The sequence below is a fragment of the Mesoplodon densirostris genome, chromosome X (genome assembly GCF_025265405.1).
Source record: "Mesoplodon densirostris isolate mMesDen1 chromosome X, mMesDen1 primary haplotype, whole genome shotgun sequence".
Lineage (NCBI taxonomy): Eukaryota > Metazoa > Chordata > Mammalia > Artiodactyla > Ziphiidae > Mesoplodon > Mesoplodon densirostris.
The window spans coordinates 75,661,094-75,733,182 of NC_082681.1; the positions used below are offsets into that span (position 1 = coordinate 75,661,094).

The 72,089-nt window shown below is 38.4% G+C and overlaps 1 long non-coding RNA gene across 2 annotated transcripts; it reads left to right on the plus strand.

Moving 5' to 3' along the window:
• The first annotated feature begins 18,406 nt into the window (after positions 1-18,406).
• On the plus strand, positions 18,407-43,874 carry LOC132482007 (uncharacterized). 2 transcript variants are annotated; one of them, XR_009530854.1, is made up of 5 exons: positions 18,407-18,574; positions 28,459-28,599; positions 29,034-29,188; positions 29,626-29,728; positions 43,272-43,874. It is a non-coding gene; the product is annotated as an uncharacterized LOC132482007 (long non-coding RNA). The 2 variants fall into 2 exon arrangements; XR_009530855.1 differs by lacking the exon at positions 18,407-18,574 and adding an exon at positions 19,605-19,663.
• Positions 43,875-72,089: the final 28,215 nt, after the last annotated feature.

Here is a 72,089-nt window from a genome sequence, read left to right on the forward strand (position 1 = left end):
ACCATACAAAGAGATAAAGAACACTGGTAAAGGTATGATATAAGTAAAAATAAGAGTCAGCATTGTATTTTTGTCTTGAACCTTGTCTTTGTTTCCCTATATCCTTTATTTTTTTTTTCAGTAAGTGGGCCTCTCACTATTGTGGCCTCTCTGGTTGCGGAGCACAGGTTCCGGACGCGCAGGCTCAGTGGCCATGGCTCACAGGCCCAGCTGCTCCGCGGCAATGTGAGATCTTCCCAGACCGTGGCATGAACCCATGTCCCCTGCATCGGCAGACAGACTCTCAGCCACTGCACCACCAGGGAAGTCCACCCTATATCCTTTAAAAGACAAATGCATAGGGCAAATTACTTGATTAGACATTCCTCTAAAGAAGATATACTAATGGCCAATAAACAAATGAAAACATATTCAACATCACTAATCATTAGAGAAGAGCAAATCAAAACCACAATAAGATACCACTTCATAACAATTAAGATGGATATTGTTTTATAATAATAAATAAAAGCAGAAATTAACAAGCATCAGTGAGGAGGTGGAGAAATTGGAATCCTTGTGTATTGCTGGTGGGAATGTAAAGTGGTGCAGGAAAATATAATAATATGGCAGTTCCTAAGAAAATTGAATATAGAATGACCATATGATCCAGCAGTTCCACTTCTAGGTACAAATCCAAAAATATTGAAGGCAGAGATTCAGACATTTATATACCAATGTTCATAGCAGCATTATTCACAATAGCCAAAAGGTGGAAACAGCTCAAATTTCCATTGACCAATCAATAGATAACAAAAATGTGGTATGTACATATGATGAAATAATAGTCAGCCTTAAAAAGGAATGAAATTCTTACAGATGGCCAGTAAGCACATGAAAAGATGCTCAACATCACTAATTATTAGAGAAATGTAAATCAAAACTACAATGACATACCACCTCACACCTGTCAGAATGGCCATCATTAAAAAGTCTACAAATAACAAATGCTGGAGAGGGTGTGGAGAAAAGGGAACCCTCCTGCACTGTTGGTGGGAATGTAAATTGATACAGCCACTACAGAAAACAGTATGGAGGTTCCTCAGAAAGCTAAAAATAGAATTACCATATGATCCAGCAATCCCATTCCTGACAATATACCCAGAAAAAACTATAATTCAAAAAGATACATGCACCCCTATATTCATAGCAGCACTGTTCAAAATAGCCAAAACATGGAAACAACCTAAGTGTCCATCAACAGATGAATGAATAAAGAAGATGTGGTACATATATACAAGGGAATACTACTCAGTCATAAAAAAGAACAAAATAATGCCATTTGCAGCAACTTGGATGCAACTAGAGATTATCATACTAAGTAAGTCAGAAAGAGACAGATACTGTATGATATCACTTATATATGGAATCTAAAATATGGCACAAATGAACATATCTACAAAACAGAAACAGACTCATAGACATAGAAAACTGACTTGTGGTTGCCAAGGGGCAGGGGGAGGGAGAGGGATGGACTGGGAGTTTGGGGTTGGTAGATGCGGACTATTACATTTAGAATGGATAAAGAGCAAGGTCTTAATGTATAACACAGGGAACTATATTCACTATCCTGTGATAAACCATAATGGAAAAGAATATTTTAAAAAAGAATGTATGGGGGCTTCCCTGGTGGAGCAGTAGTTAAGAATCCACATGCCAATGCAGGGGACACAGGTTCAAGCCCTGGTCTGGGAAGATCCCACATGCTGCGGAGCAACTAAGCCTGTGAGCCACAACTACTTAGTCTCTGTGCCTCAATTACTGAAGCCCATGTGCCTAGAGCCTATTATCTGCAACAAGAGAGGCCACTGAAATGAGAAGCCTGCGCACCATGATGAAGAGTAACTTCTGCTCGCTGCAACTAGAGAAAGCCCACATACAGCAACGAAGACCCAATGCAGCCAAAAATAACTAAAATAAATAAATTTTAAAAAAGAATGTATGTATGTGTTTAACTGAGTCACTTTTCTGTACAGTAGAGATTTGCACAACTTTGTAAATCAACTATACTTCAATAAAAACTTTTCTAAAAGGGAATGAAATTCTGATACATACTGCATCATGGATAAACCTTGACTATATTATGCTAAGTGAAATAATCCAGACACAAAAGGACAAATAATGTCTGATTTCACTTATGTGATGTACTTAGAAAAATTAAATTCATAGAGACAGAAAGTAAAATAATTGTTACCAGGAGCTGAGGAAAGGGGGAATGGGGAGTTATTGTTTAATGGGCAGAGTTTCAGTTTGGGAATATGAAACAAAGTAGGCTTTAAGAAAAAAAATTACGAGACAAAAAGAGTCATTATATATTGATAAAATAGTCAATTTATTGAGAAGATATAACAATGATAAAAATATATACACCAAATAACAAAGCCACCCCCAAAAAACACAAAGCAAAAATTGACAGACTTGAAAGGAGAAATAGACTCTTTACAAAAATAGTTGAAGTCAATAATTCACTCTTAATAATGGCTAGACCAACTGATAAATTATAAAGGTATAGAGGACTTTAGCAACACTTTAAACCAACTAGACCTAAAAAAACATACAGAACATTGTTCCCAAGAACACCAGAATACACATTCTTCCCAAGTGTACATAGAACATTCTCCAGGATAGACATGTTAGGTCACAAAACAAGTCTTATAAATTTAAAAAGATTGAGATCATTCAAAATATCTTCTCTATCCACAGTAGTATGAAACTAGAAATCAATAACAGAAATAAAACTGGAAATTCACAACTATGTGGAAATTAACATCACACTCTTAAACAATCAAGGATTCAAAGAAGAAATTAGAAAATACTTTGCAGAATAAAAAAACACAGCAAAACTTATGAGATTTAGTGAAAGTAGTGCTCAGGGGAAATTTTATAGCTGTGAATGCCTATGTTAAAAAAGAAGAAAGGTCTCAAATTCATTACTTGATTTTAAGGAACTAGAATAAGAATAGAAAACTAAATCCAAAGATAGCAGAAGGAAGGTAATAATAAAGATTAGAGTAGAGATAAATGAAAGAGAGAATGGAGAAAATCAACAGACATTGAAGTTGTTTTTTTGAAAAAAAATCAATAAAATTGACAAAATATTAGCTTGACTGACTATGAAAAATGAAAGCATACTCAAATTACTAAAAAATCAGAAATGAAAGTGGAGGCATTAGTATTGACATTACAGAAATGAAAATAATTATAAGGGAATACTATGAACAATTGTATGCCAACAAAATAGATAACTTAGATGAAATAGATAAATTCCTAGAAACACACAAACTATAGATACTGACTCAAGAAGCATGGAATATCTGAACAGTCCTATAACAATAAAGAGATAGAATTGGTAATAAAAACCTCCCAACAGAGAAAAGACCAGGACCAGATGGCTGCACTAGTGAATCCTACCAAACATTTAAAGCAGAATTAACTCCAATCCTTTTCAAATCTTTCCAAAAATAGAAGAGGAAGGAACATTTTGGAACTCATTCTATGAGGCTAGCATTATCCCAATACTAAAGCCAGACAAAAATATCACAAGAAAAAAAACAACAAATCAACATCCCATACAAATATAGATACAAAAATCCTCAGCAAAATAACAGCAAACTAATCCAGTAGTGTATTAAAATGATTATACCTATGACCAAGTAGGAAATATCTCAGAAATGTAAGAGTGGTTCAACACAAAAAGACAAATTAATATAATTTATATTAAGATAATTAAAGGGGAATAAACCACATGATTATCTCAATTGATGCGTAAAACCATTTGACAAAGTCCAAAACCATTTAACATTAAAAACACTGAGCAAAAATTTCCTCCTAGTTGCTTTTCTTTTTCAGAGATTTTCTTTGACTTTTTACATGTATATTTTCCCATATGAACTAAGGAATCAAGTTGTCTACTTCAAAAAACAATCAAATAAAGAAACCATGTAGTTATATTTGTTGGGATCCTGTTAAATTTATAAATTAGGGAAAATTGGCATCTTTATAAATTATTAGTTTTCTGAAAATTGTTATGAAGTATATCATACATACAACATATTTTTAATATGTATAGTTTAAGTAATAATAACAAATCAGTATTTACTCACTACTAGAGATACAACTAGAAGTATTACTTTTATTATTATTATTTATTTTTAAGTGTGGTAGTATGCATATAAAATAATATTTACTATCTTAACCATTTTTCCTGGCTTTATTGAGGTATAATGGACAAATAAAATTATATATATTTAAAGTATACAACTTGGTGATTAAATATATACACACATTGTGAAATGATTACCACAATCAAGTTATTAACACATCGCCTCACAGTTACCTTTTTTGTGTGTAAGAAGGCTTAAGATCTACTCTCTTAGCAAATTCAAGTATACAATGCAGTAGTATTAACTATAGTTACCATGCTGTATGTTAGATCCTCAGAACTTACCCATCTTATGATCAAATGTTTGTACACTTTGTCCAACATCTTCCCCTATCCCCCACCTCCTAGCCCCTGGTAACAGATATTCTACTCTCTATTTCTATTAGCTCAGCTTTTCTTTTCTTTTTTTTAGATTTCACATATGGGTGATACCATCTAGTATTTGTCTTTCTCTATCTGGCTTTTCTCACTTAGCATAATGCCTTCCAGGTTCATCCTTGTTGACCCAAACAGCAGGATTTCCTTCTTTTTCATGGCTGAATAATATTCCATTTTATATATAGATATCATAACACTTAGGTTGTTTCCATAAATTGGCTATTGTGAATAATGCTGCAATGGTCATGGGGGTGCAGATATCTCTTTGAGATCTTGTTTTTTTTTTCCCTTGGATATATATCCAGAAGTGGGATTTCTGGATCATATAGTAGTTCTATTTTTAATTTTTTAAGAAAACTCCACAGTGTATCTATAACGGCTATACCAATTTACATTTCCAACAATGTACAAGGGTTCCATTCTCTCACCAACACTTGTTTTCTTTTGTCTTTTTTATATTGGACATTCTAACAGATGTGAGGTGATATCTCACTGTGTTTTTTTTGTTGTTGTTGCAGTACGCGGGCCTCTCACCACCGTGGCCTCTCCCATCGTGGAGCACAGGCTCTGGATGCGCAGGCTCAGCGGCCATGGCTCACGGGCCCAGCCGCTTCGCAGCATGTGGGATCGTCCTGGACCGGGGCATGAACCCATGTCCCCTGCACCGGCAGGCGGACTCCCAACCACTGAGCCACCAGGGAAGCCCCTCACTGTGGTTTTGATTTGCATTTCCCTGATTATTAGTGATGTTGAGCACCTTTTCATATACTTGTTAGCCATTTTTATATCTTCTTTGGAAAAATGTCTATTCAAGTCTTTTGCCCATTTTTTAATCAGGTTATTCTTTTTGCTATTGAATTAATTGTATAAGTACCCCTTATCAGATATACAGTTTACAAATATTTTCTCCCATTCTGTAGGTTGCCTTTTCATACTGTGGAATCATACAATATTTGTCCTTCCGTGTCTGGAGTATTTACTGAGCATAATATCTTTAAGGTTCATTCATGTTATAGTATCAGAATTTCCTTCCTTTTTATGGCTGAATAATATTTCATAGCATGTATATGCCACATTTTGTTTATCCATTCATCTGCCAATGGACACTTTGGTTGCTTCTACCTCTTGGCTAATGTGAATAACCCAGCTATGAATTATATATGCTATGTGCAAATATGTCTTCAGGACCGTACTTTCAATTCTTTTAGATATATACCCAAAAGTGGAATTGCTGGATCATATGGTAATATTTTTAATTTTTTGAGGAGCTGCCATATGATACTTTTACTTTTATTTTGGCATTGAAAAGTTTTCATCTTCATCCTAAAAGCCTGGGCAATCACAACCTTTAGGGCACAAAGATTTTTCATCACCAGCTTATGTAGAGAACTTTCTTCATCTTAGGCATTCGTTGAATTAAAAACTGGGTCATTTCTACCCTCAAATAATACATTATGCTCACCTCTAGTAACAGTGACATTATTATTTCCACAACACCATACATCATTTACACTGCTCTTCATTACTTCCTGTATAGTTGACCTATTATCTGGTATCATTTTCCCTCTTCCAGAACAATCTTTCAGTTTTTGTTTGCCTGAAAATGTCTATTTTTATTTACTATTTCTGTTTTGCCTAATCATTTAATAACTTTTTATTTATTGTTTTATTATGAAAAATTTCACAGAAGAAAGTTGAAAAAAATAGTACAATGTACTCTGTATTTACACCATGTGGATTCAACAAATGTTAACATCTTATCATATTTGATTTAATGTCTGCATTTATGTGTGTGCACACATGTGCACACATAAAATCTCTGGAGAATTCACAGAAACAAAGTAAAATGGTAGTCACTAGGGACTGAGGGGAGGGGGAAATTGAAAGTTCTTGTTTAAGGGGTATGGAGTTTCAATTTTGTAAGATGAAAAAGTTCTGAAGATCTGTTGTACAACAAAGTGAATATACTTAACATTACTGAACTATACAGTTAAAATATACCGTTAAAATGGTTAAGATGGTAAATTTTATGTTGTGTGGTTTTTTTTAATTTTATTTATTTTTGGCTGCGTTGGGTCTGTGTTCCTGTGCGCGGGCTTTCTCTAGTTGTGGCGAGTGGGGGCTACACTTCGTTGCAGTGCGTGGGCTTCTCATTGCAGTGGCTTCTCTTGTGTGGTGCTCGGGCTCTAGGCACACAGGCTTCAGTAGTTGCAACACACGGGCTCAGTAGTTGCAGCATGCCGGCTCAGTAGCTGTGGCTCGTGGGCTCTAAAGTGCAGGCTCAGTAGTTGTGGCGTACAGACTTCGTTGCTCCGCAGCATGTGGGATCTTCCCGAACCAGGGATCGAACCCATATCCCCTGCATTGACAGGCGGATTCTTAATCACTGCACCATCAGGGAAGTCCCTATGTTGTGTGTTTTTTATTGCAACTTTAAAAAACCCTGAGAATTTTTTTCTATGGATATCTAAGATGCAACATGGTAAATACACGGCTCTATGAATATGCAGTCAGGAGCAAAGGTGGGGAAAATGTGTGATACTGGGCCAGTCATCTTATCAATCACAAAGCTACGTCTTCTAACATAGTTCCATATGTTCTAACTTGTATTCTGCTATGAACATAGTGACATGATGCCTTGAGTCATCTGCATTTAAAATGGAACAGTAGTTTAATAAGCTATAATGGAAGGGGATGCTTTAGTTGTGGTTCATTCTCATCCCTGGGGTGCAGCTTTTGGGGTCTGTGCTCTCCTGGCCATGTTTGCCTTCAAAACTTTTCTTCTACCTTCCCTGGCTCCCAGCCTCTTGGAGAAAAGCCTCCATGGTTGGGAGGAAGAAAGAGGCCAGGGCATTTCTCTCTGCTTTTGGCAGCTGCTCCGGCAGTGGCTCCATTTTCTCTGTGGCTCCAACTGGACAGGCCTGCTACAGTTCTAGCTTCCACTAGGTGACCCCTGAACCCCAGTGACATTGCCTCTTACTTCTGTATCTCCAACCCAGAAAAGACTGTGGCATCTTGCTCTTATTAATCTATGGTATCCCATTTGGATTTCAGATCTTCCGTCACCAGTGTGCCAGTTCCCTGCAATATGTTCCTCCTGCTGTAAATATGTGAAGTGGTTTCTGCCTTCCTGGCAAAACAAATGGGCTATAGTTTACCAGAGTTCTCATTCTCAGTGTGCCCTGAACTCCAACATTCGTCCTGTTTGTCCCCCAACCTCAAAAGGCACAGTCCAGCATCTTAGGTACCTCTTTGCTTTGGCAAATGTAAGCATAACAGAGGTAAACCTAATTGATAGGTCCACCTCCACTTTTCAGGATTCCTGTCTTTTCCCAGAATTTCATTCCAGCAGTTCCTCACTATCTTGCTAGCTCTGTGATACTTTTACAGTGATGGTGCTTTATATTTTGACCAGCTTTTAAAGTTGTTTATAGTAAGCAGCTTGGTTTGAATTACCTATGCAGCTTTTACTCAATGCAGAAGTATAACTGAGAGATGGAGAAACAGAGAAACTGATCCTGACAGTTTGAATTTCTGTTTTTAGTCATGCCTGAAGCCTCACCTACCCCTACTTCATTACTTGCAACCCTGAATCCCCCTTCTGCTTAAAGCCAGGTTTTGGTATTATAGAATTGTATGCCATTTATAACTAAGAAATTTCTAACTTGTACTCTAGTAATTTTATTTAGGATTTTTGTACTAGTATTCATAAATAAGATTAGTCTGCAGAGTTTAAAAAATTTTTCTACTAGCATTTGCTAAAATTTTCTATGCTAGCTTTATAGATATACTAGCTTTATAGAAAATTAGTGTACTGTCTCTCTTATGTTCTGGAATAGTCAATAATTTGATGGTAATTATTTTTTCTTATGAAATAACCCTAAAACCATCTGAGCTATATCATTTTAATAGAGGCAATAATCAACTTAGTAGTAATACTCACACTATTTGCATAATTTGCCATTTTTAGTAATGTATATTCATTGATATTAAAGTGCATTAAGAGTAAAATTATAATCACTGCTCTCTTATAATTTTAAAAGCAGTCTGCTACATATAATAGTAGCTTTTGTGTGTTGAATTTTTACCATGTACCAGACATTGTGCCAAGCATTTGACATATAAAATCTCAAGTAACTCTTTTTATTTTTTTTTTTGCATTACACGGGCCTCTCACTGTTGTGGCCTCTCCCGTTGCGGGGCACAGGCTCCGGACGCGCAGGCTCAGCGGCCATGGCTCACGGGCCCAGCCGCTCTGCGGCATGTGGGATCCTCCCAGACTGGGGCACGAACCCATGTCCCCTGCATCGGTAGGCGGACTCTCAACAACTGCACCACCAGGGAAGCCCTCAAGTAACTCTTAACATGACCCTTTGAGGTGTTATTTATTTTACAGATAAGAATATAGTCTCACAGGGATTGAGACTTGCCTAAGGTCACAGAGTAGAGCAAGGACTTAATTCAGGTCTGTATAATTCCAAAGTCTACGCTCTTTTACAATTATGATAAACTACCTCTCTGGCTCTGGCTTTTTCCCCCTAAATACCTTTTCACATTCTTAATTTGTATAGTTATGCATTCCTTCCCTTTAAAAAAGTACACGTGCCTCAGGCTTTTCTATTTTAAATATATTTATTTTGTTCAAAGACGCTGATTTTTTTTTGTTTATCAATTGTTTTGTCTAATTCACTTGTTTTTTGAACTTTTTGGTTTTAATCTTTTTTTTCATTCCTCTAATTTCTGCAGCTTTGTCTAAGTTTTAAAAAAAATCTTCCTGAATTATAATGTAATAAAATATTTGGCTTCTGAATACTATTTTTGACTGGAGTCCATAAATTTTGTTTCCATCTTCTAAATTGCTGGCAATTGTAATTGTAATTACCTTTTGGAACCTACAGTTATTTAGTAAATGATTTATAAATTTTAAAATATCTAGAGAGTTTAAATTTTTAAATTTATTTTTGGTGTTTACTCTTGTTTTAGAAAGTACAATGTGCTCAGAGCTTTTATAATAGGAAGAACTACCTATGTTACACTGGATGTATTATTTGGTAGCCTGATCATTTCTCTGTGTTGATAAACATTCTGCTATAATATGATTTTTAGTGGCAGCAAGGTATTTTATCTTATACATGTGTCATATTTTAAATTCCCTACCCTTTGAAGATAAATGTTTCTTATGTATCACTGCAATAAATAATGTTGAGGTGAACACTATTTTTAATATATATTTGAGTATATATCCATGATCAGTCTCTTAAATTTCTAGAAGTTTAATTTCTATTTCAAAGGATAGGGACTTTTTAAAGGTTTTTTTATCTATAATGCCAAATTGCCTTCCAGAAATGTTATACAAATTTTCTGCTTCCAATAGCAGTGTATGGGGTTCTCATCTCTCCATATCCTGGCCAACAGGTATAACTATTGAACCTTTTATTAATACATAATGCCCTTCTTTGACTCTCGTAAACTTTTTTGATTTAAAGTCTGTTTTGGCTGATATTAGTATAGCCACCTCTGCTCTCTTTTGGTTACAATTTGCGTGGAATTTTTTTCCCCATCGTTTCACTTTCAATGTATTTGTGTTTTTGGACCTAAAATGAGTCTCTTATAGACAGTATACAGTTGGATCACGTGTTTTTATCTATTCTTTCAATATCTGTCTTTTCATTGGAGAGTCTAATCCATTTACAGTTGAAGTAATTACTGATAAGGAAGGACTTCTGTCATTTTGCAATTTGTTTTCTGTATGCCTTCTAGCTTTCTCCCTCATTTCCCTGCATTACTGTCTTCTTTTGTGTTTAGTTGATTTTTAAAAAATATATTTATTTAATTTATTTATTTTTGGCTGCATTAGGTCTTCATTGCTGCATGTGGGCTTTTTCTAGTTGCAGTGAGCAGGGGCTACTCTTCATGGTGGCATGTGGGCTTCCCATTGCAGTGGCTTCTCCTGTTGCGGAGCACGGGCTCTAGGTGCATGGGCCTCAGCAGCTGTGGCACGCAGGCTCAGCGGCTGTGGCTCACGGGCTCTAGAGTGCAGGCTCAGCAGTTGTGGCGCGCGGGCTTAGCCGCTCCGCGGCATGTGGGATCCTCCCGGACCAGGGCTCGAACTCGTGTCCCCTGCATTGGCAGGCGGATTCTCAACCACTGTGCCACCAGGGAAGCCCTAGTTGATTTTTTTGTGGTGAAATGTTTAAATTCCCTCCTCATTTTCTTTTTTGTTGCGTTATGCGGGCCTCTCACTGTTGTGGCCTCTCCCGTTGCGGAGCACAGGCTCCGGACATACAGGCTCATTGGCCATGGCTCACTGGCCCAGCCGCTCCGCGGCATGTGGGATCCTCCCGAACCGGGGCACGAACCCGTGTCCCCTACATCGGCAGGCGGACTCTCAACCACTGCGCCACCAGGGAAGCCCCTCTCATTTTCTTTTAAGTTAAAGAGGGAACTTGTGACTTGTCTGTAGGGAGAAAGTGCTACTCACCTCCAGCTGAAATTTTCCACACAGAAATTGGTGCCTATTGCTTCCTGATCTTTCGTTTTATTCCAGAAAGAAGAAAAAGAATTTCCATTGGAAATGTTCCAATTTTTAAATGTTGGCATCTAATTAATGAATGTTGTTAAACAATGTTCAGGTCAAACTAAACATACTGTGGACCTGATCCAGTAAGAGAGCTACCATTTTGTAACTTCTGGCACAGGGTACAGGTGCGTCAAAATAAGACTTCCTTTCCTCTAGACTAGAAAAAATGCCGAAAGGGACTGTAAAGAGAACTTCAATGCTGTGTGTGTCCTTAATAAAGGGACATAGCCTCTTTTCCCCCTCCGACTCTGGGCCAAACTCCTGAGGGCATGGGAAGTGAAATGCCAGATGGTTTGGGGGGATTCAAAAGCAGATTCCTGTGGTCCTCCTTTCCTAAACAGAGTTCAGCACTATGATGAGACTCAAGAATTTGTTTGGCTCAGTGTGATATAGCAGTTTCCAGCTGTGTCTTGGCAGACTGGACTGAGATTGCCCCGTTTAGGGTCTGGGATTGTGACTGAGTTTATCTTGTTGAGATAGCACAGAGTGACAGAATCAATTTCTAGGAGCCCAAGAGGGTCACAGAAGTTGAAACTTAGCTGAATTGAAGGGGTCTCTCAGATGGGGATGAAGGGTCACACATCAAGTCTTATGGAGGTTCATAAAAGAATGCGTCTTCAGTTATAAAACAAGTTACATTTCTTTTACCGGGTTTGAGTTTATGGATCAAAAACTATACCCTCTACACTATCTTTTCTGCTATAAATTCTATCACATCCTAGGTTTGATATGTAGTATTGTCATTACTGTTATTTTGTAAATCACTTTTCATTACAACTTCAATTTTTTCTTGACACAACAGTTACCTCTCCCCATCCCAGGTTTTATTTAGAATTTAGAATTTAAATTGCCTTTTCTATTTTAGAAAACTTCAGTTGTTTTTCAGATCTGATTTTTTAAAATGGGTCGCAGCATATGAAATTGAATGTATTCATATCTGGGAAAACACATTTTTTGGAAATTCCTAAACATAAATATAATTTTCATACCTGTGAAAATGTGTGTTTTTTAAATTACAAAAGCCCCTATCTATGTTTAATCTTAATGTTTATACATGTTTTCTTAGATTTTTAAAAATATCTAAGTCCAAACTTTATCACCAATATCTTTATGTCCACAATTTGCTGCTAAGGTTTTTTTGTTTGGTTGTTTTCTCATTACTCTCTCTCAAAGCTACTTATACACGTTATACATATTTTTCTGTTTTATTTTCATAAACTATACACTCTCTGTAAGACCAGATAGAGATGTCTTTCAATGTTATTTAAGAGGTAATGAGGTCAAATAAATCAAAGCAATCGATATATAATAAAGTTACTTTGGCAAAATCACAGACAGTTTTAGAATCATCTTTATTTGTGCAATGAACCTCTGAGGAGATGTCGCCTCCTCAGGGTGCCTTGTGTATCTAAGACAGAAACATAGGTCCCCCGCACACACATTGTCTATCCTTTTACCTGGTGTTCTTAATTTTCCCTATAACAATTTATCTTTATCTGACACACTATTTTACTTGTTAATAGATTCTAGGCTTGTGCTGGCAAACTTGGTCTGATTTGTTCATAGATATTTCTCCAGCTTTTCTGGCAGTGGCTGGCACACAGTAGCTCTTAATTAAATGTTAAATCAAAATGCCTCCAAAGAATCTAGAAACTGCCTAATGCTCAGGATGTTCAATGACCAGAGTTATCAGTGGTGCAGAAACACATTAATTGTAAGACATCTACAAGTGAATAACTTTTTCTGAGATTTTTTCCCCAGCCCTTTCCTCTTTTACCTTTGTAATTAAAGCTCACTGGCCTGAGAGTAGGCTCAGTCTATCAGCCTTTGGTCAGAGAAGAGGTTTCAGAGAAAATAACACAATTATCACGCAGCAAAAGGAGTAGGGGTGGGGGGAACAAAGGGAAAAGTTAAGCGGTAGCCTCAATGGGGCATTCCCGGGCTAGATGTCCAGGTTCGCCCAGTGGTAGCAGTTGACCTCGCTCCTTTTGCTGTAGTTGATGGCAGTTGATGGCCATGTGGCTGGTCTTGCCACAACGGTAGCACTTGACTCGGGTGCAGTGTTTCTGAATGTGGCCATATTCGCCACAAGAGTAGCACTTCTGCCCCTCCTGATGGTCACAATCACGGGCCAGATGCCCTAGTCTGCCACAGGTGTAACAGCACTGCTGTGTCTCTCACTTAGGCTTAACACAGTCTTTGGAGATGTGGCCACTTGTCCCACAGTTGTAGCAGATGTCATCGAGAAGGTTACAGTTCTTAGCATGATGACCAGGCTGACTGCAGCGGTAACAGGTGACAGGTAGGGTGGTAGAACTGCACTGAGCACCTCGGCCACCACCTCTAGCTCCGTGCCCTCGAGCTCCTCCTCCTTTAGGGCCAGAGTGTCCACACTTGAAGCTTTCCTTACTGTTCGTGGCTGCAGTGAGATCTTCAGGTGAGCGGTCCCACTGCTGCCCCGGAAACCCTGACAAAACTCCCCTTACAGAGGTTTAGACAGAAGTGGCTTTTTTTTCTCGAGAGGACTCAGCGACGTCACACAGGGTTTGCGCACGACCCCATTCTTGTGTCACAGGCGTTCTAGCAGTCAGCTCCTTCCCGCCTGACTTTCCTCCTGTCCTTGAAGCCCAAAGCCCGTCTCAGGGGCGTTTTCCGTTGTTTGTTTATTTTTGTTTTCGTGCGTTAAATAAACACTTCTTGGGTTTTTAAGTTTGAGTTTGAATCCGTTCTTGTTCAGAAAATGTGCCTTGTAGGATTTCTTATAATTAAGGCTTAGGCCTTCTTTGTGGTCTAGTAGATGACCAGTTTTTTTTGTTTTGTTTTGTTTTGTTTTGTTTGCGGTACGCGGGCCTCTCACTGCTGTGACCTCTCCCGTTGCGGAGCACAGGCTCCGGACGCGCAGGCTCAGCGGCCATGGCTCACGGGCCTAGCCGCTCCGCGGCATGTGGGATCCCCCCGGACCGGGACACGAACCTGTGTTCCCTGCATCGGCAGGCGGACTCTCAACCACTGCGCCACCAGGGAAGCCCGATGACCAGTTTTTATATATGCACTTTGGACATAAGAAAGATATGTGTGAGATGTATCTAATCCAGTAAATGAAAGAAATTATAACAAATTAGGGTAACCCATTTGGGGGGGGTGTTAAAAATAAAATACAAGCATCCATAAAGATATGAGATACATAAGATAGAAAAAAATCTGTAAAATGTCACAGGGAGATTTACTCACAATTTAGCCTGTTTTATTTCAGGAATCTTAGTTTTCAACATAATCACCACCGTTTAAGTTGTAAAACAACATAATTGAAGCACTCAGTATAAAGAATATGATGTTCTTTGGAAAATAAATTACAAAATCTTAATTTAAATATTGGACAGATTTCCTGTTTTCTAAATTATTTATTATATAAAGCTCATAGGGATTTATGGACATGTCCACTTATATAGATATAGAAATGTGTATGGAAAACTAGACACTAAAATATCCAACTGTAGCTATTTTGGGACTATAAAATTGAACAGGACTTTTTTCTCCTTATTTTCCTTCTGTGTATTTTACACTTTTTGAAATGACTTTAGGTTGTGTAATTTAAAAAATCCACAATAAATATTTTTCTTTAAGTTACTAGCTAGCTATATGTTTTGCATGTGAATTTTTTTTCAGGAAGCCAGTACAAATGTATTTGGTTAAACATAGACGTGAGAATAATGAATGTAGCAATTGCCTTTTATTTTCGATATGACTTGATTGGAATGTGCAACTGGTTTCATAAATGCAACCACAAAGAAAAATGGTTTCAAAAATTAATAAAAGTGGGCCTCCCTGGTGGCGCAGTGGTTGAGAGTCCGCCTGCCGATGCAGGGGACACGGGTTCGTGCCCCGATCCCAGAGGATCCCACATGCCGCGGAGCGGCTGGGCCCGCGAGCCATGGCCGCGGAGCCTGTGTGTCCGGAGCCTGTGCTCCGCAACGGGAGAGGCCACGGCAGTGAGAGGCCCGCGTACAGAAAAAAAAAAAAAAAAAAAAAAAAAAATTAATAAAAGTTATAGCCAAAGAGGATGAGCAGTTGCCACATATAGAGTAGTGGGACGAGTTTTATTCCTAAACAATTAAATGATGCAGCATAAATGGTTTCAAATGGCAAAAATTCTCTCTGCGTTTTAAAATTTGATATATGTTTACTAAATTAGCCATATTAACTATCATATTTAAACCCCTGTTTAGATTTATAGCTATATTAAAGTAATACATGCCCATAGTTTAAAGCATTGGTTTTCAAAAAGGTTTAATTGAGACATGAAGGAAGAAATGCATTTTACATCACAATAGAGGATATGTGTAAAAAATGCTGGTAGTGACCCATTAAATTAATCTTTCAATTCACTAAATGATTTTTACTCCTAGTTTGATTGATAACTATAAATAATGCTTATGCTTATGCTATGACTTTTTTTTAGGTTTAATAACTCATTTATTTATAATGTTATCTTTTATAATAATAATTTTAAGAGCAACTATTTAAGTAAGCACCAATTATTGGCCAGATACTATGGTAAGAGCTTTCCTATTCATTGTTAATATATATTGTCATGTTATCATATCATATGATAATGCGTGTGTGTGTGTTGTGAGTATATTCACACACACTCATGTCTTCAATTCTCACAATAATTTTGAGAAGTGGTTATTTTCATTTTACAAATAAGAAAACTGAGGTTCAGAGACATTACATAGCCTGCCAAAAGCCACACAGCCAATAAACCCCATTGCCAGAATTCTAAGTCAGATCCACTGAACTGGTGTTACATTCATCTGTTCTAAGAACAGATTAAATACTCAGATGTGCTCCCTAAAACATCACCATCTCTTTCCTCTTTTTTTTTTTTTTCACATCTTTATTGGAGTATAATTGCTTTACAGTGGCGTGCTAGTTTCTGCTTTATAACAAAGTGAATCAGTTATACATATACATATGTTCCCATATCTCTTCCCTCTTGCGTCTCCCTCCCTCCCACCCTCCCTATACCACCCCTCTAGGTGGTCACAAAGCACCGAGCTGATCTCCCTGTGCTATGCGGCTGCTTCCCACTAGCTATTTTACGTTTGGTAGTGTATATATGCCCATGCCACTCTCTCACTTTGTCACAGCTTACCCTTCCCCTCCCCATATCCTTAAGTCCATTCTCTAGTAGGTCTGTGCCTGTTTTTTTTTTTTTTTTTTTTTTTGCGATACGCGGGCCTCTCACTGCAGTGGCCCCTCCCGTTGCGGAGCACAGGCTCCGGACGCGCAGGCTTAGCGGCCATGGCTCACGGGCCTAGTTACTCCGCGGCATGTGGGATCTTCCCGGACCGGGGCACGAACCCGTGTCCCCTGCATCGGCAGGCGGACTCTCAACCACTGCGCCACCAGGGAAGCCCGACCCAAAGTATTTTATAGCATTCAAGATTTACAAGCTGTGCCTCTTTCTTGAATTTCTCTTCAGATTGGACATAGTAGATTAGGGAAGTTTTGTCAAAGGGAAGAGAAGTGGAAAGAGCAAGTAACTGCATCTGCAATTATTATTATGTGCTGACCTCAATTTTAGAATACTTTAAAAAATGGAATGTCCATTTGTTAAAATGATAAAGATGATAATTAGGACCATGTCAAAATATTTAAAACAACACTATGTCTATTAAAATGTTGATGTTAAAACATTACATATTTAAGCAAAAATTGAAAGAACACAAAGATATGATAATGGACATGAGGTTTCATTTGGATGTGATGAAAAATTCTAAAATTGTGGTGGCCATACAGCTGTGAATATACTAAAATCCATTGCACTGTACACGTTAAGCTGGTGAATTGTATGACATGTGAATTATATCTCAAGAGAACCGTTATAACAAAAAAAAGTACACAAAGAAATAAAAGCATTTGTTATAGTGCTGTAGAATTGTGGGCAAAATTCCCTTTTGTTATTATTATTATTTGGCCACGCTGAGGCAGCTTGTGAGATCTTAGTTCCCCAACCAGGGACAGAAACCATGCCCCCTGCAGTGGAAGTGCAGAGTCCTAACCACTGGACTGTCAGGGAATTCCCAAAATTCCCTTTTAACTTTTGTGCAATAATAAATGATTCTTTTAATTTAGGAGTGAGGTTTTTTATACTACTATAACTTCAAGCATTTCTATTTTTCTCTTTTTTTCTTTCTGCATATTGCACATTGTTGTATATAACCTTTTTGTGCATATTAGGCAAAAAAGAATCTTCCGTTATGTCTCCAAATAATGTTAATATGACATTCCAAACAATTAGAGAGGATGATGTTGTAAACATTTTATGGGTCTCAGAATTTATAGAATTGTGGGTTCTTAGTTTTTGGTATTTCCAAACTGGCTTTCTTAGAAAGCAAGAAGAACCAGCCACCAAAGTAAAACATCATAATGAGAAACAAAATGTTATTTTGTATTCTCTCCTCTTCACATCCGAAAAGGAATCTATTTCAGAGGCTGTTGAATAAATGATGCCACTTCTCTTAAAATTAATTTGTGAATTTCTCACAGAAGACAGGAACAAGCCTTGCATCTAGCACCAAAGGACACTGAACAGTATTTTTAATGTTCAGAAAATACCAGGGTTGTGAAGAGAAAGAAAAAGGTGTTGCATACTCCTTCTTATCCCCAAACTGATTGAACACCTTTTCCCTTTTTGCTCTGTGCATAGGGTCTTTTGGTCCCCTGCCTCTGGGTCTCCTCTGTGGGTTCATCAATAATCAGGCGTCGTTTGCCCAACATTAGCTAGTTGGGCTCAGCTTGAGAGCTTCTTTGGAGAAGATTGTGTGGATACAATATCTTTTAAACAGCATCTTTTGCCGTATCTTTTACAACTTGCAACATCAGACACACAAAGGGAGGAGTAAGAGGCCCAGTAGGGCTGCAGACCAGGCAAGGCCAAGAATACACGGATAACAGAGCGAATAAAGGCAGCCAACTGGCAATGAAATGGTGGGCTAAGAACAGAAGAGGGATTGACGAAGGAAGATGGGCTGAGGGAAGGATGGTGGTGAAAACGGGTGTAACCAAGAGGAAGAAAGGTTGAAGAAGCAGGATGGGCCAGGGACCTGGGCGAGGGGGAACACCGGAGGGTCAGCCTCAAGGAAAGCTGCGGCTGGGTGGAGGGGTGGGGAGAAGAGGGCGGGCTCTGCGCATGCGCCTGAAGCACACTGCAGCGATCCTGTAGAGGCGGCGCTGTCTGGGCATCTGCGCTGCGGCTGGAGGTACGGCTGGTCCTCTGCCTGCTGTCCACTGCCACCTTGGCCTGCTCTTGCCACCCTGGCGCCGCGAACTCTGTGCCGCCTCTCCCTTCACCCTGTCTTGGGACGGCCGGCGCTAAGAATTCATGCTATGACCTTCGATACAGCCAGGAGGTAAAGGAACGACATAGGGGAAGAACATGGAGGGCGGCGGAGGGAACTCGGCCCTGGGGGATCCTTAATTTGTGTGTTCTCCCGGTTCACGAGAGGAAAAAATGGGGGACAGTACGCGCCTCAGACCTACAAAAGGATGTTGAGCATTTACTTCCCATCGTGAAAGTAATACAGACTTCTTTCCATTAATCAGGGTTGAGGCACCTGGGCGTCGGCATTTTCCATAACGTTCCTTGCTTAAAAATTTTTTTTTGGAGTTCCTCATATGCAGTAGAAGGTGTATTTAAAGGTCGTGGTTGTAGGACTAGGAGATTATGAGAGCTTTCTTTGCCTTTGTTCAGGGTGGTGGCTCTTATTACGGAATCCGAGGGTACTCTAAGCCCCTCCCTGAGGGTCGGGGCGGATTCTATCTAGATCTGGCATCTGCTCTGCAAGCAATGACGTCTTTCCCGTATTCCACTTCCTAGTTTATCACACCTACCCCCATTAGGGAAGGCTGGTAATGGCTCTCCTTGATTGAGCACTGGGGCACAACTATAGCGAGAAACACATCCAGATATCATCAGGCTCTTTTATATAAAAAACTGAGGTGGGAGGACAGACGCGGTGCGCACGTGTATTTGAGAGTGTGGGGATGCGCGGCGCGGTAGCGTGCAGATATGCAGTCGTCCTTTGGTAACCGCGGAGGATTGGTTGCAGGACCCCCGCGGATACCAAAATCAGCGGATGCTCAAGTCCCCTATATAGAACGGCATAGTATAGTCAGTCCTCCGTATCCGCGGAGGGTCCACTGTATTTGAGGTCTGATGTCTGTGGGTGGGGGGGCGTCCATTGGGGAGAGCGGGAGGTACGCACGCGCAAGGCTTGGGGCAGGGGGGTGGGTCGAATGCGTATTTAGGAAAGCAAAATTGCTGGTAGTTGATAGGCGCGGAAGGGAAGAGTGAAGGTGCGCATGCGCATTCGAGACGACTTTGTGATGGCTTTAACGGGAGGAGGGGAGAGGTGCGCATGCGTATTTCAAACGGAATGACGGGGAGGGGAGGCGCGTAGAGTACGTGTAATTAAGATTGCAAAATGGCGAGGGGGGAGGTAAGTTGTCTTTTTGCTTGGCCATCTTGGGCTAGGAGGGCCTGCAGAGGAGCAGATCGACCTTTCTAGTTGGGTGAGGGGGGTTAGCCTGAGTTGGAGTTGTCTTAGGCTGTGGCCAGATCCACCAGATAATAACCCAGGATCTTAGCCCCTCTCTGGCCTATAGATAATGTGGGTTTAAAAATGCGGAGGCGATGACTTTACAAAAGGTTACGGCAGCAGGCTGTGTGTAAGAAATGTGTAAAACGGGAGCACTTGGAGACAAGGCCACATTCGGGCAATACGCCTCTGGAGGGCTCTCTGTCGGACTTGCAGATCGTGGACCGGTGTCCTTGGCTCTGGACACATTCTCTCATTCCATCAGAGTAGCAGAACCCAGCAGTTGCAATATTGTGAGAACCTACTGATGGTCAGAAGCCCTTGGTTTTCTCCCCTTGAGGTTGTAGGGGTGAGGATTTGGCTGTTTCCAAGTGCTTGTTCCACTTTGCTTTAAACCTAGGATTTAGGCAAATGATAATAGTGGTATGAAGGTGACCTGGGTTCACACCCTTTCTTCTAAATTATTTTTTTCTGTAGAACTTTGAGCACGGTTTCGTCTAGGGGGACTATATATATATATATTTTTTTAGGCAGCAGCACTGTCATGGCTCTTAGAGGGCTGTCAGTAAGGATCTACTGTTAATCGCTAAAACTAGTAATTTAGCAGTTAGATATGTAGAAGCAGGGGCACAGGATTCAAAATTGAGACAGGTCTTTTCAGTAATCCTAGCTGTGATCTCATACGGTCATTTTCCTTCTTTGGGCCTGTTTCCCTATCTATAATAATAATTATGCTTAAAAGTCTTTGGAGCTTAAACTGTGTGCTAAGTACTGGATCTACATGCTTTTACACATGCCTTAACTAATTTAGTACTCTGGACAGTTATGAAATAGCAGTACCGTTATTCATCTTTTACAAATGAGAAATTTGAGGGACACAGGTAAAGTAAATCCAAGGCTTTATATCCGTTTGAATGACTGAGACTGGATTTTTATCCAGGTGCTGTGGCTTTGGAATCCTGTGCTCTTAAACATTATATTTATCCACCAAAATCATGGGGCAAATTTAAAGGACCCTTCTTTTATGTTTTCAAATTTTATTTGTAACTTATCTATGCTGTTTAAGAAAGGAGAACCGTTTCCTGATTTTTACTCAGTGCATTGTACAGGGTTGCATATGTTGAAGACAAAAAGTAAAGAATTGGTTTGGAGCCTAGTGGGGTGGCCATCCTTACCTACCCTTGTCTTCTGTGCTTTTTGTTCTGCAGAGGGTTTAAAATGGCCGACTGCGGCAGGCTGGACACACCCTTCTTGTTTTGCCTGATTTGAGATCTGGTCTGACGCTTTGAGACAACCAGTCATTTACCGCAGTAGCGATTTTTTCCTTACCCATTTTTAATATTTTGGTGTGTTAATACCAAGGTTCAGTAGTAAAGGAGAGGGTACCGCTTTTCTTTCTTATAATAAAAGACAGAGAATACATGGATTTCTTTTATTATTTGGTTGGGATAGATTCATTGAAGCAGAATTACTGTGTCAAAGGGTATGAACATTTTTAACACTTAATATGTATTGCCAAGTTTCTTCCTGAAAAGGTTGTACCAATTTTTACCCACACAAGCATTGAGTAGTATTTATTAAAAACATTATTTTAATGGATAAAAAAACAATATTTAATTTTGCATTTCTTTGGTTGTAAGTTTGGATTCTGTTTTCCTCTATATGTTTCTTAGCAGTTTTATTTTTTCCATGTGATGTTAGTTCATGTCTTATACTGATTTATCTGTTGGAGTTTTTAGTTTAGCGTTTATTATTGTTATCTATTTGAATGTGTTTTGTAAATAAAGGCTCTTACTCAGATTTCTGTAATGTTAGAAATATGTACTACAGGTTATTGTTTGCCTTTTAATTTTTGTTTCTAAATTTTTGGTTAGTAGAAATTTGAAATTGTGGTCAAATCACTCTATCTTCTGTTTTGTGATTTTTCTTCCATTAAGTTTGAATAGTTCCCTCAATGTAGAAATTTGGTAAATACCCATTGTAGCTTCATCTGAAGATAACCATCAAGTATGAGGGAAAAAGAGCCATAATTTCACCACCCAGAGATAACCAGTGTTAATAAATGTGTTCACTTTTTTTCATTCTTTCTGCATTTTTCTACAGTGATCACATATTTGTACTATTTTATATGGTGTTTTGTGTTTATAATGTGCATTTTTCCATGTTAAACATTTCTGTGATTGTCATTGAATGGTTTCATGATATTTTGTTGTATGGAAGTAGCTTAAGATTTTCAGTATTTTAAATTATGTAATTAATGTCTTTTCATTTAGTTTATATTGTTTATCTATTTGAGTTATTTCTTTATAGAACAGAGTTCAGAATTAGCATTATTGATCAAAAAGTTTGAACATTGTAAAGACCTGCCAAATAGCGTTCCAAACGTTGTCAATTTTTGTACCCAGTCATTTAGGTACATAAAATTTTTTTTTACTTACTTTATATGTAAAAGAATGGTATCTTTGATTTATGGTACATTTCTCTGATTATTGGCGAGGCTGGACTCTTCAATGTTAATTGTTAGCTCCTATTTCCTTTTGTGAACTATTCGACTTGGGTCTGAATGTTTTCTATTTGTAAGAGCTCTATATTATGTGTTCTGTGTGAGAATCTATTACCCCTTGTCATTTGTTGCAAATGACAAACCTCATTTGTTGCACATACACTCCTGGTATATGTTTGTTGCCATTGAGTATGAAGAAATGTTTGTGATTCCAAAGACAACTGCTGCATGGAATACATGTCAAATTCTTGGTAGCCATTTTGAGATAACATTTATTTGTTCTTTAAATAGATAACCATTTCTTTTCATCTAAAAGAAAAGCACTGTTTGCTGCACAGCAGTGATGCTCCCTCATGAGTGTGGGGAGAAGACATGGCAACATTTTGTCCTTAATAAGACATGGCAACCAAGTAGACAAGACACAAAACAGTAGTCCCCCTCCCCCCATCCATTCGGGAACTGGTGTTCTTTTGACTATTTATGAGTGATCTGGGGGAGGATATGGACATAGTGGAATGTTCACATTTGTAGATAACACGGAACTCTTTGGAGATGTAAAATGGTAATAGGAACAAACCACAACACCTGAGAAGACATTGTGCGTGTGGGCTGACAATTGGCAGAATGGAACAGGGTAGATAAGAGCAGTGTAATGACTTGAGGGGAAAATAGTATGTTAAGCATACAAAATAGTGGCCTCAGAGACATTGGGTCCCAAGACAGGGATCTCAGTGTAAGCAGAAACAATTTATTGATGTCATCAGCTCAGTTTGCTGTTGCAGAGACAGAAGACCCATTAAAAACCAGGCCCTATTAAGAAACAGTATGTGACACACAAAAATTCCATCCTATCTTTGTATAAAATGATCTGAACCAAATGACCAGTTAACACTAGTAATCTCTCCTCAAGGAGTCTCTTACTACCTCTCACCGAATTTTGAGAAGGTGGTGGGAAGAGTGTGTTACCTCTCTGTTTCATTTTTCTTATTTATAATATGGAGGTGATTTAGATTATATATTCTCAAAGGTTTTGGGGGGGGATAAGGTATCTTATTTTGGTTTCCTGAAACTGAGTCTGTTATTTGTGGTTCAGAGAATCTGTTTAATTATATTTATTAGTTAAACCTTTCTAAATTATTATTCCCACTCCATGAGCTATATACTATCTCTTTAATATTTAGTAACATTCTAATTTTTATTTTGTCAGTGAAGGGGGGATTGTTGGATTTAGAGGTGTCAAGTGAGCTGTTACTTGCTGCTTTTTGTTATCCAGTTATACTGGGTTAATTCAGTTAGTTGTAAGCTCCCATGTTTCAGCATTTTGCTAGTTGCAGATGTTAAACTAGGCTTATGCGTGTGGTGGGGAGGTTGACAGATATATAATAAGCAAAAGGAAACAAAACAAAATGAAACAAAGCAACAACAACAGAGCTTGTGTTGTAGAGGAAGTGATTGGGAAGGTCCTTTACTGGAGGTCTGTGCCTATCTTAAGGATGGGAGTTCCATTTTACGTCATGCCAGTGTCTAGTTCCCAAATTCATTTATGATCAGGAGTTAGGGAGAGCCTGGATATTAGAAATAGCCTGAAAGCATTTAACCTTTGGTTTCGACAATTTGTTCCTCCCCTCTCTTGATGTTACAGCCAGCAGCAGCCTGGAGCAGCACCCCCTGGAAAGAAATTTTACATCGGCCATTATAATACAACCTGATAAGTGTTACAGCACTTATCAGGTTGTATTGTAATTGTCTGTGTATATGCCTGTCTCTCTTCCTATGTTATCAGTTAGATTGTGAGCTCCTTGAGGGCAGGGACAGTGTCTTCATCTCCAGAGCCCAGCCTGGCACATTAGTAGGCCTCAGTAAATGTTTATTGGATGAATAAATGAATGACTCATCAACAAACATTTATTGTGTGCCTGCTAACGTGATCTCCACAGGCTCTGGACTGTCAACTGTTTTCTTCAAAATGCATGTGGTCAGAAACTTGCTGTTTCTTTCTAGTTATGTATATATCTTCTCAAGAGTTTCTCATGAGATAATGCTATTTTTGTGTTTGGATTTCAATCCTTGGTATTTACAGATGTTGCTACTATTGCTACTGCTGACAGTCTCTTCCTTGGCGGAACCTGGGTGAAAGCTGCCAGATCAGGAGCTTCATCCTCACTGTCTAATGTTTGCTAAATGGTTTCTATTTGTAGACTCATCCCCCTTTCACTCCTCCTCAGGTCATTCTCCAAATGGTATTCCCATGTGGACTCCACATTCTAGATCAGGGGTGGGCAAATACAGCCCATGGGCTGCCTGGTTTTGCAAATAAAGTTCTGTTGGAAAACAGCCATGCTTATTTGTTGATGTGTTGTCTGTGGCCTCTTTGACCTACAACAGCAGAGTTGAGTAGCCACATCAGAGACATGGTGACCCACAAAGGCTGGCCCTAGAAAAAGATTGCCTACCCTTTTTGGAGTATTACTCAACCAGTCATGGTTTCATTCCCCTCTCCATTCACCAGAGATAACTTTTAGCCTCTCAGAAACTCATTTATTTACTTCATTCATTATTACTTATGATGAGTCTTTTTCCTGTTTTACAGATGGGCCAGCCAGGACACACTTCAAACTAGGAGACTGATTATAAGGCCTCCCCCAGGGTCCTGCAGTCAGTCAGTTATACGGTGTCCTTCAGCATCAAGTTTCAAGCTTCAACCCTAGAAATTAAAATTCCTTTTGTTATATCCTAACTTGAAGCATATGGACATTTCATGCTTTGGTGCCTTATCCCTTGCCCCCCTCCTTCCTACACAGCTCTTTGCAATGAATATATGGAAAATAGGAATTAATATGAGATAAAGCAGAAAAGTAGGCTGAGGCAAATGTTTAGAGGGTCTGAATGCTAATTTTTAAACTGAGAAGTGGGATTTCTGAAACATTCACTTACTCAGACTTATACAGGTAGTGAGCCTGCGCTTCCAAGAGCTTAGGGCCCTTCCCTCAACCCTCTCTAACCCACCGCACGTTGTCTTGGTAACCTGTCTGTGAGTATATTGTCATTCATTTCACTTCATTAAAAAGTTGGAGAGCTCCAAGTCTGATGCAAGAAATGTAGATCTAAAAAAGCAAAAGGGAGAGAATATCAGATAGTCTCATTCTAGGAGTAAAATGGAGGGAAAGGCCTTACAGCGTTATTTTCAAGCCGCTTGCTGGATTTTTCCCAGGACTTTATTATGAAAATTTTCATACAGAAAAATTGAAAGAATTGTACAGTGAAAACCCATATACTCACCCCCTAGATGGTACAATTAACATTTTGCTGTATCTGCTTTATTGCATATTCGTCCATCTTTGTTGGGTGGGTTTTTAAAGTACTTGTGTTGCCATCCATTTTGATTTCATCTGTATCTGACCCATTATGGTGCAGAAAAATAACCTCTTTTGATTCTTATCTGTATTTTCCAAGATGGTATGGAAACTGCAGCCTAACTACGTACAAGCAGATCTGCCTGGGAATAAGACATTTTGTTTCTGAAAGAAAATGGCTGCAGCTCACTGTTGTTTACTGGAAATAATAGGCGAAGGAAAAATGGAAGTCCAGATCCAGTGTCAGTAAATCCTTCCAATAATATACTGCCCTGCACCTCATTCACTTCGCTGGCTTTGGGGGTTGGGGGGCAGCTGGTTTTCTGAGCTGCTTCTGCTTTGTTCTTTCCTTTAAGAATTGATGAAGGAGAAACAACAAAGTGATATCGAAGTGCCACTGATGTGATAGTCAGCTTTTACACAACTCCTTGGAGTTTTAGTAAACGGATTTTTAATTTGGACTACTGTCTAATATTCTTTTGGACCTTTTCTGTTAGCAATAGCCACAGAGTCAAAGGAAGCACCATGAACTGAAATCTTATTTATCTTTATCATGAATATGATAATGGTACCTGTTACCTGTTTGTGTCTATCTCCCTTCATTTAAGTTCAAGGGCAGAGGCCATATCTTATCCATCTTTGTAATTCTCCTAGTAAAACATGTCTGTATTCATAAAAAATGCAATATTACATTTAACACCTATCACATGGGCAAAGATTAAAAAATGTTATACTAGTGTTGGTGGGATATGTCCAATTTTAGTGTAATCTTTTGTAGGAGCAATTTGGCAATATATATTAGTGGGCAGAATAAATATTGCATGCCCTTTGACCCAGCAATTTCATTTCTAGGGATATACCCCTAAATATTCTAAATAAATTCTAAGTATTTTTAAAAAATGTTCTAAGGATATTTTAAAAGATTTAGGTATGGGAATGTTCACAATATTCATAGCAGTAAAAAAAAAAAAATAGAAAAACTTACCTATCCCTAAGTAGGAATTTGAATAAATAAATTATGGTGTATTCATGTAATAATACAACTTAGGCATTAAAACTGAAAATAGTCTTGTAGATGAGTATATGGCTTGGAAAGATGTACCCAGTATATTAATTGAAAGAAAGGCTATGGTTTCATCTAATTTTTGTTAAGTAAAAATTCATGTTTGTACACATACATAAAAGTAATTGGAAGCATATACCCCAAGTGTTAAACTTTCTGGGATTTTGTGATTTTTACTTTCTATGTATTCTTAATGTATTTCTGGAATTTTTTTTTCACAGCGTGTGTTTGTGACTTTGAAAGTTAAGACAAACATTGAAACGGTTTCCATTTTGAAATATGCTGACCTGAACAGAAGTGGAATAAATGGGTTGGTTGAGGGGGCTGGAAACCGGAGCAGTTTAGTTTGGAAAAGAGCTGGGCCGGGTGGGAGTAGGGCATGGTGGAAATAAGATCTCTGTCTTTAGAGAAAGGCACTAGCTTAACTACTAACTGTTCTTGGCTCCTTAGTGCAGGCATTTCACGCATCAGGCTTTACACTTACTGTTTATTTCCCAATTAGACCCTGTACACATTCCTTTCCCACCCATGTCCCTCTGGGCTTTCATAAGCTAAATAATTGCTGGTGGCAGCAGCTGCTTATGGGTGTGCAGATCTTGCTCTAGTAACGGCTGCTTTACTTTATCCAATAAAGAGAAGGCTCAAACCCATCAAGGCTGCCTCCTCATCTCCCCCCGCCCCCAACACACACCACTTGGCATTATGAATCTTCCCCAGCTATGGTGGGAGAGCTTTCTCCTGGGTCTCATGATCACTAGTAGATTATAAGAAACTATTATATTTCACTGTGGGTGAAACAGTTAAAAATGAGCCCTGAGAAACTGCTCCTTGGGTCTTCCTGGGGTTTGAGGGTTGCCTGCATCTCACTGCAATAACAGGAAACCTAGTTGCACTAGTTGGTGCTGCCAGCATCTAATAATAATAGCCTGGGCTTTGGGCTGTCACTGAATTGCTTAGCTTTTCATGCTAAGCAGCTAGGGACTGGGAAACTTAGAGGCAGAAGGCTGCTTCCTTAGGGAAGAAGGGACCCTTTGGGGGGTCTTTGGCTTGTCCTGTGTGGATCTTAGGTCTCAGGGCCCCATTCCTCCTCGTGGTTGAGTCTTGGAGGTAGGGGACTAGCCACGGGCCTACCTAGCTCCTTGTGATCCTTTTGGTAACCCACACAGCTGATAAGGGACAAGATATGTTCTATTACTTTTCAGGTATAGGTAAAGTGAGTCCTTCTGGGAGTTGAGATTGTAAATGACAGGCCTTGGTCCAGAGCCCAGGGTTTTGTTACCTTTCCTCATCAGTGTGAACTAAATGCCATATGATGAGTAGATGGAGATTTAGTTCACTTTTAGGGGGGCCTTTTAGTCAGGAGTATGGAATAAAGGGGCATAATTGCCAGACATAGAAGGGCCCCTAAGATACCAAGTTTACCTCCATTCAAAGATAGGATATTGATTGAGGTCTAAAGAGGGTAGGTAGCTAGAAGGATCAGCATTAGTTCAGATCTGAGTTCTAACACTTCGGTATAGTTACTTGGTGCCTCTGTACCCAAGTTATCTCATTTAAAATAGAGGCAAGAATCCTTATTAAATAATAATTGTTTGCATTGCAATAGTCTTTGCCAGATAAAGATAATTGTGATGCTAATATAGTGCTTAGCCAGAATGTAATCTGAGGTCCATGGTGTGGACTGGATGACTTGACTATGGTAAAGTAAAATTAAAGCTAGATCTCATACCTTAACTGTTCTTACATTTGTTTCTTCTTCCTTCTCCCTATCCTACAGGTGACACCAAACTCGATCAGAAACCATGCCACTGGTGAAGAGGTATATTGAGCCCTGCCTGGCCCAATGAGGTTACTAGAGAATTGGAAGAGACTCAAATCAGCATCCTGCACATGGTTATCAAACCATTGTGAAGTCTTAGTAAGTGGTCAGTGGCTCTTGTGGGCTTGCCCAGTTAGTGGGAAGGGCCAGGAAAGGTAGTCTTACTAGGCCTTTCCCATTATGATATGAGGAAAGATCTTAAAATATTCAGACTACACTAGAGAGTACTGAGCCTAACCTCTCCTTTTCCCATTCTCCCATTTTTGCAGATGATATCTTGCCCAAGATCATAGCTAGTTGGTATAGAAAATGGATTTGAATCCAAGCCCAATACTGTGTCTTCCACCCAGTGCTTCCTCTAGATTCCATCTAATTCCAAGGAGGCTGTGTGAGACAGAAACATTTTTATTCCATACTGTGAAAGATTTTTATAATAGCCTCTGAGATTGTGCTCCTCTGATGAAGGAAATGTCCATGGTGTGATTTTTTTTTATTATACATAAAATCACCTGGGATGCTTGTTAAAAATGCAGATTCCTGGGCAGCCTGAAACCTTGTCATTGGTCAAGAGCAACACTAAGACCTACCTGTCACTTATCCTGAGGCTTCCTGCCCAGTGGGTTCACCAGCAAGCCAGAATGAAGCATCATTGCCCAGGATGTCCTTGTGAAGCCATTAGGAAGTCTTGGTAAGTTGGTGGTGGTTTCTGTGGGGTTCCCCAGTTGGTGGCAGAGAAGAGATGGTTGTGACCTGGCACTTCCCCCCTTCCTTCAACAGACAGTTATTAGGTGCTTACTAAGTGCCAGAGACTGTTCTAGATATTAACAAAGTCCTGCCATCATGGACTTTCATTCCTATGAGAGTAGACAAAAGAATAAATAACCAATAAGTAAGTAAATGTGTACCATAAATGTTATATCAGAAGTTTCTCCATTTTTGGTGTGAAAATGGCTTTAAAAATGGTTGGGTTGGACTAAGCAATACTGTGTGTTTTTTCTCTCCCCTTCCCATTCTTCCTTTTCATACATTCCACTGTCTATCAGTGCAGTGGAGGCTGACAAGCTGAGTATGGGAGGGTCATAGATAATGAAAGCAATCTTTTTCCTTTTTGTAACCCCTCACTAGGCTGAATTTTGAAGGATATCTTTGAAAAGTGTTTTAGAGAGTCTACCAGATTTTCCATGTGAGTGCACGTGCAGCAGAAGAGGGGGTCTTCTCAGTGATTAAGGTAACACAGTGATTAAGGTAAGTAGCGGGGAGGAAAGACTGACATTGCCTTGACTCCTGTCAGTGAGGCTCTTAGAAATGTTATTTCCAGGGGCCAGTACTTTTAAAGCCTGCAGTTTATTCTGTGATATATCCTTCTCAAAACAGTTGGGGTGGATTATATGCTTACCCAGTCTGAGAACACCCCTGCAGAGGGTCACGAGAACTGAAATGGTTCCCAAGTAAACTCGGTGGCAGAAGCTGCATGTCATAAATAATGTCAACATGACACTGATTACACTCCCCTTCGGGGAGAGTCTAATCTTTCAAACCAGACTTGTTGAGAGTTTTTCTTTATCAGACTATGGAGCTACATACATCTTGTCAAAAGCCAGCTCATTAGCAGAGGCTTGTTGTTTCAGCAGCCGCCAAGTATATGGCACTTTGGATTAGTAATTTCAGAGGCAGCAGCGTCTTCCTGTGCACTCCATTTAAACCAATTGGACCAGCATTCATTTTTGGCTCCTCAGGGATCAGCCCCCTAATAGGCTTTAAGGAATAATGAAATGGTTCATAATTAAACTGGGCAGCATCTATAAAATGGCCATTCTTGGGAGATCTCTGCAGAAGCCACCTCTATCTTAAGCTAGTAGCTCCTCCATCCAGAGTTAATACCCGAGGGCCATATCATTCCTTGGTATCTGCCATTTTTTATGGAAGCAATAAAAGTCACCTTTTCTCATAAAGATGGTCTTGAGATGGTGCCTTCATAACATAATGTTCTTGGTATAGTCTCTGGTGTGTTTGGATACTTCATGCTGGCAGAATTAGGTAGATTAGCCTGCACTGGGAACCTGAGTGACAGAAACATGGTCTTTTCCCTACAGAGAAGTCTGATCCAAAGAGAGTCCCTGCATTCTGTATCCTTCACCAGAACTTATTTTAAAATGACATTGTTCATGTATAAGCATATGAATGTTAGCATGCAGTTAAAAAAGTCTTCTGTCACTTTCTCTATCTGGGCCAAAGTGGGAGGTATAAATTTGGCTTTTGCTGTCTGAATGCCATTTCTTGCCCTAGGGCTTCCCTAGCCTTGTTATCCATCCTCCTTTCCTTTTGTGACAGCAGGTCTGTTGTTTTTTCTTTTTCTTTTCTCTTTAGGCTAGTCATCCAGCACCCACATACAACATTTGAACATTTCCTTTCTAAAGTCATATAATATTAATAATAGTGCTTATTAGTTATAAGTGCCTTTTATGTTCTAGGTGAGTGCTTCACACCTATTTGCTATCTCATTTTAAATTAACATTACCTCTGGGAAGTAGGATTTGTTCCTCCTTTACAGATAATAAAACTGAGGATCAGACAAGTGTTGTCACCCATGGAACACAGGGAGCCAGTGGTAGAGCTGTGTGAGTCACACTCCAAATATCTCAGCTACCTTACTTGAAGCACTAGAATGTTTTGAGCACGTTCTTAGTTGTTGGGACTTTCTGACCCTTTGTGGGCTCTTCATCACTGTCGTCTTCCAGGATATAGGGGCACATGTGAGTGGTTCATTCTTGAAGGGAGATACAGATGCACAAGAGAGATGGTGCAAGGGTTGTGTAGGCCCGTCTAACTTTTAGAGATGACCACTTTGGATGGATTAGCATTTATTTCTTTCCCACACCACCATTCACTATTTCTCTTTGTCTTCTCACCTTTTATTATTACCCCCACCCTCCAGCATGATGTTTATGTTGTATAGTTTCTATGAGGTTATACTTCCTTTTACACAAACAAAAAGGAATCACAAAAGTCAGAGTTACAACTGAAAATCCCATCGCTTGCAGAATCTTAACTCAGGTGTAGGTGTATCAGGGGTTGGAGCAGCCTGCTGTGTAGATCAGCATGTCCAAGCCCGAATTACACATAAACATTGCCTTCCGTTAGCAGACAATGCTGATAAAATTATTTTCTGTTAATATCAAGTGGAAAACAACAAGAATACCTAACAATTAATACTTTCATAAATTTTATTGCTGGTAAGGTGACAGTGTCCAGGTAGTTAACATAGACTATAGGGCTTGGCAAGCTATGGCCCACATGCCAGCTGCCCGTTTTTGTAAATAAAGTTTTGTTGGAACACAGTCATGCTCATTCACTATTGTCCATGGCTGCCTTTCACACTACAGTAGAGTTGAGTAGTTGCAACGCAGACCATATGATCCACAGAGACTGAAGCATTACCATCTGGCCCTTCACAGAAAGTTTGCAAACCACTGGCATAGGTCAAATGTACTATGACTACAGATGTTCCCCTCCCCACCCATTTTCTTTTCTGTGGGACTTAGATTTACAGCTGATCCTAGAAAGTATGGAATCTTATAGTAGTCAGTTTGCCTCTGAATTTCTTTCCACTCAAATTAAGCTCACCAAGAAAGCACATTCACAAATTCGCTATGTATACAGAAAGAACTATGTTTTATATGCCTCACTGTAGCTATTCGTTTATCCTATATGGTTCCCTTATTTTTTTCTTTTCAGGGATGACTTAAATTTTAGCCATTCTCAAGTATCAATAAAGTACTACTCATGTTTCCTAATTATGAGTTTATCCTAATTTTTCATACACCTTTCCCCTCCCTGTAGCATGAAAGCAGCCATAGACAATATGGAAACAAGTGGGCAGGACTGAGGTCCAATAAAACTTCATTTACAAAAACAGGTGGCAGCCCGGATTCAGCCCATGGGCCATAGCATGCTATCCTTGTTCTATACTGTATATACACGAAGACTTTAAAATAACACTTGAGGTGATATGTTAAAGCAAATATTCAGGGTGATCTTTATTCAAAATGCTTGTAATACAATGACAGTAACACAGCTCTACTTGAATTAGCACTGGAAAGTGTCTCATGATCTGTGTATTATGTGCATGACTTAATAGTCACCTAGATATTGGCCTGAGTTCTTGGTAGAGCGATAGAATCCTCATGGGCCATGTTATTATCATTCCTTAGAGGATCTTCTTCCTTGCCACAGGTCTTTTCTTTGCATGGCTTAGAAGTGACTTTATGTCTGTTATTTGTTCTTATTCTTACATTAACAGCTCTAGTGTTTACCTTCTTCACCAGCATGTCTTCTACCCTATGTAGGCCCAAAAGTGAATCTGATACAGAGGTTACTTTGGATGTAATCACTCTCCTAGCAGTCAACGTAGGGAACTGTGGTTTTGGTAATTTGCTATATCAAACCCTAAATGGCTTTCAGGATTAGGAGGAATTAATCCTTCCATTGATGTCTCAAAATGTGATCTGAACAAAGTAACAGGGATCTCAGTCTAGTAAGTGTTGAACATGGAAGTAAATCTTTTTCTTTGCCCTTTTGTTGTATTTGTTATATTTAATAGCTTTCCTTATAATGAACCTACCTTGTATTTCCAGAAGAAAATTTCCTAGTTTTCAAGAGTATTGAATTAGGTCTGCTAAATTCGCTATTTTTAAATTTTATTTTCTATTTTATTTTATTATTATTATTATTTTTTGCGGTACGCGGGCCTCTCACTGTTGTGGCCTCTCCCGTTGCGGAGCACAGGCTCCAGACGCGCAGGCCCAGTGGCCATGACTCAACGGGCCCAGCCTCTCCGTGGCATGTGGGATCTTCCCGGACCGGGGCACGAACCCGTGTCCCCTGCATCAGCAGGCGGACTCTCAACCACTGCGCCACCACGGAAGCCCTATTTTAGTTTTTTACTACTTTGTTTCTGTGTTCAAAAGTGAGTTTTTGGTTGGAGTGACAGTCTTTGTCAGTTGTTGACGTTAGGGTCATTAATGAAACCTTGTTGCCTGAGCTTTTATTTATTTATTTATTTATTTTTTTTTTTTTGCGGTATGCGGGCCTCTCACTGCTGTGGCCTCCCCCGTTGCGGAGCACAGGCTCCGGACGCGCAGGCTCCGGACGCGCAGGCTCAGCGGCCATGGCTCACGGGCCCAGCCGCTCCGCGGCACATGGGATCCTCCCAGACCGGGGCACGAACCCATATCCCCTGCATCGGCAGGCGGACTCTCAACCACTTGCGCCACCAGGGAGGCCCTGCCTGAGCTTTTAAATTCAGCATATCTCAAACTGTCCCATGCCCTCTGAAACATCTGTTTAATAAAAAGAAAAAATTTAATAATAAAAAATTAAACATCTGTTTTAATTGGCATTATAATATAAAAAATAATTTGTATCTGATATTTGGGCCCTCGTTCAATTGCTGCCCTTCTAAGTTTGTGTAACATCCCTGTAAATAAGTTTTTGCACATCTCCATGTTTGTTTCCTAAGGTTGGATTAAATGTACAATTCCATCTAGTGTATGAGAATGCCTGTTTTTTCATATCCTCAGTAATATACTATATTGTGGTTTTAAAAAATCTGCCAGATGCAAAGGTGAAAAGTGGTCTCCCTTGATGTTTTAATTTATTTGATTCCTAATGACATGGAACAGCTAAAAATCTTTCTTGGGTCTTATTTTTAAGTTTCTTTTTCACACTGAATTTTCTTTTTTCTTTTTTTTTTTCTTTCTGTACGCGGGCCTCTCGCTGTTGTGGCCTCTCCTGTTGCGGAGCACAGGCTCCGGACATGCAGGCTCAGCGGCCATGGCTCACGGGCCCAGCCGCTCCGCGGCATGTGGGATCTTCCCGGACCGGGGCACGAACCCGTGTCCTCTGCATCGGTAGGCGGACTCTCAACCACTGTGCCACCAGGGAAGCCCCACACTGAATTTTGATCTACCATATATGTCACAGATGTTTCCCTCAATTTGACATAGAAGTTCATTTTTATGTAGCTCAAATATCTTTTTTCTTTATGGTTTATTCTCCCCTTGCACTTCACAGTGAAGATAAATATAGTTTATCTTCACTTTATAGTTTCATATAGTTCATGCTTTATTTACTTTTAAATATAAGTCTTTTTCCGTTGGGGATCCTGTCTTTGTGTGTGGTATATAACTAATTTTTCTGAATGTCCAGCACATTCAGGGTTCAGGGGGTGATAGTTAGGGTACTAGTGGGGATCTCAGCAGAAGGAGTTTTAGAATTTTTTCTCCAGTTTTCTGCTTTTATAACATGACTTAAATATTCTGTCTGCCCCTGTTTCTTTTGTGTGACTTCTCAGCTTTGCTTCCACTGGCCTATTCTGTCCTCTGTGATGGATTGGCAAACTTTTTCTGTAAAGGGCCTGATAGTAAATATTTTAGGCTTTGTGGACCATATGGTTTTTGCCACTGTGGCATGAAAGCAGCCAGAGGCAGCACATAAACAGACAAACGTGGCTGTGTTCCAACAAAACCATATTTATTTTTAAAAAAAAGATGGTGCTGAATTTGGCCTGTGGGCTGTGGTTTGCCAACATCTGCTCTGTGATATTTTGCTTTATAACTTTTGCTCTCATAGTTTCTACTTAGTCATGGTGGACTTCCTCATGTTCATGCCTCTCATCTCCCCATATAACCTCTTAGAGCACTTTTTCACCTCCAGTGTCTGCTACTGATTACCTGTTTCTGTACATATTTCACAATTCTAAGTTTCTGAGAGCACAGGTGGTAGCCAGACTGGGTGCTTTGTATGTCATTAGTATTATGTTCTGGGATATAAAAGTGATTTGCTTGGCTGTCTACCTTGCTGCTTCAATATAACCAATTCCATATTTATTACATTCCTTTTCAGGGTCTATTCCTTGCAATCCAAATTTTATTGCAAGAAATGGGCTCATTTGGATCAGTTTAAGAAGTTCACAGAACTTGACTCCACTGTGGCATTATTAATGTGATTCAGTTTATTTCTCTGGTTTTCTGCATGTCATCTTGCTTCTACTTCCAACTGGTTTCCTCATACTCTGTCTTCCTCTACCTCCTAGCTACTGAATACTTATGTTTTTTTCTCATTCATAACGAGCTTGTGCAGCCTCTGTAGGCGTGGCCTCCATTCTACCTCATCTTTCTCTCTGCAAACTATCTGTTTCCGCTCTTGTTCTCCATGCTGCCCAGTTGTCATTAAATTGAGACTCTGATTGCCTGTGGGTTAAGTTTCCTGAGACTGTAGAGGTAGCAGTAGTTATTTGGCAGGTCTAGGCCATGTCCCCCTATTGATTGCTCTGTGGAAATGTTTTTCTTTCCCTTTTTATAATCCCGAAGTGCTTTAGACTAACACAACTCATCTATCATAGGTATATCCAGAGTCATTTAATTGCTCTAAAACTAGAAGGCATCCCAGTCATGGGACATCCGAAAGATGCCATACCTAACCATCTTTGGAAGCGACAGTTTCACAAATGACTACACGACCCTACTTTCTCTATATCCTTGAGTCTCTTCCTGCTGCTGTCTGGTTTCCTTATCCTCTGTTCTTTATCCTATTGCTGATGGAGTTTTTGCTTATTTTTAGCTTCTGATTTCTGTGCTTACAGTAGATCTTACTTAAATCCTTCATGATTCTTGCATAGGCTGTGGTATGTTCTTTCATCGCATATCCATTCATTTCAGCTGCAGAGGTTTTGTCCCTCTGTTTTTCCTCAGTTGTAAGTTGAATCTAATTTTCTTACCTCATCCTTGTTTGGGGACAGCTTTCATGTCACAGCAAGTCATAGGCTGTTGACCAGCTTGTGGATGTCTGTCCTCGGATCTGATCCTTACTTCCCCTTGCTCTGAATAGCCGTGGATTCAGAGGAGGGATTCTTGGTCACAAGAATGCTTTCTTAGCTAGACTTGTTTGCAGTACAGTGTCCTTTAGAAGAATTTTGGGCATGGGTGACACTATGACATATGTACTTTATTCTCTCTGGTTTAGCTCCCTAACGCAGCTTATTTGCAGCATCTAGCAAGTCTCTCAAAGTCTCACCTTCTAAAGTGGGTATAAAATGTAAATTTCATGTCACAAGCTGGTTTGCACAGCATCTTTAAAACAAGGGATTTTCTGGAAGATCATAGCCAATTCCCTAAATTGCATTCCTCTTGAGGGGCTGTTCTGCTTCTTACCATTGGTTAGGTACTTCTGATTGCTAGAAACAAATTCACCAGTGAGCTAATGACAGGTTATTGGCTGGTGACTTGTGGGGAGATAATGGTGACTGGCATCACATGAAATGCCAATTATAGGGGGACCTTAATATGGTTATGCCCATTAGGGATGGGATCTGGGTCCAAAGAAGCTCTGGGAAACTCAGCAAAAGGAGTTTGCGGATCTTCACGTTAGGATTGTGCCATTTATGTAACTGAGTTAACTCTGTCTTCTTAAGTTTTGTGTGTTATTTCTCCCATTGCCTATTGGCTTACCTATTCACTTGGTTTTAGTTTTTTTCTCTGCCTCATATTTTTAGCTTATTCGTAGGTTCTGCTTACTTAGGGCTTCACCTTTTTTTCCCCCCACTGAATTGTATACTTTATTTATTTTTTAAATTGGAGTATAGTTGATTTACAATGTTCTGAGAGCTTCACCTTTATCATAAGTTTTGCTTGTTTGTGGCCCTCGTGGCCTCACCTCTCTGCATTGTGTTGGCTTGCTGTCTATCCTTTCAGCTTCAGTTCCCTTTGCTATCTATGATTACTACTTCTGATAGCCCAATTCTAATTCCTGAAAATACAAATGTACTAGGCCTGACTTATCCCAGCTTAATTAGATATTTATATACCAACAGCAGCAGTTTGTGGGTCGTTTTTTTTTTCTTCTTTTTTAAGATTTTGTGCAAGTTGATAAAAAATCTACAATCTACAATACTTCTGGGTAGATATGGAATTCTATGAACACATATAATAGCTCTCATACTGTAATTGATGGATGTTTCCTTATGCCTAAGAATACTATTCCTTACTCTGAATATCCCTTAAATCCTAGAATAAACAGGGTTCAGTCTTTTTTTTCTCTTGTTTCCCTCTCACTTGAAAAATGGTCAACAGCTCTCCGCTCTCACCAGACTCCACTTCGTCATTCACTACGACGACATCGTAGAAGCCACCCTGGGTGTCTCCCCAAAGATAGGTTAAAATCCTAACCCCTGGTACCTGAGAACGCGACTTTATTTGGAAATATGTTTGTGGGTCTTTACTTTTGTGTTCTGCAGTTAATATGATTATTACACTTAGTCTCTGTTTCTTTTACTTTGCTTCGTTTCTTCTAGCTTCCAATGCATCCATTAACACCTGGCTTCTGCATCCTTTATTTCAAGGGTTGCAATAGCAAATGCATGCAGGGTCCAGATGGGGTAAATGTGTAAGATGGTTCTGATATTTATTTTCTTATTTATTTCTTGAAACACTGCTTTGTTTTTGTTTTGTTTTGTTTTTTTTTGGCTTTTCTTTTGTTGCTCTACTTTTGATACAGACATTGGAAAAGAGAATTCTCTTAAAATAAAATAAAGATTTCAAATGCAATGGTGAAGAGCAGTTGATGCTTCTAACAGGGAGTGTTTAGGTTTGTGGTCCAGTGGAACGTGAACCTTTCATCCAAAGGAGAAGCCTATTACTCCTTGGCTCCTGTTGATTGTTGCCCAGTAAAAATGCTGCCCAACATTGACAAGATTTCCAGCTCTCTGCAAGGAGCCTGAGTTTGAGCTGTTAGCTTAAATTTGTTTAAATGCTGCAGGCCAACACAGTGTGTTTATTTTATTTTCTTAAATATTTATTTATTTATTTATTTTGGCTGCCCTGGGTGTTAGTTGCGGCATGCGGGATCTTCGTTGCAGCATGTGGGCTTCTTAGTTGCGGCATGCATGTGGGATCTAGTTCCCCAACCAGGGATTGAACCTGGGCCCCCTGCATTGGGAGCATGGAGTCTTACCCACTGGACCACCAGGGAAGTCCCGAATGCAGTGTGTTTATAAATGCTCTTATAACCCCATAGCTTCTGCTTCTTTATAATTTTGACTTGTTTGTAGTATTACCCTTTTCCCATGTGGTATGAAACATGAGTGTGTAGTACTACCCGTTCAACTTGGCCTGGGGTTGGCAGTTTTCCTTGGGTAGTGTTTAAAACTAGGTCGCAGTTTTGAATGGAATTGTATAGATTCGAATAGATTAGGAAAGAACAGATGAAGATATAATATTTAAAAATGAGAAAATACTAGCCTCCATCTGGCAAAGGGTAAGTACTTTGTGAAATTTTTGTTCCAGCTATATGTTTGTATGTATGTGTATCTTTGTTCTAATGTAATTGTTTCTTACTGTGGATTAAGCAACTTTATAAGGCACCGAGTGAAATAGTGTGAGTAAGCTGGCATCCTCTGAGCTTAAATCCCTCCTGTAGACAGGTCTCCTTTGGCTCACACAGTGTTTCTTAAAACTCTGGTGATTGCCAGGGGCTTGAGGGGAGGGGGAGAATGAGGAGCTGTTGTTTAGTGGGTATAGAGTTTGAATTTTGCAAGATGAAAAATTTCTGGAGATTTGTTGCTCAGCAATATGAATATGATTAATGCTACTGAACTGTGCACTTAAAAAGGGTTAAGACGGTTTAGAAAAAAGAACAGGAGTAACCCATTAAACAGAAAGTTTACACAGTCATCAGAATATCCTTGAGTATCTCAAATATAATCAAGTTAAAAAATACTTGCATGACCATCTTTGATAAAACCTTCCATTTCTATATATCAAGCTATGGCCCACGGGCCAAACGTGGCCCACCGCTTTTTTTATATATGTATATACAGCCTGTGAGTGGAGAATGGTGTTTACATTTTTTAATGGTTGAAGAAAATCAAAAGGAGAATAGTGTTATAACCTGTGAAAATTATACAAAAATCAGATTTCAGTTTTATTGGAACACAGCCACACATTCATTTATGTATTGTCTATGGCTGCTTTTATGCTAAAGTGGCAAAGTAGTTGTGACACAGACCAAATGGCCTGCAAAACCTAAAATATTTACTACCTGGCCATTAAAGAAAAACTTGGAAAGTTGCTCTATTGCAACAGTCGCCAGGTCCCTCACAGCATCATCTTTGATGGCTTTAAATGCCTAATTAACAGCTCTGTCATGGCCTCCTTAGTGGCTATTATCATTCTATTCTAATATGTGGGGGGATTCTCACTTCCTTATCCCCTACTGTGACACCCTAACCAAATCGAGCAAACTCACATTCTTGGTGAGCTTCAGTTACGCCTGGAATTCTGTTAGCAATTTCTGGTATTGTAGGTTCTTTTATTTTCAAGAAACGGACCTCTCTTGGGTCAGCCAGGCAATTTAGACCACCCATGGCTATGCATGGCCAGCCTCTAAGGTAGACAAAGGTTTCATAAGAGTCCAAATAAAGAAAATCCAGTATTTGAATAAGACAATTAAAAAATAAAGAAAATGAAATTCAGTTTCCTCTCTGAGGAAAATGGTTTGAGGATTGGAAACGGTTCCAAGATAGATGCAAGCAACAGGGGTTTGTATCATTCATCTAGTATGCTACCTTTAACATCTTTTTTTAAAATACAAATTCTGTATATTTAAGGTATACAACTTGATGATTTGATATACATAGTGAAATGATTACTATAGTCAACCATCAAACTAATTGACTTTCTTCTCACCTAGTTACCTATTTTTTTGTGATGAGAGTACCTGCAATCTATTCTCTTGGCAAATTTTCAGTATTCGCTATAGTATTATTAACTGACCTTATGCCATATATCACATGTCTTCATTCCTCCTTTTCTCTGCTTTTTTGCCTTCCTCATTATCTACTCAAGATTTAGTTTACTTCCTAGTTTTGTTTATATTCTGCTTCCTCATAAATTTTCAGTTATTCATCACTAAACCTTGCTTATTGCTCCAGTGTCCTTGGCTGTATCTCATGTTTCCCAGCGCTGTCATTTAATATTCAGCTCCCTCTGCTATGGGCCTCACTCTTTTTGTATTTCACAAACTTTATTCCTCAATGCAAGGATTTAAATGGCTTAGCTCACCCCCTGCTTGGGTAGTCAGTTTCTGAGTCGTGCAATGACACAGCACTTAGGTAGTGTGTCCCAGACCTGGTACATTCAGCTTTGGGTGACAGGACAGGTCATATTCTAAAATTCATTGCTCTCTCAGACTGCCTCATCTCCAGAACTATGAGTGGGACAGTTTACCTTAGATGAGACTGTGAGTGTAGCCACCACTTGATTCAGGTGTGTTTGTATTGCATTTCTACATCTTGACCACTAATCACATATGCCCCTCATCTCATTTTCTCATTTCTAAAGATGCTTCTGTTTATACTTTTCCAGCTCTTTTCCAGCAGAAATATTGGAGAGTAAGTCACAGCCAGATGCTATAGTCTGATGTCATGAGGCCACTTTAGAAATTTCCCTGCCGATTTTAGAAGCATCCACCTGTCTGATCTTCTTGGCCACTTCAGTTTTCTCTGTTGCAATTCTACCACAAGTTACCTTCATTGGATGTGTGGTCCTGTGACAATAACTTGGCTGCAGTTACTGTAGGCCCTTAACCTTCTAGCCTGGGTTGTGGTGGGGTGTGTCTGTTCTCTGCCCCACCACCAAGTCATAACCAGGTCTAAATATTTTACTTCCTGCCAAAGTTCTGTTTATGTAGCCCAACTCTACATTATTTTCTAAATTACATAAGATTTCTGGTTTCAAGAAATAAGACGCAGGATTAGCTCAAGAAATAGACATTTATCAAACAGATACACATAGTAAGATACACACAGTAAGGAAGATAGGATTTCATAGGAATCTTAAGAACAGTGTGGTATGGAATTGCATCTGTGGTGGCTCTAGGAGCTTAATTTAAGCACATGGAGTTTGTAGACCTTTTCCATTGTGCCGTTGACTTGAATTAAATCAGTTATTTGTTCAGCTGTTCTCTTCCTCTCTACTTTTTTTTTTTTCTTCCTCATGACTGGCTTTGCCACTACTTCAATGAGGCTTTCAGCTTCAGCTTTTACTGGTAATGACCTAGTTTTCATTGTTTCTACTCAAATTCCAAAGAGTGAGAATCTAATTGGCCTAGTTTATCTTTACTTGTGCAGTGCTTTTTCATGCTTAGACATGCTGGCAGTGTGTGGATTGGTCCCGACAGTCGTGCTCATTGGAGAGGATGTAGTACTAGATAATGTGAAACAAAAGCTGGTCATTAAGGGCTGTGCTACAGCTGTGACAATAGATAGGGTGGTGATCTTTAGAAGGATGCGGGCGTAACATTTGTAGGAACCTGAACACTGGACACATTTAGTCCAGTGGTTCTCAAGCTTGGGAACCTATGGTCCGATCCATGTTATTCCATGCCTGTTGGAATGGTAACTGAGCACCATGTCTAGCTATAAGAGAGATAAAATCATGCTTTCCAGGGTCAGCACCTCATGGTTATGTTGGAATTTGCACATCATTGTCAGAAGAGAAATAACTGCCAAACCCCGCTCTGCTTATTTTTTTGTTGTTGCTATAATACAACCACTACCAATAGCCTCAGTGCTTCACCTTAAGTGGCTGTATGTATCAGTCACAAAGGCAATTGTATAATTAGTGGCTTTGCCACAACATAACCTGGACTTGTAAAAAAAACTTTGCATCCTGGTGTCTGGAGGGGATTGTGTATGATTTTCTACCCTACAGTCATACCCTAACAATTCCAAATGTTTTCTATTTCTCCTGGGGGTCTGTTTTCATGCAGCTGTATTTCTGATACAAATTTCTATATAAAATTGGCTCTTTTAGTCTCAAGAAATGAAGAATCACGCAGCCTGCCTCATTAATAGGGGTTTATTTTGTATAAATATGTTGAACAATGTGGAAAATGGGGCTATAACGGGAATCTAAGTATAGGAACAATATTGAGTATGGGAACTGGATTCGAGCAGCTCTGGGCACCTTAACAGCGGGGATTTTTGGTTCATTACTCTTGTGCTACACCACTGACATCACTCAGCCACTGTGCATTTGCTGTTCCTTCTAGCTCAGTGGCTCTCTATCAGAGCTGTACATTAGAATCAACTGAGGAACTTTAAAAATAAACCAGGGTGAGATATTGTGATTTAATCGCCACAGGCATCAGTATTTTTAAAGTTCCTTCATGCTTCTTTTGCTTTTATTTTTTTAATTAAAAAAAAATTCTTTTTGGTTGCACTGCATGTGGGATCTTAGTTCCCCGACCAGGGATCGAACCCGTGCCCGCTGCAGTGGAAGTGCAGAGTCTTAACCACTGGACTGCCAGGGAAGTCCTCTTTTGCTATTAACTGGCTTCCCCAACCTTTATTTCTCTACCTGCCAGCTTCTGCTTACTTGTGATATTCATGGATTGTATTACCTCGTAAATTTGCCTTCTCTTGGTCTTAATGAGCTCCCTTAGAGAAGAGCCTATGGCATGACAGCAAAATTAAAGTGTCTATTGCAAGGGTTGGCAAACATTTTATGTAAAATTCCAGATAGCAAATATATGAGGCTTGTAGGCCACAGAGTCTCTGTTGCAACTATTCACTCAGGGAATCAACCAGAGACAGTGAATGCAAGATCTGTGTGCAGCCAGATTTGACCCATTGGCTGTGGTTTGCTGACCCCTGGTCTGTTCCTTCCTTGTTCATAGTAAAATTTCTTGTTTATTCTTTCTCAATATCTTCTTAGCTACTGTTCTCCAATTCATCATTAACTTGAATATAAGAATTACTTTGGGGACTTCCCTGGTGGCGCAGTGGTTAAGAATCTGCCTGCCAATGCAGGGGACATGGGTTCAAGGCCTAGTCCGGGAAGATCCCACATACTGCGGAGCAGCTAAGCCCGTGCGCCACAACTACTGAGCCTGCGCTCTAGAGCCCGCGAGCCCCAACTACTGAGTCTGTGTGTTACAACTACTGAAGCCGCGTGCCTAGAGCCCGTGTGCCACAGCAAGAGAAGCCACCGCAATGAGAAGCCCGCGCACCGCAACGAAGAGAGTAGCCCCCGCTCAACGCAACTAGAGAAAGCCCGCACGCAGCAACGAAGACCCAATGCAGCCAAAAAAAATAATAAATTAATTAAAAAATAAAAAAATTACTTTGTAAAATTCTACTTCATCTAAAAAAATTCATTTAGGGATATTTATCATGGTAGCATTTGATTTATAAATTCATTTGGTCAGAATTAACGTGCTTGTAACATTTCTCCTCCTCTAGAGACATTTAGTCAAGTCTTTTTATGTCCTAATAATCATAATTTTCATCATGTAGATCCCCCCAGTATTTCTTATGTTACTCCTTAGGTATTTTATGCCATATGTAGCCACAATTTTCTATTAATTTTAATAACTTTATTTTTCCTAGCTTATTTCAAAATGGAAGTGCTATTTTTCCTGGTTATAAAGAGGTACTTATAATAAGCAATTCAAATAATACAAGGATATAAAAAGTGCAGGCAAGATAAGCTATAATCCCATCATTCATCTAAAACCACTGTTAATGGTGTATAGACTTCAATGTTGGGCTGTCTTTGTTATTGAGCATTTATTTTATTTAATTATGCCACCTGTTCAGATTCTGTGCTGATTAAGCAATTCAATGATTACAATTTGGCTACAAGAAAAGCATATGCTCCTCATGTGGAAACAAGTATTCTGGTTACATAGATGGGTATGTTTCTTGTAGTAAATTAAATTGGCATGTTGAAGATTATTTATCTCTCATTATATGTCAGCTATGATGAATGCCCTTGTAATTTATCTTTGCACAGTTGACGCTCATTTCCTTACCAACCATAATTTTTAGTCACAGAAGCTGCAGTGAATTCTCTCAGGGCCCTTAAGCCTGGTTTGTTTCCATGGAAAAGAGCCTAACAAAAGATTGATAGTGTCGACATGTTCCTGGCAGCAGGCATTAGCATAAGTATGCATTTGAAGAAGTATTAGAGAATATGATAAAAATCAGTGGTTACAGTTTGTTAGGAGAAACTCCCTCATTTTCTAATTTATCTAGAGAATTACTTTAGTCGGTTCAGAGATAGCAGCATGTATATGTTTTGTCTTGTTCCTGAGGCACAGTTGTTGGAAGTTGGCTACAATGGGCTACCAAAGGATTTTTACACTCCTTGAATACATCCAACTAGGGGCATTTGCATGAAGTATTTGTAATTGAAAAGTGTACGTGCCTGCTTTTAGTAGCCTGGAACTTGATAGAAATGTCATTAACTAAAGGTAGGATGTAAAATATTTTAACTCAGAGTAACAGCTTAATATCTAAAAAGAACCTCTGCATCACTAAGAAGAAAAATGTCTTGCTGGGAACAAGTTTGGGAAACAAATGTACTTTTTTTTCTTTTTGTGGGGAGTAAAGTGCCCTCTCAAAAAAAAAAAAAAAAACCTTGCCTAGTTCAGAAAAATGCATTGTTTTGCTTAAAAACCAGCTTGACATTTTGTTCTAAGTCAGAAGTAGTTACAAAGTTGTAAGTTTTATGATAGTTGTAACCTCATTTATTGACAGTTCTAATCCAGTGATTTAAAAAATGTGACAGTAAGGATAATTATAACCAAAACATCTAATTGTTATAATGTAAATATATATTATATTTAATTGTGGTTGTAAAAATGCATTTTGAAACTTCAAGGAAAACAAAGGTGGCCTATATGATTTGGCTACTTAATATCAAAAAATGGATGGTATGTGGGGGGTGTCACTGGATCACAGGACTCAGCATATAGTTTTACTCAGGGCTAACATAGTAAGGATACATAGCCTTTGTAAAGTTAGCATAAAGAAAAAGACACACGTGGAGTCTGGAGGAGTCCCTGTGCAGGCTTCCATCTGCTTTCTCCTTCCCATGAGCAGTCACACAGAGCATCCCCTTGCAATAAAAATACAGCAGCACGTGTGCCATGTTTCTGTCAGGGAAACCTGTTAAGAGACTCAGCAACCAAGGCTTTTATTGTGGGCTGGTCACGTAGGCACTTTCTGCTTAGCACATACCAAGATATCAGACTTCCAGAAGGAAAGTAGGTATTCAATGTGATCCACATTATTTATATAAGCAATTTAGGCACAGTGAGCCACCCTAATCAGTTAGGGAAAGTTTTCTATCAGTGCAGGGAACTGTTTACCAGTAAAGTTTCCTGATGCCAGCCAAGGGCCAACCTTGCAAGCAGGTCTTTCTGAGGATAGTAGTCTTAGGCCTGCTATGTTAACTCTTTCCTGTGTACATGGGTTGAATGTATAATAATAGATCGAAATTATAGCATTCTATGATTGATCCCATTCAAGTCCTGCTTAAGGTGATAAGAGTGAGTTTAAATATATGATTTCCATTCTGTTTGGGGCATGTAAAAAAATTTTAGGGAGGCTTTTAGGTTATGTCAAAGAGTGACTTAAGCTTAACTTGTAAAGTATTTTTAACAAAATCTTTGATATAGTGGCTATTTTTTCCTTTTTTCCTCCTTACACTGTTGGAAATAGTTAACTGAGAGAAGTGTGTTAATTTAAAATTTTGGGTGTCATTCCTTCCCCACACATTAATTAGGAAATTCACCTTCAAGGAACCATTCTTTAAGAAAGAAGTCCAAGGGAATATTAAAGTTTTGTTCTATGGTTTCACATGAATTTAATTAAAAAACTGAAAGTTAGTTTAAAGTAACAGGCCTCTCCATTTGAGAAGATTTCAAAGCAGATTGATTGTGCTACCTGGGCATAATTCAATTCAGGTAATACTATTTTTCTCCCTTATCAGAAATGGAAGAAATTGCTGTAACCCCTTTGATGCATTTTCCTGCATCAAAAGTAAAAATGTGGAAGTCTATTAAGACACCAAAATGTTCACATTGGTTATCTTTTGAGACAGATTTACATAAGTAATTATTATTTCTTATGGGGTGTTTTGGTTTGATTTTTTTTTCTTAATGAAAATATACTATGTTGGAAAAAATAAATAGTCGGTAGGTTGACAGTGAGAGATTGATACTGTTATGACACCCCGTCTGTTACACCACCTGGCTTCAATTCAATTCTGATGCTAACTACCCCAAGTTAATACCAGATCCCACAAGTTAAGGGCAACATCTTCCTGAAGACTGCCTTCCCTTTAGTAAATCTTAGGGCAACCTATACTGACCAATCAGCTAAATTCAGGGATTCCTGTGACCATCTTGGGTTTGTTAATTTGCTAGAATAATTTCTAGAACTCCCTGAAAGTGCTATACTTACAATTACAGTTTTATTATAAAGGATACAACTCAGGAGCAGCCAAATGAAAAAGATACATAGGACAAAGTCTGGGAGGACCCTGGATAAGGAGCTTCCATTCTCTCACCCCTTGGACTCAGGATATGTCACCTTCCTGGCACATCAAAGTGTTCACCAACCAGGAAGCTCCTTGAGCTCTGGGTTTCTAGAGTTTTATTGGGGTCTTATCATTGGTCACTTGCTTAAGTTCAGTCTCCAGCCCCTCTCCTCTCTGAAGATCTAGAGGATAGAGCTGAAAGGTCCAATCTTCTAATATGCTTGGTCTTTCTGGCAACTAAGCCCATCTTGAGTTACCTCGTTAGCATAAACTTAGGTGTGCTCAAAATGGACTTCTTGTAAATAACAAAAGAACACTCCATCACTCATGCTTTTTGGAGATCTGTGCTTCCAACAGAGGACAAAGACCAAATTTATATTATACATTTTTATATTTTATCTCTAGTTTTGTAAAGTTTTTTGTTATGAGGAGCGCAAATGATAGATCCACTGAGGGGATGATGATTTGCAAGGGTACAAGTGATAGTGAGCAGTAAGGGAGGTAAGAATTTTACTGGAAACCCACCAAAGGAACTGGTGAGTGGCTGAGCCTCTCTGGCATGGTAACTAGAAGGCCACCAGGAAATGGAGGCATCAGGAGAAACCCTTTATGTGTTTGTTTCTATTTATGGGCCATGTTCTGCTCTTTTTTTTTTTTTGGTGGCTTGTGGGATCTTAGTTCCCCGACCAGGGATCAAACCCAGGCCCTCGGCAGTGAAAGTGTGGAGTCCTGACCACTGGACCGCCAGGGATTTCCCCTGTTCTGCATTTCTGCTCTATCATTACTTTACCTCTGATTGTTTTGCTCTTTCCTTTGACCTTTTATATCCTTCTCTACACTAGAGCTTCTGCTTACTCATAGTTTATGCTTCTGCATGAATCCTTAGAGATCTAGTTCTAGCTCTCACTTCATTATGCATGTTTAAAACTTGAGTGTGTGTAAATTGTCAGCCTGTCATCCTCACTGGCTCTCTTCTAGGCTAGGTTGGGAATTAACAGTAGTAGACTCAGAAGACTACTGCAGAGAAGTTTCACTTAGGAGCCAAGGGAAGAGAGGCTTATTACAATGGAAAGCACTTCTAAAACAACATTAAAATGTTTCTCTTTAAAGAGTGCTTAAAATATTAAGGATATCAGTGCTTTTCCTAATACCAAAAGCAAAATTCTTAATATGGAAGATTTTTAAATGTCATGATGTAAAATTTAATCGAGTTTAATGTATAAAAATGTTTGGATTTACTTTTAGAAAGGAATTCTAAATCTCAAGACTAAATCAATATATTTGTTTATGTATTTTTTCTTATTCTGTCAAAATCTTGCAATCCTTAATTAATCTTTTTTTTTTAAGTGGAAAGGATTTACTTTTTTCTCTCTCCCAATTGTTTGCTTATTCTATTTGTTAGTTAATCCATTCTTTGCTCACTGATTTGTAAACACATCTTTATCTTCCTGTGTCTTCAAACATAGAAGCCATAAAATGATTCATAAGCGCAGCTAACATAATAAAATACTTCATGTCAAAAACACTAAATGGAGTCAAAAGAAAATGAGAAACTTGGAAAATATATGCAACATGTATTACTTAGTGCTAATCTCCATTAATGTATTAAAAAATTCTAAATAAAATCAAAAGACCACAGTTTGAAATGAGCAGTGGGCATGAACAGGGACAGTTCACAGAAAAACAACACTTAAACCTATGAAAGAATGCTCAAGCTCATTTTTAAGAGAAATGCAAAACAAAACTACAGAGAAAGTTAATACTTGAGAACTTTGCTGGAAGGACTATGGGAAAACTGGCATTTATAGAATGTTTGTTAGAGAACAAAATAGTATAATACTTATGGAGGGCACTTTGGAGATATTTATCAAAACTATAGTTGCCTTTATTCTTTGATCCAGTGATCCTGTGATTTGTTACAAATCCAGTGATTTGTTACATATGCAACAAATTGCATATGTAACATTGCAGACAGTTTTATAATAGTAAAAGATTGGAAACAACCCAGGAGCCCATGAGTGTGGAATACTAGGTTGCTGTAAAAACACATGAGGAAGCAGTCTCTGCGGTGATACATTGTTAAGTGAAAAAGTGAAATGTACAGTGTTCACTTATGTTAAAAAAAATAACACAGATTATATAAAAGTGGTTACCTGTAGGTGTTGGGAGAATGGGGCAGGTGTATCCAGGGATGAGAGCAAGAATTTTCTATATATAATTTTTTACATAGAGAGGGGGAAGGTAGCAGAATTGATAGGTTTGGAAGGTTCTGGTGACAAGATACACCTTTAATTTTTACTGTAATGTTTTATAGTGTATATTTCTAAGGTATATTGTGTTCGCTGATCTGTTGATTTCTTTTACACGCTGGTCTTTAAACTATGTTTTTTTTTTGTTTTTTTAATCTTTTTTAACATCTTTATTGGAGTATAATTGCTTTACATTGGTGTGTTAGTTTCTGCTTATAACAAAGTGAATCAGTTATATATATACATATATGTTCCCGTATCTCTTCCCTCTTGCATCTCCCTCCCTCCCACCCTCCCTATCCCACCCCTCTAGGTGGTCACAAAGCACCGAGCTGATCTCCCTGTGCTATGTGGCTGCTTCCCATTAGCTAGCTATTTTATGTTTGGTAGTGTATATATGTCCATGCCACTCTCTCACTTTGTCACAGCTTACCCTTCCCCCTCTGTCATACAGAGTGAAGTAAGTCAGAAAGAGAAAAACAAATACTGTATGCTAACACATATATATGGAATCTAAGAAAAAAAAAAAAAAGGTCATGAAGAGCCTAGGGGCAAGACAGGAATAAAGACACATACCTACTAGAGAATGGACTTGAGGATAAACTATGTTTTAATAAGAGGTTTTCTTTTTTTTAACAAAAAGCTATGTTCACTCATTTTTCCTCTTGATAAGCTTTTTATTCAACTTGTATACATTAAATGCCTCCTGTACCATGCATGGGTACTGTACATAATTTATACATGCAGTAGGTTCTAGGTTTTCTCTGGGAGATCAGTAAGCTAGGGGAAGTATAATAGAGTTAAGTACAAGGTACGTAGGAAGGAAGGTTACCTAACAGTAGAGGTGATAGGAGGGGAGAGGAGGAGGACTTTGCAACGTTGGACTTCAGGGGAATTTTATCACCAAAGTTGTACCCTAAGGCAGAACCCATATTTGGGGCCAAGTAACCAAGCTAACATTGGTAGATCTTGTTCTCTGAAGGACTTCTGGTAATTTTGCAGTGGACTTAACCACCATATATGTCAATATATTGCCACCAAGGGGCTTAAATTCCAATTTTTAGAGGTTCCAAGGGACCTACTTTTGTCCATTAGGTGTTCTTGCTAAAATTTTTGTAATTCTGGGTCAGGAATCATGTCATTCATAAATGCAGCCTTTTTCATGATGTCTCTAGATAAATTTTGTCATTTTTTAATTTCATGTTGTTGATCATCACCCATTCCTTTCTCTTGGAATCATGATACCTTGGCAGCCTGGCATAATTTACAGTTTATTTTCACTTTGTAGAAACTTAAAAATCTGTTGAAGTAGTGTTAAGTGTCTGGCTTAAGTTCTGCTTGGGGGGTTCTTTTGACCCAGAATATTCCCTCTGATGTTAGACCAAATATTGTGATCAAGCCCAAGGGGTCAGTGTATCTTATAGTAACTTTAGTGACTGATCTATAATTGGTAGTTTGATACTTTCGGCTCTATTATTTCCTAGTTGAGAGATTACATGATGTCTGTCAGTACCTGGGATTGAACAGTTGGCATATCATATTATACAAGCATTGCACCCTGGGTCTGAAATTACATTGTAATGTAGGGTGTAGACATATCTACTTCCAACAGGTTGTATGAACATCTTTAAAACCAATGAATTTCTACCAAAGTCATGGAACTCAAAGGTATATTGTAGAGTTTGTAGGAGTCAGCTAAGCATTAACACTTTCAACTCAGGTTAGGTTGAATATCATAAGGTGGCCTGCCATTTTGCATTGGTGTATTTCCCTATAACCCCTGATTGATTGGCAGCCTAGTGGCAATTTGGTTGTTGCTGCTGATACGTAAGCTCTTTGCTGATATATACAGGGTTTGTGTCTTTGTAGACCAAGCATTTTTGTCCTTTTAGAATGCTGTGATTCCATCTCTTAAAACTGCCTGGCACTTAGTAGGTGCTCATTAAATGTTGAATAAACATTGGTATGAATATAATACCAATATGTCTACAATACCATATGTGTCATCCCCTAAATGCAAATAGTGTGTTACATGTCATTTATATTTTTCTGTATGTTGTACACTTGTTTTGGGGTACTTGCACTAGTAATTCTGTATGATAATTTGAGTAAAGAGAATATGCACATTTAATAATTTGGTTCATTCGGTTGCTAGATTGCCCTTTGAAAATGTTCCAGTTTTACTGTCACTCACAGATTATAATAGTTTTTTTTCGAAAAACAATGATACATGCAAATAGTAAATAGTTCAGTTTGTACTAAAGTGGATATAGTTAAAAGTTGCCTTTCCACCCCTGGTTTCTAATCCTCAATCTTCCTTCTTCCCAGATACAAGTACTGTTACTAATTTCATGTGTAATTTTTCAGAGATAGTCTCCGCATATATAAGTTGATACTCTTGTTATAAAGTCAGCATATTGTAGAAACAATAGCCTGATAAAAATAGATCTGTGGACCAGTCTCTGACAGTGATCTACAGTTGATCCTTGAACAACAGGGGTTTGAACTGCCAGGGCCCACTTATATACGAGTATTTAGTTTTTCAATAAATACGTTCTATACTATACCATCCCGAGTTGGTTGAATCCTTGGATGTGGAACCCCAGGTATGGAGGGCTGACTGTAAAGTTGTGTGTGGAGTTTTGACTGCGTGGGGGGGGGGGTCAGCACCCCTAACCCTAGCGGTGTTCAAGGGTCAAGTGTATAAGCAAATAACCTAAATATAAACTTGGTGAGAAGAATCCAGGAGCAAATTCATGACTAGTATACAAGCAAGTAGTGTTCATGCCAGCCATGCAAGGATGATTCAATTTTAGGAAATCTGTGAATATAAGTACCACATGGTTAGGCCAGAGGAAAAAAACATCACATGAGCAGCCCTACAAGTTGAACTTTTTAGTATTTTTATAATTTAATCAAAATCATTGTTCCATTTAGGTCTTATTTTGATGTCAGTAGTCATATAATGATCTCACATTCTATTTTAAAAGTTTAGCCAATTGCCCAGTACTATTTATTGAAAATTCATCTTTTCCTCACTCATTTAAAATTACATCTTGTCAAATACTAAATTTCATAATTTATTTGGGTCTGCTTCTGGACTCATTGGTGTGTGAGTCCATTAACTGTCTTTTCTGTGACAGTATGGAATTATTTTGATTGTGTAAGTATTATGTTACTATTTGCTGTGCCCACTTGCTGCCTGTCCATATTTAGATTCATTTATTTGACACCATTCCATATATTCTAAATTTCTTGGTTCTACATAATATTTGTGTCAATGACTGTTCATCATGGCTCTTGACTTTCCCACTTTCACAATTTACTAGAGTAGTCTCCATCTGAATTTTTTTCATTATTCTATTTTGTGTCAGTTCTACCCAGGGTTTTTGTTTTTCCCAGCTGCTTTTATACTTATTTTTCCTTCCAGGTGTACCGTAAAGATATATGGTGTATGTATATATATATATATATATATATATACATGGGCTTTATAACAGGAAATTTTACATGTTAAAATTAATATGTAGGGTGATTTTAATCAGCATACACATAGCATAATAAAAGAGCTAAAGCAGAAAAAGTACTATAATATTTCATGATCTGTGCTTTCTTGCATGCCTATTGCTGCATATTGCTTGTGTTCTTGGTTGAGATAGTCTTATCAAAGTAATATTTATGGGATGTTTCATGACTGCCATATTCATAGAGTCCTCTGTCTTGCCTGTGTCTTTGCATGCCTTAAACAGGACCCTTTGTCATACACAAGTCACTCAATTTTATGTTCTAAAAATTATCAATTTTGGCACTTAACATGTGACTCTGGACTATACATCAGAATATTTGGCTGTTAGTTTGAAATTAAAATTTATGCATAATATAATTTATTTAACAGATTACTTTAAAGCCTTTTGTTCCTTTCACAAATAATGGTGAAGTGAAAACATGATCCATATTTCCTTGTGTGAGTATTTTTATATGATTTCTATATGATGGTATCTTTGCAAAATTTGGAAAAATATGAACAATTTTTATTAAAGTTCTTCTCAGTTGCCCATCCAGAAATGTTTTACTTAACCATTTTTATAGTTGCTTAATTAATTTTCTTCAAAATACAAGGCTGTATTTTAGCCTGTATTTTAGCGCAATATCACAAAACAGGTTATCCCCAAATTTTCCTTGCACATCAGGGGCCTCAACAAGGATATTATAAACTTGATTCAATTTCCTTTATTGAATTTGTAATAAGTCTAATTTTTAGTACATGGGAAGATCAAAATGTGTGGTGACCTATTTATAGAGTAAAATTTGGGGGGATGTGGATGTCATCATTCTGGTTATTTTTTTTAAATAAACTTTTTGTTTTTAGAACAGTTTTTAGTGTACACAAAGTTACAAAGAGTTCTCATATATGCCCCACTCAGGGTCCCCTATATTAACATTTTATATCAGTTACTATGGTACATTAGTCACATTCCCTCTCTCCTTAACCCCTGGTAACCTCTAAATACACTTTTCGTCTCTGTGAATTTGCCTATTATGGGTACCTCATATAATTGGAGCAGTATAGTATTTGTCCTTTTGTGTGTGGTTTATTTTACTTAGCATATCTTCAAGGTTTATCAGTGTTGCATGTACCAGAACTTCATTGCTTTTTTAATGGCCAAATGATATTTCATTGTGTGTGTATGTATATATCACACTTTATTTATGCATTCAGTTTGTTTAAATGACACATTTTGTTTTTATACAACATATATTAATATATATTTGTTTATATATACACTTTGTTTATAAAACACATTTTGTTTACTGTCTGATGGATAGCCCTGCTCTACAACATGCATGTAATGTTTTTGGTTAATTGTTTCTACCTTTTATTAAGCGAATTAAATTGCTCACAGTAAACTGTACAGTAGAGAATTATTTAGCTCTTGCAATAAAAATCTTGAAATTGGCTCTGTAGTATTAAGATAAAACTTTGGTCTGCTGAAATTATGAGGCATCTATATTAATATCAGCACAAGCTATCCAAAAATTAACAAAAATATTTTCCTATTTTAGTTGAGATACCTTTGGCATCAGTGTCTATTTTCCTTGATTAAAATTGAACAGTAATACTAATTGGGTAAATAGTTTTATGTGATTTTAAAGATATTTTTCTTTTAGCTATAATTTTTAATATAGGTCAGTATTTTGTGTAGAATTGCTATCTCTTTCCTGAACATTTGCTTTTTACTTTCCTTTTCTCCTTATTCTCTTCATATTTTCTGAGGACGTTTAGTCAATTTCTTCAGGGAGGAGTAAGTTCAAATCTATGTATCTATCACTCAAAGAATCATTTTCTTTCCCCCATTATACAGTGTATTTAAAAATTATAAAAGGCATAGGTATTCATTGTAAAAAAACTAAAGTAAAAAAGCATAGCACAATTAAAAGAAGAATATCCAGAACTACTCAGATTTTTGGTACATTTCTTTTTAGTATATGTATGTATACTGATAACATTTTTAGATGGCTCTTAAATTAACAAAAACATTTTCCTGTCTTTAAATATGAATACACACTAATCTCATTTGGACCATGATTTTTTGGTATAACATCTATCTCTTTTTTAGACATTAGAATTATTTTAAGTTTTTTAAAAAATAAAATTTGAACATATCAGTACAGTTAACATACTTACAGAAACATCTTTGTGCACGTATCTCCATGATAATTTCTTTTATTATAAACCTGTTAGAGACCCGATTATTTTTTGTTTGTTTTGCACCTCTTGATTAGCTGATGTGAAGACAGTCAAGTGTAAAGTAATTAGACCCACATTCAAGAAGCAAATGTTGTCCATACATCCCTACATCCCTTCACACTTAATTTATTGTCTCACCTCTGACAGACGTATTCATTCTGTGCCCTGCTGTCATCCACCATCCTTTGCCTTCCTCTTTCAGTCCTATGTTATGAGATGCCTCTGTTCCTTTCACTTTCACTAGTTGATAACACTTTTAATGGTTGAAATATTATTTTAACCTTTTAATCTGTTTTCCTAGCACTTTCTACCAAATACAACTATTCCTTCTCATTTAAATACCTCTTAATCATATCTATTTGTTCTATTACAGACAGCAGTCGGTTTTATACAATATCCTTTTTCTTTTATAATAGTCTTTTGATAACAATAGTTCACATTAACTGAGCACATAGTAAGTGTTACACACTGTTCTATGTGTGCTTTGACTCAGTTTTAATGGTCAGGAAGTAAATTCTAATATTATCCCTTGTTTTTTTCAGCTGCTGTAATTGAGGTCAGTTAAACTCAGTAACATTGCTCCCGAAATGTCACAGAGCGATTCAAGCAGTTCATCCCCAGAGTCTCTGCTCTGTAGGTTCTCTCTCATTATCTTTATCAATGATGCTTTAGTTGGAGGTAAATTGAGGTCCTTTTCAATGTTCAGGGGTAACTGTGCTCCTAGGAAGATCAGGAACTCTTTAAGATTTGCCCTTTTTTTTAAGTTTAAATGCTGGACCAGCAAAGTAGAGGCAATCAGAAGAGTATATAGGATAGGTGTGTTAGGATTAACTGGGGTACCTTTCTAATAGAACACCTGGATATGACCACATCTGGTTTTCAAACACACAATGAACCATACAGAAAAGACCTTTTAATACAGGCCATTTCCTCCCAAGTTTGGTTCATTTTAGAGATAGCCAAACCTAGAATTGTTCTAATTGCTTCTACTTGATGTAATAATCTCACCAACTCTGGTGTTAGTATCATTTTTATTACATTTCAAAGACAGGTTATCAAACCAAGAGAAGTTCAAAACTCATCCAAGCATGGCCAGACAGTAAATTGTAGACTCCCTTTTAGAACCCATATCTTATGATGGAAGAGCCTAAGCTCTTAATTGCCCCAGGATACTACAGTGTCATCTTTGGACTTTCTTAATTACCCTTGACCTCTCTGGTATTTCCTCTTGTGATGTCTCCATCCTAACAACCTTTATTATACACAGGTTTTTGTAATTTAACCACACTCCATGGAAGAAGCATTTAAAAAAAAACTATTGGAGTATAGTTGATTTACAATGTTGTGTTAGTTTCAGGTGTACAGCAAAGTGAATCAATTATACATATGCATATATCCACTCTTTTTTAGATTCTTTTTCCATATAGGCCATTACAAGAGTATTGAGTAGAGTTCCCTGTGCTGTGCAGTAGGTCCTTATTAGTTCTCTATTTTATATATAGTAGCGTGTATATGTCAATCCCAATCTCCCAATTTATCCCTCCCCCACCACCCTGAAGAAGCACTTTAGAATGAGACTTATTCCAAATTACTCAATTGATTTCCCAAGTAGAGATCTGCCTTTTGGTTCCTTTATCTGGCTACCAGGACAGAGATTCCTGGGAGCCAACCTGCTATCAAGTGAACTGTTTTACCCCAGATGTTTCTGTCCAGGTTCAACTTTGGAAATTCAGGATCCTCTATCTTCAGGTCTTCAGCCTCCATTTAACTTTCCGTCTCGTCCACGGAGGATTGCTGAGTTAAGTCAGGTGAGCAATCATTTCATCTCATTATCTTTCATGTTATTGGGACAAGGGCTGCCTTTCTGTCAGAGGGGGAAAGTTTTATTCCTTTAAACTACAGAGTAATTTATAAACTATAATGCATAGTCCAGTTGGTTGGTTTTAAAGAAAATCCATTAAAAACAGAGCTTTGCTGTGCCTAAACGGAATATCTCTGTCTGTGTTCCTATTGATTATTACCTACCATGGGCCTTGCAGATGCGCTCTTCCCCACATCCTCTGATAAGTAAATTATAATTGGTGTGCATATGTACATTGTACAGATAATCAGAGTGTGAATTGGAGAGAAGATAATTTTAACAAGATCAGAATGCTTTTTAAGTTAGTTTGAATTTGAAGGCTCTGCTGTTTGTGGCATTTTACATTCCAAGGAAAGCTTTGAATTGTTTGGGATTCAGTTAACTCACATTTCTCAAAGGAAGAGAAGCATGGCTAACCTTCACACCTGTGAAAATTTCCCCATATTTGCTTGGGAACGATGACCCATATGCACTTATATATTTGTCTAAGGGATACATGTGGTTTCTCAGCAGTTAAACCTTCAATTCAACTGAAGTGCAGTTAGCCTTCCCCAACAGGACAGTTTTTTCTCAATAAGTTTTCTTTTTTAATAGGAAAGAAAACGGCCGTGCACAGAGGGAGAATTGATCACCGTCTGTTCTTCAAAGACACTTCTGTGGCAGTTGTTGGGGCTACTAGTGCTCACTGCCCTGACAGAAACCTGCTTCGACAGGGTAGGAGGAGGGTGGGCTTTGGGTGTCAGACCTGCATCTCCACTGTTAACTACAGCCCTTTTGAAAGTCAGGCTTTACTCCTTTTCCAGGGACTCCTTTGGGATTGAGAAGCTTTCTTTCTATTTATTGGCCTTCAGCCTTGACTTGGCCTTGAAGTTTCTGAATTTCTAGCTCACAAGTTTTTTCAGGTTGAAGTTAAATATACTTAATTCATGTACGTGTGAGTCACTTCAGTTGTAATGTGCGCAAGTCCTTAGACCAGGCACAGTTACTTACCTGGCCACATGGCCCTAGTGAGAATAGCATCCCTGTGTCAGGGCTGAAACAGCGAAGCAAAGTGACTGATAGACCCAGATTGCTGGAACCCAGATTCAGAAGCAACTAACATTTATTGGGTAATTCCTGTGTGTTAGATACTGTTCATGTATTAAAGCATTTAATACAGTAACCCTTTCCTTTAGGTTCTGTGAGTAGTCTTATCCAAATTTTACAGATGGGGTAATTACAGCTTACACAGTCTAGATGACCTGTCAAGGGTCACACAGCAAGTCATTTGCAAAGCAGGGATTTGTACCCAGGTGATCATACTGCAGGGTCTACACTCTTAGCCCCTACATCAAGGCCCCTCATAGATTGCTGTTTCATTCTCCTTCCCCTGGCATGTGCAGTTATTCCTTCTTGCCCCCTTTCATTTATCTGAGTCTAATACTCTTTTTTTTTTTTTTTTTTTTTTTTCAATCATCCTTCTCACCTCTACCTTCTCCAACCCTTCATATTCAGAGTTTAACCACCTGGCTGGGAAAGCTGGCAGGCTTATACAATAAATAAATTCTCATAAAATTCTCAGCAAAGCAGATGGGGGTGAGTGTGGGGTCATTTATCCTTCTTTTGGAATATAAATGGGGTATGGGGTGTAGGGATCATGGTCTCTGGGCATCATTGTCTCCTGGGAGCTCGGGAGCATCAGTGATTCAGCTATAGTGGTGTGCTGGCTTTTTGGGGTCCGTGTTGAGCCAGACAAGTGAGGGGCTTTGTGGAGTCACTGAAGAATGAGCTATGTGCCCCTTGGTGCCTCTTGGTGTCTTTCATTTGTCTCATTTTAAGACTTCTCCTTTTACCTTTACAATGGTGGTTGTGTGTGGTGGGCTTACTTGTTGAAGGCTTCTGTCTTTAGACTCTAGCTTACTCTCTGTGCCTTACCTCCCTGCTTCTGCCTATGAGGCTTTAACCCCAGGTGACTGAGCTAGTTTGGTAGCAGCTTGACTGTTAAGTAAATGAGTGTTCACAACAGGAGGAATTTTGAACTGACCTACTAAGAGGGTGGGCAGGGCAATTTAGGGAGTCCTTCGTAGGTTTACCCCCATTAATCTTTAGCCTTGTACCATATCACTAGTGAGCTCTCATTTCACAGTGCCTATGAGTTAGTTTAGTCTGTCTAGGAAGTCACTTATTTTACCCTGGCCACCAAGGAATGCCAAATATCAGGAACTGTAATAACTTACACTTACCCTGCTGTTGGATGCCTAATGTCCCCTCACACCAAACTGTAACATAGCTTGAGGGAGAATCTGGGAGGTGCCTTTAGGTCCAAGGAGCAGGGTGGTAGGATGAAGACTCACTTGGCGTTATTAGACTTTGCCATGGTTGACAACCTGCTGCTGCATCAGAAGAACTGGTGCATCTCAGACGATGTTTGAGATTGAGTTCTTTGGGGCCACTGCTAACACCAGAGCTGTCCTGGGGTGGACAGTGCCCCTCCCGAGCCTCAAGGAAAGGGGTGTGTGGTTAAGAGAGGGAATACAAATCCATATTCTATAGAGTATTAGAGCTGAATAGACTAATTGCCTGATTAGGCCCTATCAGTTTCTGTGTGTGAACACTGAGATCCATGGGTTGGGTGTGGGTGGCTTGTCTGGCCCAGGATAGATTGAAAACTCAAGCAAACTGCATGAGCCCTTCTAGTACTTTTGCTTTTGGTATTTAAGGGATTTGAGAGTCTTGGCTTCCCATCTATTAAGAAACAATTAAGAGGGAAGTAGGGAGTAAGGTGTGGGATAGTCAGCATTTCCTGTCATACAGGTTGATGCTATTAGGAGTTCTGTTTGAGAGTTATTAGGTAAGGGAGATAGGTAGGGGTGAGGGCCTGAGGGCTTGGGGCAAGAATGCAAGAAGGGAAGGGATGGAAGATCCATCTGGAATCGGTTTCAAAGAAGAAAGCCTGCATAGTGCTTTGAAGAAATCAAGCATCAGTCCAAGAAGACATGTGATCTCAGGAGCTATCTTCACATCACCCCGTCTCCTTGGCAGGGCTCAGCCTCACCTCTGCCCCCTTAATGCCCATCCTGGTTCTGTGTGTTTTGGAGCCCAGCGATTGTTTATGCCCTGGGTAACCTCAAGCACTGGGAGAGGGACCACTTTGGCTGTCATTTAGGCCACGAAAGCAGCAGGGAAGGGATGGTTTCCTGTGGAATGGGGATGTGGTGTCAAGCTGACGAGCAGCAGAGGAGGTGTTTGGGGCAGCATGGAGGGAAGGATGCATATCCTGTAAGAATCAGGGGACACAGTATTTTGTCACCTATCAGGTGCCCTCAGTTGGGTATGGCTGCAGCTCTATTACACAACCCTATGAAGCAGGCACTGTAGTTATTAGCAGTGAGTTTGAAAAAAATTATTCTTTTGCCTCTTCTCTCTTTCACTCCCAAGCTGCTCAATATGTTGAAAATGGAGTCCAGGGACCATCGTCTTTATATAGAAAGTTCCAACTTGAGATGCCTTTATTACATCCAAGAATCCTCTCCAGTCTTTCCCTGGATTCTCATGCCTGTGGGATTGATGGGCCAGCCTGTGTCCTACCAGTGTTTCCTGAGTATTTATCACTGTTCAATTGGGGGGTTAATGGGAGAGGGGTGGCGGGACTACGATGGATAATCGAGTGTGTTAAGATCTTAAAGATTTTCTGTGGATTTCGACATGCCTCAAAGAACCTTCCTGTCCGGTAAGTACAGGATAGTTGAGCAACATACATAACTACAGACATTAGATTGTAGGCCATCTGATTCAGTAATTTGACTTGAAGCACTTCCTAGTTTGCATGTTTTACACTTGAGGATAAGGTTAAGAGAAGTTAACCTACTGAGGAGTTTTAGTTGCTACTGGAACTATGTCCACGTAATACAGGAAGCCAGTATTCTTCAAAGATGAGAGTTCCTCTATAGGACAATAGGAAGAACACGCAACATTTGTTCCCCAAGGAATAGTACACCATGGTAGACAAGGTTCTGGGTCTCCTGAGGGGTCTCCAATCATAGTATTGCTGAAATTCTAGCTGTCCTTTGGGATGGGATGTCTTTGGCTTAGCTGTACTTTTTACTGGCTTCTGCTTATCAGGGCCAGAAGGCTGTCCAGACAGATGCTGCTGTGATGAGCTCTTGGTGTTCATCTCAGGAACTCACTGCCCTTACAGCCTTTTAACCAAGTGCAGTAGTTCAGCATGTGCTCTAGAGTTAGGAGGTCTTAGATGAAAGTCCAAAATAAAAGATTTAAGAAATCCCATACCTTATGTTAGGACCAGAGCACATGTTCAAGGATGTAGTGAGATGGTTTTTTGTTTGTTTGTTTATTTTTAACATCTTTATTGGAGTATAATTGCTTTACAATGGTGTGTTAGTTTCTCCTTTATAACAAAGTGAATCAGTTATACATATACACATGTTCCCATATCTCTTCCCTCTTGTGTCTGCCTCCCTCCCACCCTCCCTATCTCACCCCTCTAGGTGGTCACCAGGCACAAAGCTGATTTCCCTGTGCTATGTGGCTGCTTCCCACTAGCTAGCTATTTTATGTTTGGTAGTGTATATATGTCCATGCCACTCTTAGTGAGATGGTTTTTAACCAGAAGGATGGTTGTGGATATTGACCTCAAGAATAATCTGGAACAGGTTTGCAATGAAGAGAACAAAGATGACCCCTGCTTTCATCGGGAGGAGGAATGAGCCTGATGCCTTTTGTTTATGGCATACTTAGCCCATAGAGCTTTGTGATGCCTACACTGATATAGGCAGTCTTTGATCACTGCCAGAATGGCCAGTGCACTTTGCATTTATTACCCTGTATTGAGTTACCCATCCTTTGGATGAGTTGCTTTCTGTGCTTATCGTTTCTGAGCTTCCTTTGCACTTCCTGGTTCACATCTCAAACGCATATTAAGAGCAGTCAAGAAAGGAAAGATTTTGTTTATTTCAACCTTTAAAAGTGACATACTGGCAGAGATGGGAATAAAACCAGCTTCTGAATCATCAGTTTCAGATTCCAGCACCAAAAAAATGGCATTTTTAAGTGAAAAGCATATGGTTTCATACATGTGGGAACTACAAACTGGGCATGCTTTCCACAAGAGGGGGGGAATAAATACTTTTTAATGTGTCCTTGGAGTATGGGTGGGACTCAGGAATATACTTCCCTGCTTGGCCGTTTTATTGATTTGAAGGAGTCCCATGCAGCGGCACCAAAGATCTCTCATCGTTGGAAGTTAAGGTTAGTTCACCTTTGCTGCTCCCTCTCTACGTTGCACTGGAGTGTGTGAACTAGAAGTGTAGGTCTCCTTATAGTTTGTCCTAGACCCCATCCATACAAAGGCCCTTTTCTAGAACCTCTCAGCATATTGTGAAGTGCCTCACATCATGCACCCCCAGTACTAAGAAATCAGAATCGCCTAATGACAGCATTGGTCAAAGTGTCCCTGAAAGTGAACTAGGAAGCAAAACTTCAGATGGGAGTTTGCCATCGCTGTCAGCAAATATGCAACAATCTTCTGGGTGGTGAAATTCTTTAATGCCTAGTTAGTAATAGTGCCTATCTTCAATGAACTTGCTGTCTGAAAATATTCTAATATAATTTTGTCACCCGTAGTGCCCCCCTGCTCTTTGGGAATCATGTTTGCAATAGATTCTCCGCTCATTGGCTTTAAGGGCAGTTTTCCTGTAAGTGGACAAGAAGTTGTTGTGTACTGCTAGCACTTTTTGTCCTAGCCACCTGGGGTTCTGGGACTTTGTGGTCCTCAGATATCCCCTGATGGGCTGGGTTGTATTTTCCCATATAACTTCTGTTAATACTATTAGTAGACATTACTATTCCTTTCAAGCATTCTACTGCCTAGGACATGTTACTTGAATTTTCATTAAGGTTATTCGGACAATTCCCTACACTGGTAGTGCAGGTGAGCTTTCTTAGTTTTTAAGAAATGCCTTTAAAAGAGTTGGTTCTTTGAAAGAATATAAGTGCCTAACTCCTCTTCTAGTTGTCTGTCTCTAAGTATGCTCCTGTAAATGCTTTGTTGTATTGCAGACAGCCACTGCTGGAGAATTGGCTGTCCTGAGACAGGATAAACGTCTTAGACACAGTGCTACTCTATTTTTCTAGTTTAATTGATTCTTCAGATGGAATGTAACACCCAACTGGCAGCTTAAGCTCAGTAAATCTTCCCATGATATGGTTGTAATGAACTTCCAATTTTGGTTTCTCTATGGACAAAGTAGCAAGAAAACCAAATGTAATTGCATGACTTATCCTTTGGAAATCTCTGGTGCAGAGCACTGTGTTCCAAAGTTCAGACCTAGTAAAAATTTTAGTAAAATTTTGCTGCTTATTGAACAACTCATTGTATCTTAAGGTCCTTTATTTCTAGTAACTGTATATTCATGCTTACGTGTATGATAAACCAGTCACTGTTTTTTAGGTGCAATATTAATTTACCTGGGCTGCTTCCATCTTGTGCAAACAGGCAATGCAATCAAGTTGTCCAATAAAGTCACAGGTTTGGCATCCACCTTTGAAATATTGAGCCACTAATTGGAATTTGTAGTGCAATACTGTAGCCATTTGCTATTGGATGTCAGTTTTCTATGGGAAGTTTGGTCTTGTCATCACTTTGTGGCAGATAATACTGCAAACCTGGATAGCTATACTCTTCCATGTTTGTGTCTTTACATTAAGTAGCGTTACTACTGTCATCTACCTATAACGTCAGTCACCTACTTTTTATTCGTTGACGCTGCCAGAGGCTTGCAATGGAGTTCCGCAATTGTCCACTCTGCTTTGCCTCTGCAGAGGTGACATTACAAGTCAACGTCTGCAGGGTCTCTGCATTTCATTAGGATCCCTTGATTCTATACCAATACAGTAAGGCTTTTTTAAAATGGAAAGTTTGCTAGGTATCCTTAGGTGCCTATTTACTTTTTTAGGGAGTCAATTTTGTCTGAATATTTGGCAACGTTAAGTAGGATCCCACTGCCAATCATATCTTTCACGAGCCTTGACGAATTTGGTGCTGTGTTTTGGGCAAAAGACCCATTACCGTGGATCTTATGTATATTTCATTTGTCTTTACAGTGTTGTCTTTTATAAGCTATTAGATGAATTTTAAGAAAATTACTCTTAGTAATGCACTGCTTGCAGCGTTGGAAGCCAGCAAGTCAGTAATAAAGGCATTTGGTGGCGAAACATTTTTAATTAAACTGTGTGTCTGCTCTTGGTCCTTTATGCTGAACGTTTCATGAACGTATTTGATTTATCACCATTATCATTTGCAAATAATTTTACAATACCACTCTCTCTAACGCACTGATAGCATGTGTTTATCCGGGCATATTTCTAAATGTTAGACTTGGCACTGTCTCAGAGTTAGGTGATGCCCTGTACTAAATTTACCCACACTGCTATTTAACAGGTGACGAGCTTGCATTCTAAGTTTGGTTTTTGACAGGCCAAAGTATACGTAGGTAAATTTAGTCGTAAATATATGCGTCATTCTCTGGGCTCCAATATTTTATGGCCATTGTTTCATTATTAATTCCACTGCCTATTAAATCTGAGGTAATAGTGTGGCGTTTTCATAGGTTGTAATGGGTGTTTTCACATTTGTAACTGAACTGTAGAGAAGTTGGAGCTAATCCGAACTTGTATCCAATTGGTGCATGCATCATTACCCTTTGGGAATTTAGACGGTTTGATGTTCATGTGAATGTAGGAAATTAGTGTCATCAGCAGTGCAGGTTAATACCTCTGCTGCATAATCAAATATTGAGATTGGTAGGAATTTGGCGCCATCTTGTGGATACAAGATAACCACTATGTTAGCTTTTATGTTGTACCTCATTTGTCCACAGGGCAGCACCCTTTGCGAAATCACTGCAGATCAGAAATGGCTCCCCAATTTTCCAGTAACATTACAATCTGGTTCCTCCATTTTGAGTCACTAATATATTTCAGGGTTGTTGTTGAGTGTCTTTTATTGTTAGACATTTAAATACTTTTAAAGAGTAATAGGGTTTTAAGGCCCAATAGTTGTGTTTTTTGGTTGTTAAAGGTATTAATAAGGCTATTTACTGGTACATTTAGTGTCTTATTCAACCATTTACAGTATACCTCCAAAGTTTGTGCGTTTCTGAGAACAATTAGCAATGATTGTGGAAATTTTCCACAGCTTGTATTAGTGGTATTGGTTGCATATTTCCCTTCAGGGATTATTACTCTAAATGTAAATGCTCCAGTGATGGTAAGACAACAATAATGTAAGGTTTTTGAGGACATTGAGACTGTCAACAATTGTAGGTTATATATGGCATGTATATCATCTAGTGTGATTTTCTTGTTTATAGATCACTTTGATCATGTGATATGTAAAGTAGTAGTCTTGCCAGTTACTGTAGATCCTCCATAACATGATAGGAGTGAGGTAAAAACTCATAAAAACTCCAAGAAAAGTTCATCCAGATTTTGCATAGTTTAGCGGACAAAGAGGAAACATAACGGAAACTGTTACTCAATTTACCCATAATATGATGCCTTTTGGATATGTTAGGTTCATCACTCTCACAGAAATTTGGTCTCTTCAGTCTCTTCCAGAAATGGAAGTTTGTTAATGGAAACTTCCATTAACATCACAGTCTAATAGTACTAAAGAGCAAAAAATATTTTAGTGTTGATAAAAGCTGTTTATATGCTTGTAATATCATTAACTTTATCTCCACATTCACTGAGGTGTGTGACATTTTTAAAGTAGGTCAGTGTAATCATTACGTATATTACAGTGGCTGTTTTTCTTTAATTTTAGGTGTCTTGCCTCCAAATTTATGGAGGGTTTTGTGCCCCTTGTCAGGAAATATTTCAAGGTTTGTTGCCACCTTGTGGACACAAAGTTTTTTTCCCCCCAAGACTCTAGTACCGCATCAGTCCACAACGTGTCACCCTTTTGAGTGATACTGCATTGCTTGCAACACAAGTACGGTTCTGATTGAGAGTACAGTAACCTGATGACTGTGCAGTGAGCCAAAAATATATTTGAGGACTTTCAAGGGTGTTTGTTTCATTTCTTGATTTTGCCCAGTTACAGGTTCTGGCTTATAAAATTTGACATTGGTGTTTGTGTGCAGTATAGTGTAGTGCTGATGTATAATTGGTTTAATTTGATATTCCTACTTATTAGCTTTGTTCTGGTTTATCACTAGCAATTTAAAAATTTCACTAGCATATTAAAAACACATGGATGATGTCTTTATATCAGATAACAAGGACCGTGTTTCTCCTAAAACCAGTTGACCTCACTGGAGTACATTACACCATATATGAAAAAATGCCTGAGGGAGTGTATTGTTAAAGACTTAATGTGCTATTCCGAAATTTCCAACTGTTGTTATTTGATATACTTTTATTGTACTATTGTTGCAGTAACTTCAGCTGACTTCTGTCAAACATAACATTGCCCTAGTAAGCACATGCTCTGTGATAATCTGATATGGATACCAAAAAGCATGGTATGTGTTAATGTATTATTGGTTATAATTGTGCTCTGTTTTCCAAATTATTTTAAAAATTATCTAGCATGCATATGTATAATGCAGTGATGAGTGGTGGTTTAATTTTGCTGGTGTTCTCTAGCAACCACTATTGTTTGTTAAACAGTACTTTGAGCTGCATCTCACTTGGTTTCAAAAATTTTTGCTTTTTTGTCATGGCAAAATTTGTTTTGGTGGTGTGCTTTAGTATTGTCACCTAGGTTGCTCAGTACGTTATACTGCTTTACATGGAGAACTTTTCATTGTTTACTTTTAGTTCAGAGTTGCTATTTAGATTGGGGTATTCTAATATTGTTAACCATTTAGCCTTTCTTTGCTCCTCCAGTTGACTGCCTGTAATTTTGTTAATTAGCAAAACGTTAGGTATTAGGATCTGCCAACCATGGACTGAGTGGTTCTGGAGGGCCTGTTACTTGCTGTATTATGAAACCATAGATCCGTGATTTGTTATACTGCCAATGTTAATTTAATCACGTGATCAACAAATGTGTCCCAGAATTTTATCATGGTGAGTGGTCATTGTTTCTGTCTGTTGTCGTTATTCATTGAATAGCATTAATCTAAACCATAGTCACCAAGGTGACTGAAACATATTTGGTAGGTCTTAGGCTTTTTCCACCATTAAGAAAATTTTGGCTTTTTTACTGCCTTGTATTGGTACTGAATTGTCATATTTTCCTATCTGTTACTAAAAATAAATGTCTAGTTGTTGGCTCAGCAATCCCTTTGTATTATAGATGTGGTCCTGCTAAGATTTTTCACCACCTGTGGTCAAATGTGGTACTTTTCTGTTTTTGAGGTTCTTTAGTGACTGTTCTTTACAGTCTTGCCTCTGCTACTTCTCTGCTAGATCATTATTTAGCCCAGCTGTATTACGGGATCATCTTTTGACTTCATGGTGTCACTGGAAAGCTTACATGTCCTATTGGATGAAAATATTTCAGTGGTAAGACTAATCTCCATGTGGTATTTTATTTTATCTCTAATCTTTGCTTATATGTTTATGGGTTATGCCTACACAGATTGGACAGTTTGATGCTGGCATAATGTTGAAGGACATTTCAGGTTTTGTATGGACATATTTTCATTTCCTTGGGTATCTACTTAGCATTTTAGTTGCTTTGTAATATGGCAACTCTGCATTTAATGTTTTGAGTAATTGACAAATGCTAAAGTAACTGCAGCATTTTACATTCTCACCAAGAAATTTATGAGGATGTTAATTTAACTCCATTCTCACTTATTTTCTATCTTTTATAATAGCCATCCTAGTGGATGTTAAGTACAGTTGACTCTTGAACAACACAGGGGGTTGGGGGTGCTCATCCTCCTCACAGTGGAAAATCCACGTGTAACTTATAGTCAGCCTTCCATACATGCAGTTCCTCCTATCCGAGCTTCTGCATATGCACAGATTGTGTAGTACTGCAGTTTTTACTATTGAAAAAATAAATCCACCTGTGAGTGGACCCACGCAGTTCCAGCCCATGTTGTTCAAGGGTCATTTGTTTCTTGTATCTCATGGTTTTGCCTAGTGTATCTGTGTTGAGCAACTTTTCATATGCTGACTGGCCATTTGTATTTCTTCGGAGAAATGTCTATTCTAATCCTATGTTCACTGGAATTGAGTATATATCTTTTTATATGTTGTTTAGATTTTCATTCAAAATAAATTCTAATTCTTTTTGTGATTTCTTCTTTGACCCATTGGTTATTTAGGAGTTTGTTGTTTAATATGCACATATTTGTGAATTTCCCAAATTTCATTCTGTTATTGATTTATAATTTCATCATGGGAGAACATACTTTGTATTATTTCAATTCTCTTAAGTTTGTTGAGACTTGTTTCATTTCTTAGCATCTAGTCTATTCTGGAGAATGTTCCATGTGAGAACATGGAACACATTTGAGAATAATGTGTATTCTGCAGTTGTGTGGATGTTTTGTAGATGTTTAATAGATCAAGTGGTTATTTATAGAGTTGTTCAGGTCTTCTCTTTTCTTGTAGATCTTCTACCTAGTTCTATTACTGAAACTTATTGCTGAATTATCTATTTCTTTTTCTGTTTCTACCATTTTCTCCTTATTTTTGGTGCTATGTTGTTAGGTACATATATGTTTATAATTATACTTTCCTGATGGATTGATCCTTTGATTGTAATAAAATATTCTTATTCATGTCTAGTAATAATCTTTTCTTAATTGTGTGTTTTATTAGTATAGCTAACTCCAGCTCTCTTTTGGTTAGTGTTTTTGCCTGGTATGTCTTTTTCTATTCTTTTACTTGTAAACTTTTTGTGTCTTTGAATTTAAACTGTGTCTTGTAGATAAGATATAGGTAGATTATATTTTTTAAATCTGTTTTTCCAAGCTCTGTCTTTTGATTGCATTATTTAAAAATTTTTTTATCTTTAATATAATTACTGACAAGGTAGGATTGATGTCTGTTTTGCTACTTGTTTTCGATGAGTCTTATGTCTTTTAGTTCCTCTGTTCCTGTATTGCTACATTCTTTTATTTTTGTTAAATATTTTAAGCATTTTCTTGTACCATTTAAATTCCCTTTTTTCTTTTATTATATTTTTTGAGTTGTTTTTCTCATGGTTGCTCTGATCTTTCAATTAACAACTTACCTTAAAAGAATTGATTTCAGATTAATACCAACTTAATTTCAATTGTGTATACAATTTGTTCTACTATGTCTTTGTTCCCTCTCTTTTCCTTTGTGATGTTATTATTATGTAAATTACATCTGTACATGATGTAAGCATATCAACACAATTTTCTAGTTATTCCTTTATGCTATTGCCTTTAAGTCAGAAATGAGAAGAAAAGTGTTACAAATAAATACAGATTTTTTTTGTCTGTTATATTTATTTATGGAGTTATCTTATTGGTGCTCTTTATTTTTCATGTGCATGTGAGTTACTGTCTGTCTTTTCATTTCTGCCTGAAAGACTTGATTCTGTCTCTTGTAGATGGCATGTGTGCTCGCACTGAATTATTTTAATTTTTGTTTCTCTGGTAATGTTATAATTCTTAATTTATCAAGGATAGTTTTGCTGAACATAGAATTCTCAGTTTACATTCTTTTTCCTTCCGCAGTCTGAATATATCACCCACTGTTTTTTGGTCTCCATGGTTTATGATGAGAAGTCAGCTATAACTTACTGAGGATCCATTGTACATTATGAGTTGTTTTTCTTTTGCTGCATTCAAGATTCTGAAGTCAGTCATAAGTCTAGATTTGAGTGTCTATCCTTTTGGGCATACATTGATCTTGCATGTATAGATTAATATTTTTTCATCAAATTTGGCAAGTTTTGGGCTATTACTTATTCACATATTCTTTCTGTCCCCTTTTCTTCTCCTTTGTTTGACTCTCATTTTGTTTGTTATCTTTACTGAAAGTAATTATTTTTCATTACCTTATAATAAGAGAACATAAGGCTATGTATAGTATTGGCTTTATGTTATAGTGTTCCTTTTTTACTTGCTAAATTGGCTTGATTGTAATTTACATTTCCTTTTTGACCCAATTGTTATTTACTGTGATGCTTCATGTTGAGGTTTTCTGGTTTGAGCACATATTTCATATATATATGAAGTATATTATATATGTTGAAATATATACATATAATGAAATGTGTACATGTATATATGATTTTATTGCATTGTGATTAGACAATGTGACTGCTGTATGTTCCTACATGTCTAGTTTTAAATAACAACTTTATCTAGTAGGGAAAGACCCTCATTCGTTTTTTTTTAAATTTCTTTATTTTCATATACTTGTTCTTCCAGGAGCCCTTTAGAAAGAACATGTCAAGTTCTCACCACAAATACCATTGGAGTTACAGTTGGAATGGCATTGAATTATAGAATAATTTTTGGAGAGCTGTCATCTTTATAATTTTCTCATACATGAATGTGGTATGTTTCTCCTTTTATTCAGGTCTTCATTATTGTGTGCTTGTCTTTTCCACTTATTATTTTCAATATTTTTTTTTTACTAGTTTCTGGAAGAAGTAGGCAGATGTCTTAGGAACTGAGATTCTGGTGGGAAAAGTACAGAAGGTGTCATCTGCATAGACTAGACTCTATTAGTATAAAAGGTCATATAAAATGTATTTTTGAATATGACGTTACCATTTCTTCCACAAGGCCCAAGAGCCTGCATTATTTATAATGTTCCATATCCCTGTTCTGCATAAGTACAGAGGTGGTTGCTAATATTAGGGGAAATTATGTAGTAAGCCATTTGTTTTTAATACTGTCAACATCCCTTTGACACTCCCCTTTCCCATTTCGAAGTGCTTCTTCCATCCTGCAAGCTTTTGGGGACTCTGCTTATTGTTTATAGCATATGTACCCATTGAAGACCTTCAAACCCTCCAATATAGAGCTAACTGGTTGTGTTTTCACTACAAAAGTTTAGAGTTTCAGAGAGGTAAGAATCCTGTTCCACTTGACGGTTTTGTTTCAATTTTAAGAGCAACTCTCTGAGAGGGAGCTAAAGGAGAACATCCAGGATACACAGAGAGATTTGAACTTAGATCCTATGAGAAGCATTGTAGGAATTAGAGCTGTTTAGATTGTGGGAGACAGCTCCAAAATGGAGAGCTTGCTGATCTGAAGTCAGGGATAGTTGGTTTTGTTGTGTAAAGGCAGTTCTAGTTAATGGAGTAACAGATTCAAGAATGTCCAAAGATGAAAATACTCTTGGAAATAATAACCTAGTGGAATTTGAGAATCTCCCTGCATGGAGTGAAAGTTGGATTACATGCACTTTAAGGTCACATTTATAACTGAGATTCTGTCTCAGGGCAGATGAAACTGATTTTTGTTGTGTGCCTACTTCACATGTTCCCATTTAATCATCACAACCCTCTGAGGCATCCCAGAGAGGTAGAATAAGTTTGCTCAGGTAACTAATCTCATTAATGGCAGAGCATATTTCTTTTACCTCTCCCCTCCTATATATCTTAATTTGCAATAGTAATTCCTTACATTTGTATCGCAGTTTATCATTTAGAAGCCTTTCAGAAACATAGTTTTATTTGACCCTTATAAAACGCTGGTGAAGTTGGAAGAACCGATTCCACTTGTCTATTTTATAGGTGAGGAACATATATTTCTCTGGGGTAAAAGGGATCTGAGAGACTATTCAATACAATGTCCATATTTTGCAGTTGAAGAAACAGTACCAGAATTAAAAATCAGGATATTTTGTAGGTATTCTTTGATTTGTGTTGGGTAGAGGGGAAGGTGAGGCTAGATGATTTCATGAGGTACAGAAGGTTGTACTGTTTTTATCCATCCTATAGTATACACTTGATTGGTGCGAGCTCGCCATTTTAGATTAAGTGGCATTTTAACAAACTGATCAAAAGCACTAAAGGTTTATGGAAGAAATGTAAGGCTTCAGGTAGCAGGTTGTGGAAGATATTTGGGGTCATGAGATTCTACTTGGTGGCCTTTAAAGCACTTAAAGTATTTCCTGCTCCAGGATCAAGGGTCACCAGGGAATCAGGCCACCGGAAAATGAGTTATGTTGTACAATCAGTCTGCTAATGGATAGGAATGAGATGAAGCCTCAACAGTTGTCCACAACTCTGGGAGCCACCATTCACTGTGACATGGGCTCAGAGTGATGGCTCTTTTGATTATAGCATAGGTTGTAGATTTAGAACCTCAAGGATAGAAGGACCTTAAAAAAAAATCTCATATCTAAAACAGCTTATTTTAATTTGACCCTAATTCAAGTCCTTTTATAATATA